Raw genomic sequence first — 72,089 nt, 5'->3', positions numbered from 1 at the left:
GACGCACGTGCATACGCACGTGTAGTTTGTTCACGTTGATTTAGCATTCGTTCATAAATGTAGTGGTATTTTATTATATTTTTGGTAGGTCGGTATTGTTCATTTGTTTGCTAATGAATTTATGTATTTGAAGAATAATTTAATAAGGTATTTTTTTTAAAGTAATACTCCTGATTTTGTTTGTTTGAACTTGGATTTATGCTGAGAATAAATGATTTGTAGTTAATTTGTTTAAATTTGAAAAACAGGGACAATGATGAAATGTTGTTTGAAATAATGTAGTTTTTATATAAAATATTAAAAACTAACTCACGATCCATGAATTTCTCTCTATATTCTCTCTCATATTTTCATTCCAATTTACTCTCTCATTAATCGCCTATTTTATTCCTATTTTTTTTCTCACACGTATCACAAAATATTGGAGTACTTAGCAAACATTGGAATTTTCTAAAATCTTCTCCACACTTATCAGTATTCACTCTTTTTCTCAAATTATTCCTCTCTCTCTCTCACTCACGATTTTTCTATTATTATTTTCATAAAGCATAATTTTATTTTATTTTTATTTTGTTGTTCTTTCTTTCTCCTAAAATTTGACTCTACTAATAGCAATTTAAATCTCGTTAGAATTTAGCTATTGATTTTATCAAATCTAATCATAGTCATCGATTTTTTTTTAGTCCTTCAACTTTTTTCCTACAATTTCATTCCTATTAATGGAAATTTAAATCTCTTTTAGAATTTCAACTATCAATTTTATTATATCTAATCATAATCATTTTATTTTATTTTTGAATCCCTACATTTTCTCATAAAGTTTACATTCCTATTAATAGCAATTTTAATTTTAAGTTTTATTAGTTAGATGTTTAAATTTCTGCCATTAATATTATTATTTATAATCATAATCATTGACTTTTTTTTTATTTAATTAATTTATGATAAATTGAGTGTTTATCCCCTGGATTTTTGAAATTAATCGTTATATATCACTATTTGGTGAAATACCTGCAGCGTTGATGGAGCAAAAATGGCAAAGGAGAAATCCTTAAGAGGATCAAGCATATTTCCTCGTGTGTTCGTTCAAAGTTAGATTTTGATTTTGGTTCTTGAAGGAACTTTTGCATTTCGTGGTTCTACTTTGTCTTTCTGACTGCGTATTGGCACTGGTCCGAATCTCAAATATTATGCTGGCGATGGTGATGTCCATGTTTATGGTGTAGATCCAAACAAAAAGATGGAAAAATATGCCAAAGAAGTAGCAATGATGTAACATTTATTTGAGCCAGATGAACAAAATACAAAGGCGTCCTCTGTGTAAAACTTGGAATTCACCAGGACACTGTTAAATTTTCCTCAGTGAAAGGTGAAGTTTCAAATATTGAAATTAGAAACAGGAAGGAAAGCCCAGCTGGAGGCTGCTAGGTAAAGAGAAAGAAGTGTGCAATGAAGAAAATATAGAAGAATAATAGCTGAAGGGAGTTGGTTTGTAGTATTATAAAATCTGAACTTAACCAAATATTGAGTTTTCAGATAGCATTAATAAATACAAATGAGAAGTAATTAAACTTGACAATGTTCATAACAGTTTTAAGAGTTCTAGAAAAATGGAAGGTTCAATATCTATCTACAAACATAAGTTTTAGAAAATGTGCAAATTTAAATTTTAACCACATACCTTTGAAGATAATGGGGTAAACAAGCTTGCCAAACAAGTTTTCCAGACTCAGTTCGCTGGTAATCTCTTGAAGGTGTTTTGCAATATCCTCCAAGAGCTGCAACTATATTTTCTCATTATCCTTGTGCTCCACAGAAAAACTCAGGAGGAAGAATTTGAGCGGGGAAGAAGAGGAAAATTGTTGGATGCCTAATTTATGATAAATCACGATTTGGGGTTTTGTCAACACACGATTTAGTTAACTGTTTGAAAATTTAAATATAAGTTTAATTATTTGGCACATTACATTTTTGGATATTCTTTTTTGATGACTTAAAGGTTTAGTAGTTTTAGAAGGTATGGGTGTTTAAGGAAGTGAAATGTATACTGCTTTTAGTGGAGTATTTTAACTACTTTAGTGGAGTAGTGTAATCGTATATATATGTTAATTTACGATTATAGAATTTCAACTATCAATAAAAATTTAAATCTTGTTTAGAATTTCAACTATCAATTTTATTATATCTAATCATAATCATTTTATTTTATTTTTGAATCCCTAAACTTTCACATAAAGTTTTCATTCCTATTAATAACAATTTTAATTTTAAGCTTTATTAGTTGAATGTTTAAATTATTTCTAATCATGATCATTGATTTTTTTTAAAAATTAATTTATGATAAATCACGATTTAGGGTTTTATCAGCACACTATTTAGTTAACTGTTTGGAAATTTAAATCTCGTTTAGTTATTTGGAAAATTACATTTTTGGATATTCTTTTTTGATGATTTAAAGGTTTAGTAGTTTTAGAAGGTAGGGGTGTTTTGGGAAGTGAAATGTATACTGCTTTTAGTGGAGTGTTTTAACTACTTTAGTGGAGTAGTGTAACCGTAGATATATGTTAATTTACGATTATAGAATTTCAACTATCAATGGAAATTTAAATCTCGTTTAGAATTTCAACTATCAATTTTATTATATCTAATCATAATCATTTTATTTTATTTTTAAATCCCTAAACTTTCACATAAAGTTTGCATTCCTATTAATAGCAATTTTAATTTTAAGTTTTATTAGTTGGATGTTTAAATATGTTTAAAATTTCTGTCATTAATATTATTATTTCTAATCATGATCATTGATTTTTTTAAAATTAATTTATGATAAATCACGATTTGGGGTTTTGTCAACACTGATTTAGTTAACTGTTTGGAAATTTAAATCTCGTTTAGTTATTTGGCAAATTACATTTTTGGATATTCTTTTTTGATGACTTAAAGATTTAGTAGTCTTAGAAGGTATGGGTGTTTTGGGAAGTGAAATGTATACTGCTTTTAATGGAGTGTTTTAACTACTTTAGTAGAGTAGTGTAACCGTAGATATATGTTAATTTACGATTATAGAATTTCAACTATCAATGGAAATTTAAATCTCGTTTAGAATTTCAACTATCAATTTTATTATATCTAATCATAATCATTTTATTTTATTTTTGAATCCCTAAACTTTCTCATAAAGTTTCCATTCTTATTAATAGCAATTTTAATTTTAAGTTTTATTAGTTGGATGTTTAGATATGTTTATAATTCTTGCCATTAATATTATTATTTCTAATCATGATTTGGGGTTTTGTCAACACACGATTTAGTTAACTGTTTGGAAATTTAAATCTCGTTTAGTTACTTGACAAATTACATTTTTGGATATATATATATATATAAGTACCTTTTTTCTTGGCAAATCTTTTCTTGGACTATTATATCCTTTGTTTTTATTCAAATGTCAACATTCTATGTATTAATTTTCACGTCATTTCTTTCTTTTTTTTCTCTTGCAAATTATTGATACCCTTTATTTTTTTATTTTTTTAACTTATAAAATTAAATTAGGAAACACAATTTTTTTCCCAAAAGAGTTCACACAATTTATAAAATCAGGAAGCATAATAAATCAAAATAAAAATTTGTTTCCTTATTTCCAAACTCTTTCAAACCATATTGCTCTCTATAACAAAAAAAAAAAAAATTTATTTTTTTCTATCCTCCTCCCCTTAATTAGGGTTTTTCTTCTTTTTTTTGGTGGTAAATAGACTCTAAAGTCGCAATAAAACTTTGTTTCCTCGGCAGAAAATGAACTCAGGTGGGCTTCGCGCGGTTCGCGTTTTCTTGTGTTGAGAGCTTCTCATTCTCTTATTGTGAAATCCAGCCCAAACCTAACCTAGACACCCTATCTGTTTTGGGTGAACAAGGGCTTGTTTAATGTTTGACCTTGAAGTTGGACCTTAAGTACCATGTTGTTATCCTTGGAAGGTCCTAGGAAGTCAAGCTAGACCTCTCCCTTAGTGTAGATCCAAAGACCCAAAATGAAGGAAGAAGTCTTTGTGGGTCATCTTAGTAGAAGACATGGTGTTTGACCAAAAACCCATGGATATTGATGATGGTGTTCCCTTATGGAAACCTTACTTGATTTGGACTTGAAATGCTCTTTGATTAAGAAGAACTTGGTTGATGGGCCTAAAGCCTAGTTGAACCTGGTTTGAAGACATCCCTCGATGCTAGGTAAGTTGTTTGAGGTGTGGTATGAAACTCATCCAAAGATATTGAAGTTAAGCCCATTAAATCCCTGTTTTGGGCTTACTGACATGGTTGGTCGACCAACAGGGTTATAATGGTCAGTTTTGGAAATCCTGGTAATTTTTGGACTCTTTATGCTATTTAAAGGGGGGGGGAACTCTGTGTTTTTCACTCATAATCAGTTCTAATCCTCTGGAGAATGTGGGAAGAACCCTAGAACCTCTCCTCCAAAGCCAAGGAAGATCCTCAAGCATCCGTTCGAGTTTCTTCATCGGTTCTTCTTCTAAAAGGTTAGTAATCGATTCGTTTCTTCTTTGTTTTATTATTTCTTCAATACTTCTGATCTTCTTATTATGAGAAAGGTATTACACTATTGTAAAGGCCTCTTCTTTGATTCTCTTAGCCATAGAATGAATCCCCTATTCACTCTATATTTCTTGAAACCATATGGTGATGTTTTATGTCTATGATCTTACGTGAGATCTTGATGACTCTTTCCATGATTTTCCTACCTATCTTTATGATTGTGGGGAAGGTGCCATACCATTACCATGACCTTCCCTTGTGTCCTCATGATTGAGGGGTTGATTCCTAATTTTCCTCGGACTGTGGAAACCAAAAAGAGGGTGATTTTGTGAGAGTCGATTTTGGGTAACCCTCTTGAGAGGTATCCAAATTGGGGAATCCAAATCCACTTTTAATTCATTGGTTCCTCCCCAAAACCTTTATTGATTATGTATTTATACTCTTGTTTTCCCTAGAGTGAATCCCCCAATTCACTCTATGATCTTGAAGCCATATGGCGATGATTCTTGAATTTAACTTTACCTAAGATCTTGATCACTCCCTCATTATTTTTCTAATGATCTTGGTGATTATGGGAAAGGTCTCACACAAGTTTTACAACCTTTCCTTGTATCCTCATAATTGTTGGGAGGCTCTTGTTTCCCCTTTTTACCTTGAGAATCTGCTATTGGTTGATTTTGGGAGGAAACCCTTGGGTAACCCTCATGAGTGAATATCCAAATGGGGTAACTCTCATGAGAGAGTATCCAAATTGTGAACCCTAGTTTTATTTAATTCGTTGGATCCTCCCCAACACCTTTCTTGATTGTAAATTCTTTGCCCTAGGGTGAATCTTTATTCTCCCTAGCCTTCCCGTGGGATACACATATTCTAGTTAGTAAAACCCTAATTGTATGATTAGAATTTGTTTCCTTTGACTTTATTTGAGAACCTTGTTTTCTCTCATTGTTAGACCATTCCAATACCTTTCTTGATTTTAAAATACTATTCTTTCTTTCTTATAGTGAATTCCCCAATTCACTCTATGTTCTTGAAGTTCTTGAAACCATATGGTGATATTCTTGTTTCTTGATGTTCTTGTTTCTTGATTTTACCTGAATTCTTGACTATTCTTTCTTTCTTAGAGTGAATTCCCCAATTCACTCTATGTTCTTGAAGTTCTTGAAACAATATGGTGATGTTCTTGTTTCTTGATTTTACTAGAGTTCTTGATCACTCCCTTGTTATTGTTTTTCCTATCAAAGTTGGTGATTGTGGGAAAGGTCTCACATCAGTGCAATAACCTTTCCTTGGATCCCCATGATTGCTTGGGTGAATTCCTTTCCTTTCCTACCTAGGGAATCTGTTAAGGGGTTGACTATGGGAGGAAGCCCTTGGGTAACCCCCATGAGAGAATAACCAAATTGGTAATGTTTCTGATAATTTGTAGACCCTTCCAAATGCCATTATTGATTTTGAAATACTAATTCTATGTTTCCCTTATCCTCTGTGAACCTACCTTGGGTTATTTTGTTAAACCAATCTAAGGGAACCTTCAAGAGATGATATTCAATTGGAAACCCTAATCCTTTATTAATTGTTGGATCCTTCCTAAAGCTTTTTTTGATTGTGATTCCTTATTCTTTATTTCCCTAGGGTGAATTTTTATTCTTCCTGGCCTTTCCATGAGAGCCATGGTTAAGTATGTTAAGACCCTAATCCTATGACTCAATCAAGATCCTATATTTTGACCATGACTTGATGCTTTGACCTTCTTAGATAGTCTTATTATGTTCTAGGAAGCTCCCTTTCGAATTTCGGATCAATCGGACTTCAAACGAAGAAGTTATGACCAAATTAGGGTTTGCAACCCCGTACTGTCCCATTGGTCGACTGGTTGGTCGACTGGGCCAGTAGACCAACCAATCGACCAACACAGACTATAGCCTCAAAACTGCTATGTTTGCTTCCGTTTGACTTCTAATCTTCTAGGTCTTATTCCTAATCATTATATGTTTGTTTAGGTTTTAATTGCTAGTCTTGGACCTCTTCCTCATTATTCTACAGAATCCTTTAAAGATTACTTAAGGTAAGGATGGTTGATCCCTAATAACCTGATATGCATGTCTACTTGTATTTGTTTATAATTACATAATTATACTACTATTGTACTTGGTTTCTTATAATTATATGGCTGTTGTAGTTCTTCAACTACAGTAGTACCTGTTCTTATAATGCAATTGTCATTTAAATTATGAATGATAACTTACTTGTGTTTTATATTAACAGTTGTGCTTGTGAATGACTGATTTGTCCTTTCTGTCTTTGGACACCAGTGGAAGTGGTATGGGACATTTTCCTATGGTGCCCCTTGATGCTTTCCCTCATTACTAGTTGACATACCTAGGGCATGTCTAGAAGTGTTTGGCTAGGATGTCCCTGTTATATCAGACCCAATCGGAAGGGAATTGAGACCGAGCAACCCGTGGTAGCAATGGGGATTTGTGGGCACTTCAGATACCGGGTTACATCTGTATAGGACATGAATCACATTGCGGATACTCGTAAGAGGCCATTCATTGGTACAGTTGTAGAAGTGGAACATGGGCCCCTGAAATCAAGACCGATAACCAACCCGTGAGAGGAAACGGGAACTACTTGTTAGCTTGATGTAACTAACCAATAAGGTTGATGAGTCCGTAGTCCGAGTTGGTTGTAGACATAGGATATGCTGACTCTAGAGTGAATGATATCAAAAAAATAGTCCGGGGCAAGGAATGGAAGTATCTGGAACTAAGTTGATATAACTAAGTAGAAAACTTGCATTTGGCTAGGCTTAACCTTGACATGCGCCAATACTTAGACCAATGGTGATGTGAGAGAGCGGTGACCTAAACCTCAGCCATGGAATGTCCGAGAGGGATGCCTTGACCCAACTACCCCAGCAGACCCAAGATACCATGATGGTTGAGGGGGAGTGATGAGACGACCTAAAGAAGTATGATGCTATGACTTAAAGCATGTCTGCCAATAGAGACCAGCATACATAGAGTTAGAAGCATATCTGCATTGTCTGTTTCATATCATTCTACATTCTGTATGATTTGCTCTCATGTGGTATTATGTTATTATGGATTGAACTGTCTTGCTGAGTTCTTTTGAACTCACTCCTTTTTGCAGTATCTTCTGTTAGACTTTTCTACGAGTAATACTACTACTGTTGACTATGATGGTCAGTACTATGAAGACCAGATTGATGACTCATACTATACTGACAATGGTGACTACGTTGGTGAAGACTATCAGTATGAGACTGGTACTTATCAAGAGTAGTTCGACTCTTTCACCTGTGTGCCAGTTATGGGACATTATCTCATTCTCTTTTTGATCTTTTATAGATTCGTTGAGACCTTAGTTGTTTATTCCCCTTTCATGTTGGGAACCGGTTGTAACTTTCCTTTTGATCTACTTTCCGTTGCAGTTGTGGAGTGAGTTTCCGCCTCATTCTACATTTTGATTTATTCTATTGATATCTTTTTCCGCACTCTAATGTTTTTTTGTGATCCTTCTAAGATCCTTCTTGACTTTTGTTATTAAAATACTTGAATACAATGATTTGTTCCTGCTTTTGATTATATTACTATGCTAAGTGGATATGATCGTTCCTAAACTTGATCTTCGGGGCTGTGGATCACTCCTCCAAGTATTCCAGATGGGGTACCGGCTGGCTGGATGTGACACTTATAGAAGCCCGTGTCCACGCCATATTTTTTCCAAACTTTGTTTCATTACTTTTCAAATGATATTTCTCTCTAAAATAAAAGCTTTCTAAATTCTTTCTTTCATATCCTCAGCTTAATTAGGTTTATTTTTTTCAATAGACCCTTAATTAGGTTTGCTAGATCTTTTAAAAATCTTTTCCTATATTTATATTTATCACTCCATCAATCCTGATTTCCTGACTAATAACTGATCATTATATGGTGATTTCGGCTGACTTCGTGAAAATGTCATTTCTTGACCACTTATGATGCACTACATGCAATCAGATATGGTAAATCTTTTGGATAAGACTGTTCTTACTTCTTAAAGTAATCATCTTGATTCAACGTAAGGTTTTCCATCTTCTAATTCACACTTTGTTTCTTCTGTTGCCGGTGGAATAGCTTGAATGCTACAAAAAGATTTACAAATTGAGTTTTAAAGCCAGTCCATGTTTTGTTGCTTATGTGTTGTGATTGACTAATTCTTTTGATCCCAACAACCTACAACACCAGAGAATCAAGGTGACATATTGAAAGATACATAGTTAATTGCATTTGATGTTTAATATATCAATTAATGATTTCATATTCATAAAATAAAATGATGTTTTATATGATTTTTTTTTTTTCAAATTAAATTTACACTTGCTTCAATATTTTTTCCTTTTTTTTTCCTATCAATTCTTATGTGCATATATATATATATATAAAGATAATGATGGTAACATACTAAAAAAAACAAATAAATCATGAAATAAAATATAATAAACAAAGAAAATGAATATATATATATAAACTCTAGTCCTTATAACATAGAATATCAAGTAGACCAAAATACTAAGGAAATACAGTATTTAAACGAAGTATTAAATAATATAGATGAATATGAAACAGAATTCATGAATGGATCAAGAGTAGATAGTAATCAACATACTGCAACCTCATCACATACTACACCAATGCAAACAACAAGTTCTTCTACTCCATATACTACAGAATAAGGTACCTCTATAAATTTATCTAGACGAAGAACCACACTAGAAAAGGTATACCCAAACCAAGCCTATGAAAGTGAATCAAGCTATAGATACCAATCTAGAGGAATGAGATACCCCATTGATGCACCAATACAATTCCAGGAAACATTATCAGGAAAAATATTAAACCTAACATATCATGACCCTCAAATGTGGAACTCAGTAATATCTGTATGGAAAAACATAGTAGTCAAAGATGTTTATGAAAATCATAGACTAGATGAACTCACTGCTAAAGAACTATTTGCTAGATTAGAAACATACTTAGGAGATTCAACCAAAGTAGTATGGAAAAGATTTAAGGAAGAATTTTCCAATGCATACCAATACATATTAACTCAGGGAAATAATCTATATAATTTTCTAAATATTATAGGACAGTTACTTACAGGACAAGATCCTAATTTTGGAAAAAAAGGATGAACAAAGAGAAGCATTAAAAGCTTTAGAACAAATGAACCTATCAGATTACAGATATATTAAACAATTTTGTAAAGATTACATGTATTATGCCTTGAAATCAACTCAATATTTTGATTTTGGCATATATCAAAATTTGTTTCTTAAACTCCCTGGAGTCTTAAGACAACAAATACTAACTCAATGGGAAGATGAATATGCTAGTTATCTTGAAGAAAAGAAAAATAGACCAGATGTTAGAGGAGTAGGACATAAAATTCGTTTCATAATGCATGAACTAAAATCAAAATGTGCTGACCAACTAGCACATAAACAACTCAAAGGAGAAAATAGTTATTGTGATACAATGTATATACCAGCAATACAATAACAATATACCTTTTTATAGGACACAAAGAACTAAGACCTATAATAGACCTCAAAGACGATATAGCCAACCACCTAGAAGAAAGAACTATACATTAAGAAAATCAGAAGCTAAGAAACCATTCTTAGACAAAAATAAACACGTTCGAAAGTTTAATTCAAGAAAAACTTATAAAACACAATTAAAATGTTATACATGTGGAGACTTAGGACATTTTAGCAATAATTGTCCTAAACTACAAAATACATATACTATAAACTCATACCTAGTACAAACTACAAATCAAGCACTAATAGAAATAGACCAAGATGTCTTAGATACTGAAAGTATTTATAGTATAATAGAATTAGAAAATAATATATAAAATATTGAAGAAACTCTAGAAACTCAAACACCATTACCTATACACCAATTTCATAACACTGAGCTCAACTCTTTTATCTACTAATGGAAAAGTGTCAAAATAATTGGATAAATAGGAAATGTAATCTCAATAGACCTTGTGTCTATTGTTTTTACTATCCTTCTCTAGACTTACGATATCAATGTTCACAATGCTATAAAGAAGCCTGTAAACATTGCCTACAAAAGCATAATACACTCCCTACACCAATCATAACTCCATCAACTGCCCCATCAGATCTTAGATTTACTACTCTAGAATCTAAGTTCTTCAAAACCAAAATAATATTACAAACCTAAGACAACACTTAGATATAAAAAATACACAAGATAACCAACGAAGTGAAAACTTAGAAAATAGAGTAAAGAATACAGAAGATATTTTCCAACAACTCTTAATTAAACAAGATCAAATTCATGATCTACTCCATAGACTCCTAGAAAAACAAGAACATACACCATCTACTTCTTATTCACCTACAATACAAAATCAAACATTACCCGAAACAGAATATAAGACTCAAACTCAAGAAGACTTTCAATGTTCTTCTAAACATACAACACGAAATCTCTTAGTTAAAATACAAATAACCCTATCACATTCTAATAAACAAATTTTCCTTACAACCCATGTAGACACAGGATGTACCAAAAACTTACTATCCCCACAATTCATTTCTGATGATGCTCAAGAACCTATACAAAACCCTGAAACTACACTTAGTTATGGGATTGACCAAATTCCTCATTATTATACTCATAAATTAAAACCCGCTACTTTAGCCTTCCGCAACCATTGTAAACAATATAATCCTTAATTTCCCCTCGACACTGTTTATATTAAACATGATTTACTGCCTACTGTTTATATGTTATTAGGCCTTAATTTCCTTTTATACCATACTTCAGGACTTCTTCTCACCAAAGAATCCCTCATTTTCTTTTAACACTATACAATGACCCCCACAATTTCTGACTCCTCATACCTCTCAGAGATCACCACAGCTTAACGTGGTGGAGGTATAGTAAAAATAAATCCAACGAAAAATACAACAAATCCAAACATCAGCTTCAACAACAAATTTGCTCCTGTACAAGGAATCAGTGTGGGTTACCACCTTCATAACTCTTAGAAACTTCCCCAGAAACCTCTTTAGATTACCAATTAGAAACATAAGATTTTTGTCAAATAAATCCACAAGATTTCAATGACATCATAACAGGAGAAACTTTATATTTTAGCATAGAAAATAATAAAGACATTCAACAAGTCATGAGAAATTTAGAGAAAATAGATATAATAAGTAATGAAAATCCTTTAAAACATTGGGAAATAGATAAACCTTTATGTAAATTAGACATAATAAACCCTGAACATATAATTGACACAGAACAAGCTAAATACACTGCTAAAGATAGTGATGAATTTAAAATGCATATGGCTGAACTTATAAAATACAAATTAATAAGAAAATCAAATTCTAGACATTCTAGTGCCGCATTCATAGTTAACAAGCATTCAGAACAAAATAGTTCTTGTACAGCTTTAGGGAAATAGTTCTTACAAAATGCTTCCTTGAAAATTTCCCAAGTCAGTCCACCAGTATGCAAAGCTTCCAAGATAGGACGAGTAGAATTCCACCAAGTGTCAGCTTCTTGGACACAAAGCATCCTTGGACACTCCGGTGAAGATAGGCACTTGCAGCTTCAAGAAACTCTTCATCAGACAAGTATGAGGAGTTCCAGCCAACCTTTCCGCATTCAGGACTGCAGCATGAGGATTCTCATTAACACCAGCACGAGTCTCATTATGAAGAGTCATGAAACTCATCAACATCTGATTGAACTAGTTTGCTTGTTGTTGAATCATATTGCCCATGATGTTGGCAATATCACCGAAACTTCCGATGTTCGAGGCACCGGGCACGTCATGAGTACTTTGATCACCAGTGTGGGTCTGCTAATCGAAACCATCAAGGGGTATCTCAAAATCGAAAGGTGTCTCACCACTTATGTGGCTACTGGATCCACCATGACCACTTCTTAACAGAACCATGCTGCAAAAATCGAAACGTCAAAAACACCGAAAATCGAAGATTCGACAAAATCTACAAGTCCAAATAAGTGAAATTCTTAAATCATACTCATATACTTCCATTTAGTCATCAAATATGCAATCATTGGACAAAAATCACATTTTTTCCAAATTTCATCAGAAATTGGAGCTACTGGGTCCTTTGGTCGATTGGCCCAGTCGACCAAGGCTCACAGCACACGAAAATCAGGTTTTAAGTCACAAATCCTCATTCAAAACTCATTTCAAACCTTGCAAACTTGAGAGGGAGCTCTTGGGAAAAGGTTCTAGAGTATTTCTAAGTGTTTTAAGAGTGGATTGATTCTTCAACAACAACTCTACAACACTCATACATCATCCAACAAGGTAAACCATTCTTTTTCTCTCTCAAATGCATCTTCTCATTCTAGCATTTCATCAAAAACCATATGTTGCTTATGTTTATTGCTAGAAATCATGTTTTTAGGAACACTTAGAAACATGTTCCATGAGTTTTTAACACAATGCCATGCTTAGACAACAAGTTCTACACGATCTTGCACTTTCACATCACTTTCGCAACCGAAATTGTCAAACTTTAGAAAAATTTTGATTTCTCACAAACCGCTTGGAGTTTTGGCACAAAATCAATTTCTACATGCTTGAAATGATGTTGTGGATGTATACATGTAGTTTGATTCCACCAACTTCAGAATTTTCAAAAATCCAATGTTGACCTAAATCTCAAAATCCCCAATTTCCTTCTTGCTGAATTTTTAACTTTAAACCAAGATTTCGATCGGTTTTCTTCAAATAAACTTAATAATCATGCAATTCCAAGTATTATGCACATCCTAGTATGTTCAATTTTCATTTTCCGAAAATTTCAAATTTGGGGAAAAATTACGAAAATGCCCTTCTAGCTGAATTTTCGAAACAACTCTAACAAACAATGTCTTTTGTCTTTTCCACAGACATGCACACCATGCAGAGAGGAGGACGAGGTCACTTAGTCGGAGCTCGAAGAGGTAGAGGTCGAGTTCTTGCTTAGCCGAGAGCGGAGGTTCTACGACTTGACCGATTCAATACACCGCAAGCAGAGTTCTTGTACGAGGCGTACTTCGAGTACTGTCGTATCGAGTGTGAAACCTGGCCCTAACCTCAACCCGGATACTCTTTTGTCTGTAGGTGCGAAGACCCGAAGTAGAAGTGAAAGTCAACTATGGGCCATATCAGTAGAAGATATAGTGTTCAACTCCGAACCTGTGGAGATTGAAGATGATGCCCCATATTTGAAGACAGTGTTGGATATAGAAAAGAGACTATGCCTTGATGAAGAGAAGATTGGTTGATGACCATAGAGCTTGGTGGGATATGATTTAAAGCTATTTTTCCATTCTAGGTAAGTTATAGAATATGTGTTTAAAGTTTCGTTTGATTCCGAGTAGTGGAAGGCCCTCAAATCCCTGATCTTGTCTTTGCTGTCTGCCTGGGTCGACTGCTTGGGTCGACTAGGCCAGGCTACCCAGCCAATCGACCCAGAGATGCCGCATTCATAATTAACAAGCATTCAGAACAAATTAGAAGAAAAACTAGAATAGTCATAAATTACAAGAAATTAAATGACAATACGTATGAAGATACTTATAAAATTCCTGATAGAGATTATTTACTTAGATACATACAAGATTGTAAAATATTTAGTAAATTTGATTGTAAATTTGATAAGAGATTTATTTTTACTTTACCTCCACGTGTATATATATTAGTGCAAATTGCACTCGCACCCCCAAAATGGAGGCTTTAAAGCATTGATACCCCACTTTATGTTTGAAAAACACATAAGTCTTATTCTATTAGAATGATTAGTTATATTATTGCAAAGACTATTATACCCTTCCAAGAAATCTTATTCTCATTTACCACAAAAAAAAAAAGACATTCTTCCGCCTACGAAGCTTATTTAATGAAGACATTGTTTTTGGTTTTTTTCCCTCTTCAGATTTTGGTAAGGGCATTTTTTAAATTAAAAAAAAAATAAACAATGGGTTAACTGTATCACTAACAGAATTGACTAATGTGTTTAATGAATTGGGGTGTTCTTGTTTTTTAAACATAAAGTGAGGTGTCAGTACTTTAAAGCGTACTAATGCAATTTGTTCTATATATTATGATGGACCCGAATTGGTAACAATCTAGTTCACTCAGATACATGGAGAGAGGATCTCTATTGGATATGGATCGGTTTCATGTAATGAAAGCCAGATACTTTCTTACTACCGATTTTCGCCATGTTTCTCTGCGACAATTTGATTGCGCTGGAAATCCATCATGTCTATGAAAGATCTTCTTAAGCGTGGTTCTTCCACCAAATGGGTGACGGAAGCAGTATTAGTGACTATTGTGGATGCCTAAGCTAATCATCCACCTTTACATGCCCCCTTTACCACTAATGGAATCAGCCCCTTCATTTATGGTGACTTGATTTGATTCTCATTTGCATACACGGCGTCACTCTGTGTTAGTCGTAACAAAGCTCTTCTCATCCTTTCCATCCCTTAATTTTTCTCATCAATCAGATCAATGAACCTGGTTTCCCACTTTTTCAGGAAAATTTACAGTGGCACTAGCGTATCGTTTGGCAATCAATGCTCATTGTGCTTCTTCCTACGACGACAAACGATCATCTTTCTTATGGAAGGTACTGCATTGAATGCTTCCATTCCCGTCTTTTTTGAATTCTAAGGGATTGACTGCTCTTTACATCGCCTTTTCTCTGGCTTCTCCATTGATCTCTCACACTATCTTTTCGTTGATTGAGCCTGCTAGTCTCACCAGGATCTTCTCAACGTATATTTAGGGGCTTCTAGGACACCTATTGTCAATATTTCTAGAGCAAATTGCAGACACCCTCAAAATGGAGGTCTTAAAGCATAACACCCCACTTTACATTTGAAAAACACATCCCAAAATTAGATTTTCATTGGATACATTAGTCCAATTTGTCGTTGAAAACCGTTAAATCACTTTTTATTTTCTTCAATTCAAAAAATATCCCTATGAAAACATGAAAGAAAAAAAAATAGTGATTTAATAGTTTTCAGCAACAAATTAGACTAATGCATCTAATGAAAATCCATTTTTTGGGTGTCCATGTTTTTCAAACATAAAGTGGAGTATCAATGCTTTAAGGTCTTTATATGGACTTGTTGAGTTCTTGTTCATCAATCCAATGTCTCACAATACTTCAGCACATTCTTCATATCCCCGGTCTACTAATTTACAGATATCAAATCAATTGATACCACCTTGTTCTTCACTAAGATAATCTATTCTGTATATTACATACAAGGAGAAACAATTCCAAAATCTTCTGCATGGGCTAATACAAGTTCAAAAAAGTGATCTTAATTTAAACATCCAGCAGTAGACTGCAACTCAAGCTCTCCCATATCCAACGGTGGGTTCAATTGAGGAAAGAAGTTAAACCATATATCTAATAATCACATGACATCGGACTATCATCATCAGAGGAACTCGATTGTTGATAAGCATTAAATCTAGGAAAAACTTTCTGCATCATTGGATTTACTGGTACAGGATATTGTCGGGCTGAACTCACTATTGTTCGGTCATTTATCTTCCTGACTTCCTTGCAGACCTGATCAAGAATGGCCAGGAAGTCCCTCACCACCGTGAATATCCTGAAACGGTGGGCTTCTTCCTTTGCTGAATTTCCATGGAAGTACTCGGTTATCTCTTTTACTAAAGAGAGAGCAACATTCTCCCTGGTTTGTACCTGTATGATATCCTCCTCGGCCCTTTTCAAGAATGAATTCATTGATTCAGAGAATTTGCAATTTGTATTCCTCACTCCCATGGCTTCATTCAATTTGATAACCTCACTGATATTCCCAATTCCCCCAGCAAGCTTTGAGACATCACTGCTAAGCACATCAGAATCCATTGCAGCAGCCTTCTTCACATTTGTTAATTCCCCACTGAGGCCCTCAACAACCTGCAGGCCAAGCTTCCTTAATTCAACATCCTCCTGGAATGTAGGCTGCTGGGGGTTTCCTGGTGTCTGACTCTGATTTGCAGCCGAAAGACAAGAACCTTCAGCTCTAATGATTTCTTGTACTACAAAATGCAATAATGTTGTCTTCCCATCAGTGCCCTTTACATCAACAAGCTTAAGGAGAGTGTCCAGTTTGAAGGCATGGGCATCACCACGGTTTGTCCCAACATTCATGCGGTTTCCTGTCTTAAGAACAGCTTCTAGAAGCTTTAAAAACATCCTGCTGTTCCTCAATTCTTCACATGCTGCCTGCATCACTTCAACCGTGAGAACAGTTGAACTAAAAAAATGACTTGCTTTCAGCAACAATGCAATATTACTCAGGACCGGGGGGGGCGGAAAGGAGGAATAACCAATTACATTGACCATGCTGGGAGAACCCATTGCAAATGGCATCAGCATAGCGAGGGAGGCACCAAATTTTGGCAATTCATATATTATCTAACTCTGAAAATGTCAGCACCTCTCAAAACAAAACAAAACAAAACGAAAAAAGAGGAAATAAAATCTAACCCGCATGGAGAAGAGATAGGGTGGTTAAATTAATATACCAGATGAGTGCATCCATTTAAACTCAAATCTTCCAAATAAGAATCTCACCACATCTGTTCTCTACCAGCACAGATGCAAGGGGGAATTCCTGTAGTCTGGTCCTGGGAATACTGGCATACCCTCCCACTTATTTGATTGATGACATTTGATTTCTGAAGCAACATATTTTGTCACCAGGGTAAGGCTGCATAGTTTTTTCCTACCAGACCCCACAGCAGTGGGAGCCCCATACACTGGGACACTCTTTTAAGAATGTATTTTGTTCGTCATGCAGTAACTCGGTGTTAAATTAATAGGATGACAGAGAAGATGAATCACTTGCACACAAAATTCTTTCCTTGGATGGGAAATGGTCATACATGAACAAGCTGGCTAACAAATAAGCACACAAGATAATCACAACAAAGCATTAGTGTATTTCACCACATAGCACAAGACTTCACCAAATAGAAATGAAGGATTGAACAATTGTTAGAAGCCTTTCAAAATGCCCTTTGACTTACTCTCAACCTCTTCTTTTCTTCATTTCTCAACCCTTGATTTCAGAATAAAGCTTGAAGAATCCATCTCAAAAATGAATGGCTTCAAAGATCTTTCTTGGAGCCCCCCCCCCCCCCTTCTGTCTTCTTGAAGAACCTCTCTCTCTCTCTCTCTCTCTCTCCCTCCCTCCTCTTGTTGTAGGGTATTCGCACAATAGCATTGTACCCAAAGTCCTCCTTCCTTATGTGACACATACCATTTTAGGGCCCAAACAGAAAGGGCATCCATCGCTGTTCTGTATCTGTATTATTAATAGTAATCGACCATTATCTCCTGAAATTAGACATACTTCTATTCTAGAAACAAAATAAAGTTTAGTTAAAGAGCTTTCAAACTTCAAAGTCTGGCTTTCAGCTCAGCATAAGTGCACAAGGCCCAAACTAGGCTGGAAAATTCTGGATATACAAGGCTGCTGATGTACTTCCTTGGCGTCTGATAGGTGACCTCATCATGGTCCACCTTTTATCCTAAACAGACAATATTCCTAGTTGCTGGTTTGCCTGAGGTCTCTTATCTTCTTTCTCTGGGGTTTCAGCTTTGCCCTTGGCCTTCTTTAAGGATTCACCTTCCACAAAGCCTAACTCAGACTTGATGAGGGCTCTTTAGCGGCTGAGAAACCTATTTAGTTTGCTATTTCCTTTTCAAGTTTATGGTTGGTAACCTCTTTGGCTCTACTAACTATGCTCTCAAGGTGGTCATCTGCTCTTCAAGATTGAAACGAAGACAACTTTAAAGAAGTCAAGCTTCAAGATCCTACAGTAATCTTCTCGATTCTTCTACCTACAAGTTCAACTCTAGCATAGCATCATTTGCTTGCTTGAGACTTTTGGTGGACTTCTTGTGCTTCTTCCTTTCGGAACTCAGCACATATACAGCTGGAACAAGTTCTGCCTCCTGGCCCAATTCAGCCTCTAACTACTCACCATCACTGTTCTGTTTCTTTTTGCCCTTCATAACACAAATCATAGGTGTGTTTCACTAATGTGACTACTTCCACAGGGCGTATAGCTTATTTGAACGTTAATCCAAATGTAACCTTAGTATCATGCACAATACAAGTTTAGTACCACCTAATACTATGCGCAGCAACCCCCAAGTTTATGTAGCACCCACTACAAGGGATCACCAACCCATCAAGCACCGCCTTGATGTTTACTAAAGACAATCAAATTGACCTACAATGATGTCCCCAAGAGGCACAACAAAGTTTTGACTGGCAATCTATCAAACATTTAGCAGTAGTCTAAACATATAAATATCCTACAGTGTTACAATAGCCATGCACATGCAAGTACATGTACAATCAGACTGTCATGGCAAAAGGGGCTGAGGACCTGGACTGCAGTGTCCGGCAAAGTGCAACTACCACTGTGTTCAACCAGTATAAAAATAGAATAGTAATAAATCAAACCCCGATCATCTGGATGAATATTATGCCCATCATGTTGTTTGTCACCCACATGCACTGACAAATTGCTCTTTACTTGGTGCAATTCACATGTGAAACCTGTTTGGGCACACCCTGGCTTTTGGGTGTTTCTTTTACATGTTTAATGAATGTGTTACCGCACAAGCCGCATGACCATATAACCATCCAAGCCAATTAACAATTAACCCTCTTTAGAGCTATTCATAACTCTTGACTCACTCCATTTGGGAAGTGTAACCGTAGTGAGTGGGACCCACTACACTTTGCACCCAAAGTGGCGGGAAAGCAGTTGGGTGTTCCTAAATAACTTCCTTCTATTTAGTTGAGTCCATGTGGGACTCCCATGTTGTTTTTCCTCACTTGGTTGAGTCTAAGTGAAACTCTAATTAAGCAAGTTGGGTGAGGGAAAGAATATTATAAGTAGAGGGAAGAAATACAAAATAGAATACTGGAAAAATTCAATTGAATCTCCTTGCTCTTTCTGTGACTTCCTCTCTAGAAAGAATTCGATCTTGAACTCCATTACTATGGTTCACCAATTTGGAACATGGAAAAGAACGTAGAGTACAGGAATATGAGAAGACAAACCAAGGGAACATGAATGCAAAGAGACACCTCCTGTGTCTAGATTCATTGCATTCAAGATCTCTGATGTATATGATCTTGAACCCATCTTTGCATAATAGTTTAACAAGAATCAATGTCAATCTCCAACCATTAGCTAAGAATTATTTCTTTTGCATTCTTAAAATCATTTGTGGTATATGAGTAAGTGGGCTTGTTTTATATGATGTGTGGGAGAGGTAGTCTTTGTATGACGTAAAAACGTCAGGCTCCCTATTAATTAGATTGATGTATAGCTTAGGCCTTGTATCTAGCATGGCCTTGAACAGAACCGATTGGAGGGCAAGAATCCCTATGAATTAAAATTTTTTTTATTAGATTGATGTAATAAGATTCTTCACAACTGCTACTTGTTTGGATCATATGCAGGGTTAAGACATCGGTCAGTACCAATATGATACAAACCAATATGTATTCGTCTCAGTCAATAATGGTACTATATAAATAGATGTTTCTTTTTCTTAAAAAGCAATATTTATATCATGCAATCAATACTTACCAATACCATCAATGTGATTGAATCATTGATAAATGGTTTTACTGGTACATTAGTATGTATACTCCAATCAGTTCAACACACCTCAATACATACTGACACCATCAATACACTCCATAAAAATTCTTATTCAATCACCGACAATACACTCTCCTGGGATTAATCTATGTTCCTGTTATTACAAGCTGGAGCTTTAATATGCACACTGCAACTTGAGGGGGAGTATTAAGATTTGTGTAATTTACCACTTCAGTGGCAACTACACTATATGGGTCCACCCTAGATTGGATTAGATCTGATTTTATTGTCCATATTTTATTTAATGGGATATTTTGAATTGGACCTCTTGAGGTTTGGCCTGAGTCAAGTTTGATCCAAAAAAGATTGCATTTTGCATTTTCCTTTTGCTCCTGATGTCCCCACCACTGCTGCTTCTGCTCCATCAACCTATCGGCATCAACAGTGGCAACATACCACCACTCCAACAAGTCTCCAGTAGGTCGCAATTGCTCTGGCGAGTCTCCGGTTGGACCACCCTACTAATCCCGCCATGACTTTGCTTCTCTGGCCACCAACTCTGCTGCATTCAGGCTGGGAATCCAACTATGAATCAGGCCTAGAATCCCACTGCCTTGCTGCCATCCCTACCCTTAAGACTTCTGACACCCCTCCCTCAATGCCTCCCTTCCCTCTGGTCACCCCCCCCCCTCCGCTCGTTCTCTGCTCTGCTTTCATTGGCTATTTGCAGTCAAATTTCATCCCTCTACTCTCTCTCTCCTCCCTCCTACCCCTTTGCCCCTTTTCCCGCCCTGTGGCCCCCATCTTGGACCCCCAACCCCTCCTCATGACCCCACTCTTTCAGCCCATTTACCCTCTTAACTTCGTTTGCTTCTCTCCACCTTTGTTTTTCCCCTTGATGGGCCATTCACCCAACCCAGGCCCTTGTCCTCCTCCCCCCAGCCCTCTGGCCCAGCCCTTTTACTAACCCAATCCCTTGGCCCCCTTGTTTACCCAACCCTCTCTCCCACCCCCACCCCCTTCTCTCTAGCTCATTTCTCTACCACCTCTCCCACTTTGTGGCCAATCTTTGGACGCCGTCCCTCACCCTTTATTGGTCCCCAATTGTAAGGGTTGTAAAAAGAGCTACCACGCATATTTAGGGCATCACCAAATCTGCAAAGACTTCATTGTTGTTTCATTGCAACAAAATATTTGTTAAAAAAATAATAATAATAAATAAATAAACATTGTTTGTATATCATGTTTCCGTTCCGTTCTGCTCTTAGTGGTTGCTAAATTTGTTACCTCTTTGGCTGCTTATTTGATTAGCCATGTGGCTCCCGTCGCTCAGGCTTTGCCCTTTGTGCTATTGTACTTTTTTCCTCTTCGCTTATGAATTTATTTATTCACCTAAAAAAAATAACCCCACTAGATTACCCATGAGGTCTTCTTCCTATTCTCCTATTATTTATCCAAAAGAAACTCTAACCAACTGCAAAAATAGCAGCAGGAGAAACAAGTCTTTTTGAAGTAGGTTTGGAAATACCAAACCAAACCAAGCATGCCTTCAACAAATATGCCAGTCCTCATGGCCACAACTGGGCCAACCAACCAAACCCCCTCTAGCTACATCTCTTCTCCCCTTCTTCCTCTCCAAAACCTCCCTCCTCACAAGATTCCACCGATGAGCCCCTTTACTGTTCTCTCTTCCTCTCTCTGCCTTCTTCCAAACCCATCTACCTATTGACCCTTTCTCAATTCTATGACACTCACTGTCATTCTCTCTCTGCCTTCTTCCAAACCCATCTACCATTGACCCTTTCTCAATTCTATGACACTCTCTCCCCACTTGGAAGACCACGGGTTACTCTACTTGGTCTGTCCATGTACACCCCCACAGTGTTCGATAGAGGAGGAGAGGTCCAGATGAACTTAGTGAGAATGAAAAATCACAAAAGGAGAAGAAAAAAATAATAAAGAACCAGTGAATTTAAGATAATATGGCAGATTAGCAAACAAGAGGGATTTTGGGAAGATAGACCACTCATTATATTATAGTATTTGACAAGAGGAATGTGATTCTTTTCTAAAAGCAATGGGCCGTTCCCCCAAGCGGAGATAAAAAAGAGTTTACAGTATTGATAGAACCAATTCTACCTTTTTTTTTCCATCTCCTCTAAGTTCAGGAATCTACCAACATCAATGATGGATTTGATGGTAAATTGTGAATTAGTTCAATAACATGAGAAAATAGATCTGAAAAAAAAGGATATGAAAACATAGTTACTGATCTTGCTCAGAGTGATTACTGAAAAAGTATATTAATTTTAATTATCTGGGAGAAATAAAAAAGATAGAGAAGGTTGCTTTCTGGAAGTTAGGAACAGTTTGACCAAATGATGGAGAACAGTTACTGCATGATCCAATGCTAGCAGTTGTGCCTGCGAGGGAAAAAAAGGGATGGTTGCATAGAGGAAGCAAAGTGTGTCTTGAAGAGAGAGAAAGGGCATTTTGGTCATAAAAATGTATAAACCAACAGAAGTCATTTGGTCAATTAATGTTGTGTCCTTCATTGGTTTTCTCTTTCTTTCTCTTTTTTCTTTTTTTTTTCTTTTTTTAAATACCATAGGGGATGCAAATGGAAAATGTTATTTTCTTTTTTTGATTGAAAATGACTTGGATTAAACCTTTAGGGGTCCAAATGAAACCCTTATTTTATTTCCTTAACTCCTATTTATGACTAGGATATTACTTTCTATTTTTATGTAGCTTAACTAGCAAGCAATACTTGGGGAGATTTGTTTCCTTTTCTTAAGCGAGTTTATTTTAGATAGTAATATTTAAAGATATTTGAAGATCTTATAACCAAATTTGAGGATATTTGATGCTCTCTCTAATCTGGAAACTTTTTGAGCACATCTATTTTCTCTATGTAACATTTATTTCCTTTTTTATGTAAATCATTTTAGTAAAGTATTCAAAACTGAGATTAAATCTTTGATTATTAATAAAGCATGTATAGGGAGGAGAAATGCATGTGAACTCTCTCCCCTTCTTGTTTTCTTCTTCTTCACCATTCTCTCCATTGCCCCTACTGCTCTTGACTTTATAAACTGCAGGTTCTATTACATGCCCAAGGACCCCAAATATCAGAATGAACCAAACCAAAAGGGTAGGAAGATCGTCTAATAACCCGACATGGATAGCTCACACAGTGAAGCTTCTCAAATTGACATGACTCACAAGGTGACTCAGAGATAATGTTGAAAATCTAATAATTCCAAACTCTACAAAAAAAGATGTCTGAATCTAGTGCAGTAGAGAGTTGAAAAGAAAGAGAAGAACAAAGAAGGTTGGATGCAACTAAAAAGTAAAAGGGATAAAATAGTAATAAAATCAAAGAGACAACGAATATCCCTATAGTATTGACAAGAGGAAGTGATTCAAAGCAATCGTCAAGGGAACGACAGGAAAGAGAGTACGCTCTACTCCCCTCCCCTGGCACCCCAAAACCGGAATCTACCAACATCAATGATGGAGAAATATTTGATGGATAAATTGTGAATTAGTTCAATAACATGAAGAGAAAATAGATCGAAACAGAAAAAAGAAAAGGGGCCGCCCCCCCCGCCCCGCCCCCCCCCCCGCGCCCCCCCCCACCCCCCCCCCCCCCCGAAGGCCCCGGCCCCGAGGGGAAAGAGGACCCAAAAAAGAGGTAGAAAAAAGAAAAAAATAAAAAAAAAAGGACATGTTCCGGAGGGGAGACCCGGGAGATAGCCAGGGGAGGGCGGAGACGAGAATTTATTTATCACCAAAAAAATAACCCCACAGATTACCAGAGGTCCTCCATTCTCCTATTATTTATCCAAAGAAAAACAACGCAAAAAACAGCAGGAGAAACAAGGAAGTAGGTGGAAATACAAACCAAACCAAGCAGCTTCAAAAATAGAGCCCAGGCCACAACGGGAACAAAAACCAGCACCCCCTCTCCAAAACCCCCCCTCACAAGATCCACCGAGAGCCACGCGCCCCAAACCACTACCAGACCCACAGACACAGATCCGTCCCAAAACTACCAGAAAAGAACCACGGAAGACCAGGGACACGGCGCCAGACACCCACAGGGAGAGGAGGAGAGGCAGATGAAAGGAGAATGAAAAAAAAAGGAGAAAAAAAAAAAAGAAAGGAATTAAGATAATAGGAGAAGCAAACAAGAGGGAGGGAAGAAGAAAAAAAGAGGGAAAAAGGAGAAAACCCTCTTAGAACCAAAGGGGGGGAAAAGGAAGAAAAAAAGAAAAAGAAAAAGAAGAAAACAAAAGGGGAGGGTAGAGGGAAACTTAACAGATAAGTTTCTATTTTAAGTTTTAAAAGAAGGACGTGGGAGAAGAAGTAACGCAAGGAAGAAAACAAAAAGAAGGAAGCAAAAAAAAAAAAAAAAAAACAAACAGAGGAGAAAAAGAAAAGAATAGTTCAATAACATAAGAGAAAAAAAAACAGACAGAAAAAGAAACTGAAAATCCAAAGTGTGTTTAGATCCCCATACATCAAGCAATTCCTATCTTTCCGTGTCTGAATACTCAGAGTGATTACTGAAAAAGTATTATTAAGGTTTTTAATTTTCAATTTACTAGAGATCCTGAAGACGAATTCAATTGTAATTTGGATCAAAGTGAGGAAAAAAGGAGATAGAGAGAAGGCCCTTGGCTTTGCTGGAAGTTAGGAACAGTTTGACCAAATGATGGAGAACAGTTGCTGCATGATCCAATGCTAGCAGTTGTGCCTGCAAGGGAAAAAAAAGGGATGGTTGCATAGAGGAAGCAAAGTGTGTCTTGAAGAGAGAGAAAGGGCATTTTGGTCATAAAAATGTTTAAACCAACAGAAGTCATTTGGTCAATTAATGTTGTGTCCTTCATTGGTTTTCTCTTTCTTTCTCTTTTTTCTTTTTTTTTTTTTTTTTTTAAATACCATAGGGGATGCAAATGGAAAATGTTATTTTCTTTTTTTGATTGAAAATGACTTGGATTAAACCTTTAGGGGTCCAAATGAAACCCTTATTTTATTTCCTTAACTCCTATTTATGACTAGGATATTACTTTCTATATTCTGCACTTTCTATTTTTATGTAGCTTAACTAGCAAGCAATACTTGGGGAGATTTGTTTCCTTTTCTTCTTGTTGCTGGAGTGTCAAGCGAGTTTATTTTAGATAGTAATATTTAAAGATATTTGAAGATCTTATAACAAATTTGAGGATATTTGATGCTCTCTCTAATCTGGAAACTTTTTGAGCACATCTATTTTCTCTATGTAACATTTATTTCCTTTTTTATGTAAATCATTTTAGTAAAGTATTCAAAACTGAGATTAAATCTTTGATTATTAATAAAGCATGTATAGGGAGGAGAAATGCATGTGAACTCTCTCTCCCCTTCTTGTTTTCTTCTTCTTCACCATTCTCTCCATTGCCCCTACTGCTCTTGACTTTATAAACTGCAGGTTCTATTACATGCCCAAGGACCCCAAATATCAGAATGAACCAAACCAAAAGGGTAGGAAGATCGTCTAATAACCCGACATGGATAGCTCACACAGTGAAGCTTCTCAAATTGACACGACTCACAAGGTGACTCAGAGATAATTTGAAAATCTAATAATTCCAAACTCTACAAAAAAAGATGTCTGAATCTAGTGCAGTAGAGATGTTTGAAAAGATCATAGAAGCGGAATTGTTAAACAAATACATTACCCCAGACTCACGACCTTTACAAAGCGCCTTCTTAGTCGTAAGATCCTCAAAAGGCCAAAATCTAGGAAAAAAAGATGACAGAACAATTATATTCAATGGTAAGTTCATGAACATACAATAAATTAAATGGGAAGTCTGTTGGTAAACAAAGAACTAAAGATAAGGTCACAGATTGGGTAAGAGGAACAACTCCAATGTCTTTAATTGTGATGTGGTAACCATTAGCAATGATAACCATGGTAATAGATGAAAAGAAAGAGGAAAGGATTCTTAGAGTGCCAGTCATGTGATCAGAGGCGCCTAAATCAATGACCCAAGGCCGAGAGGTGAATGAGAGGTAGATTGTTGCATTACTAGTTTATATAAATGTGCCAGTAGATGATTGGGACTGGACTTGCTTGAAAGTAGGTGAAGCAAATGTAATCCTCTGAAAACATCTTCACAATTTCATCTTCAGGCTTAGGAGGTGTAGAAGTGAACTCTGTAGCAGTAGCAATATTAGCAACCTCAGGAGGTTTGCCTATAACTTCCAACAAAATCTCTGAACGTGCCCTCACTGACCACAGGGATGACGAGCCATATCTGGTCCATATGTATCTGTAGACTTCCGAGAGGTGGTACCGGGTTTTCTTTTGGTAGCAACCCTAGGATCACGAGTACTTGTAGACATGGTTCAAGATCTCGCTCTCAACACCCATCTTGCCCCCTCAAAAAAGAGAGATCTCGCTTGAGAGACGTATTATTTTTCCTGGTCAACTTAAGTGAACTCGAGGGCCCATCTTGGGGGGTTTTACGGGTCAAGTTGGGCTCAAAATCAGTATTTAGCCTATTTTAGACCTTCTAAACAGACTGGTGGCCTTGGATTTGTGAGAAGACAACCCAACGTATGATTTCTAACTCGACCTTAAGTTTGAAACCGAAATGCTATATAAACAAAGTGATTTCTAATGAAGACAAGTACTAGCATAGTTTCTCATAAAGAGTAGTTTTCATAGTTTGGTGGAAGTGAAGGCTGGAGGCTATTCAGGTTCAGCATAATTAGCTTCATAATTTGTGATCCATGAATCAGGAAGAAGTTGTAGAAGCTCTCTTCACGAGGTATCTGCCGAGGCACTTGAGTGGCAATTACTAACTGATTAGCATCGACCTTGATGAATAGAGCATCTTTGGTATGTCCAGTATCCAGATCAAAAGAGTGATTCTAGAGCCGGTAACACATTTGATAGTGAAGAGTTGCTGCAATAGAGCCCATTGCCTGAGGAGCACCAGTGATATGGACTAGGAACTTCAAAGCCTAAGGAAGTAATGGATCCGCTAATGGAATGTTGTAATTAGGGAAGATGGTGAAAAAGATCGTGCCAGCATTCGAGTAGTCTTGAAGATGACTAATAATGGCATGCGAGTACTTAAGAAATCTTGAATCCAGAACATCCACTCGGGAAACAGCTGGAATACCTTTTCTGTCATGGAAAGTGATAGAGAGTCTGAGAGCACCAAGATGCAGATGCGTACAGCCTTGGATAAGCCACTGTTTGATGAGTTCTAGAGATATATCAATAACAAAATATTGTTCCTTGCCAATGGAGTCCACATGAAATTGTGAAAAACTACTAGCTTGGACTACCTCCTTGATGGCAGGGGTTTTTCGTGGCTTCAACAAAGTCTTAAAAGTACTAGATCCAAGAGTCTTGGGGAAAAATAGAATAGGGATTTAGCAAAGGAAAGTTTGTAGGATGGATTTGGTTTGCGGACAGCGCCTTCTCTTGATCAGGGACATAATTGATTTCATAAAGGAGATCGACCTTAGGATTAGAAGAAGGAGGAACAGGGGTTAGGTTGGAGGAGGAAGAAGAGGAAGTAGAAGTTCGAGGAGGTTGAAGAAGACTCATGATAAAAGAGACAGCCTTAAGATAAGAGATGCAAGGAGGAGATCATAAGCATAAAGATCTAAACCAGCTAAATGAGTAAACTTATGTGCCACTTTTCTGAAATCAAAGATGTAAGTGATCCATTAACGAAAGTTCTAACTCATTCCGAGCTACAGGGCCGAAACCACCATCATCAAAGGGAAAGCCTTTCCATGCTCAAGGATCTTTTGTTTAAGAACATCAATTAACGAGATCCAACATCAAGAGATCGTAAAGGAACCCTTAGGAGAACTCAAGAAGCTACTTTAGATCTAAAAATGTTGTAGATCTAAACCTTGCATCTGCTATCTTAAGAACTGCAAGGAAGATTAGTACATAATGAAGAAGAAAAACTACATGCGATGCACACCACCCGTCACCAAGTCAGGCGGCAGAGCCAGCTGTGTCTAATTATGTGGTCCAAATATAATGCAATGCAAACGAGAAGCTAAGGCTTCAGATCCTTCTAAGCCTAGATCCAAGAAGGATAGATCTTCCCTCCAGAAAAAATCCCACAGACATTGGAAGTTTCTCAGAAGAAAGAAGTCTCGTGGAAAAACTTCAGAAAAATGCTATGTTTGTGGTCAGAAAGGTCATTTTGCAAAAAATTGCCCCAGAAAAGACCTCAAGAAAAAGAAAGAAAAACTCATTCGGATGGCTCATCAGTTTCTTCTCAATTCTGCATCTCTAGACGATATTGATGCTAATGTTGAATCTCTTCACAGTCTTTGTGATGATGAAGACGATGCTACACTCTTTAAGATGGATCTACTAGCAGATCTCTCAGAATCAGAATCCATTACCTCTGATGAAGATGAAGGTCTTATGTATCAGGTAACTGCTCCAACAGATTTACCCTCCCTTCCTTCTCAACCCAGAGCAACCTGTAAATCTCCCTCTATCATGCTTCCATTAGCCCCAGTAACTATCCAAGAAACAACATGGACCAAACCAATCAAGGTCATTGCATATTTTGACACTGGTGCTTCTTTCACCATGCTTTCTCCTGATATCCTCCCTCCTGATTCATGGAAGTCTTGCCATCAACCTCTCTTAGCGGCAAATAGAGAATCTTTTCCGTAAATCTCATATCCAATAATCCCATCAAGATAAAGCTCTTTCCAACCCTTGTCCTTCATCACACTGTATTGGGTTCCCACCATCCAGGCAAAGATCTGCTCATTGGATATCCTTAGCAAACTATCCTCCCTTCGATGGGGCCAATCTGGTCTTACCTACAAAAAAAGGTTCTTACCCTGGACCACAATACCCAGGCTTTTCCTCACACTTCCTTTGGATGACATGCGTCAACAATTCTTAAGAAATTGTTGTGCTTCCAATCACACAAAATTTCAGCAAAAATGTGACCATCCTCTCTGGCATAATTATGCATTCTTCATCCGCCTCCCTTTCAAAAGGAATGAAGATGTCAATCCAACGAAAGCTAGTCATTCTGGGATGAATCCTACACATTATTATGGCACGGCAGGAAATTCAGCAGTTAGTAGCCCAACAATTGGCTGAACCAACTATGTCTCATGGGCTTGTGAAGCATTTTATGTGAACAAGAGAGAAGAACAAATTTGTGGAAAACTTCGTCTTGTGATCAATTATCAGCCTCTTAATGCTTTCCTTGCAGATGATAAGTTTCCCCTGCCTCACAGACCAACACTCTTGGCACAGTTATCTTCTGCTCGAGTTTTCAGCAAGTTTGATTTAAAAGCAGGTTTTTCGCAACTTGGTATCCATCCTGATGGCACAAGACAGCGTTTGGCATTCTTGGTCACCATCTTCAATGGACAGTCATACCCTTTGGCCTAAAGACAGCTCCTTCTCTCTTCCAAAAGGCCATGCTACGACTGTATGCATCTCTTGAAAGTCAAGCTCTCATTTACATTGATGACATCTTACTGTTCTCAGACACCCTTGAAGAACATAAGCAGTTGTTAGAAAAACTTTACAAGACTACCAAAGAAGCAGGAGTCATGTTATCCCCCAGAAAGTTCACTTTGGCTACTTCCTCCATTGATTTCCTTGGAGTCACCATCAGCAATGGCTCTTATGCCCTCCAACCTCACATTGGCAAGTCCCTTTTGGATTTCCCGGATACTCTCACCATTTACCAGCTCCACAAGTTTCTTGGCATTGTCAACTACATGACAAAATTCATCCCCCGCAAGGCAGAATATACCTAGCTGTTGTATGGACAATTCAAGAAAAATGCCCCTCCATGGACTGATCAACACACTGCAGCAGTTAAGAAAATCAAGCAAATAGCTCAAAATCTCCCTCCATTAGCAATTCCTTCCAAAGGTACCCGTATTCTCCAGATAGATGTCAGTTACAAGTTATGGGCAGCAGTTCTGTTGGAAGAACTTCAAGGCAAAAGACAGGTTTGTGGATATAAAAGTGGACTCTTCACCCACAACAGAATAGTCATACCACAGCACTTTCAAAGAAATCCTTACAGTTAAACGTGGTATTGAGAAATTCCAATTCCATCTTATTGGCCATACATTTCAAATCGAAATGGACATGACAACATTCCCTCGCATGCTCCAGTTCAAGCCAAAAATGTTGCCGGATTCCCAACTCCTTAGATGGGCACAATGGTTCAATAAATGGTTATTCACAATTAAACATGTCAAAGGTAAACAGAATGTACTAGCAAACTTTCTATCCAGACCTTTGAAGCTACCTCCAGGTATCCAATCTGTCCTCCCTCTTTGTTTCCCATTTACCCCTGGTGCTTCCTCTTCTCGTCCACCAACATCCTCAGATGATGAATCTCCTGATGATGACATTGGTCCAGCTCAACTTTCTAATCTTCCTCCTCCCATATACAATGATATCTCTCGTCGCACTGTTATCAGTCAATGCCGATCTACTTATGAAGATACTCTTGCAGTTCTTGTCTCTCGGTTCGGTTTATTAGAAGACTGGTTCAAGTGCCATCCAGCTTACCCCTATCTCACTCTTTTAATATCTACCATACTTATACCTTCCAAAAAGAGTGCTATGTGTTTTTCTACAATCTCTTTGCAATACACAAGATAGCTCTTTGCTTTCCTTGTTATGCCCTTGCACAATATCTTCGAGAATGTGTTTGATACAGTTACCCTCCACATTATTGGTACCAACCCTCTTATTCGTCTTATAGAAACAAAAGAGGGGATATTCAAAGACAAGAAGCTTATCTTGCCAAACTTCTCGCAGAATTCCAGTCTCTAGAAGATTGGCTCATCTTCTTTGAAATCACACCATGAACAAAAGGCAATCATTCTCTTCCGCCTGGACCCAGATCACATTCATCCAGCCTTTCAGGAACCAACCATCCGATGCCAAAACCATTACTTTGCCGATAATGCTAGTCATTCTATTTACGCTGTTATAGACCATGACTTGTATGCACTCCACGGAGACAGGAATCATTGTGAAGAATGCCGTCACTTTCAAATTGATATGGCTGAATTTAATGGCATCAATCTCAATAGTATCCCAGCACAGTTAATTGGCCCTGATGATGCGTGGGAACTGAATCATGTGCTTAATGATCCCGATGTTTCGTATATACTCTCCGTCTGGCATGATTATCGAGTTGATCACTATGAAGATTTCCTGGACAGCCAGTCTAATAATGAACAGGATGAGTGGGATTTAGATTCAAATTAAGTTTGTCGTGTGCATGTATGGGTATTGTATAGGTATTGTATAAAGTAATGTAATCATGACATATACTCGTTGATGCAAGCAATGATGTCATAATTAAAATATCTAGTTGCATTTCATTTGCGTGTAAGTTGAATTTGGATTTCATTTCAGCCTTCTTGCTCTATAAAAGAGGCTCAGTTGTATGTAAATTCAGAGGTTGGAATTTCTAATGAAGTAAGCTATGAAGTTTGGTGTGCTATCTTCTCTTCAGTTCTCCTTTATGATCCTGTTTATTATTTCTTGAATGTTTTCGAGTAGATTTTATTCATACTTTGGTATCAGAGCCATAGTTTCTCGTTTGCATTGCATTATATTCAGACCACATAACCAGACACGGCTGGCTCTGCCGCCTGACTTGGTGACAGGTGGTGTGCATCGCATATAGTTTTTCTTCTTCATTATGTTCTAATCTTCCTTGCAGCTCTTAAGATAGCAGGTGCAGGGTTTAGATCTGCAGCATTTTTAGATCTACAGTAGCTTCTTGAGTTCTCTTATGGGTTCCTTTACGATCTCTTGATGTTGGATCTTGTTAACTGATGTTCTTAAACAAAAAATCCTTGAGCATGGAAGGGCTTTCCCTATGATGACGGTGGTTTCGGCCCTATAGCTCAGAATGAGTTAGAACTTTCATTAATGGATCACTTACATCTTTGACTTCAAAAAAGTGGCACATAAGTTTACTCATTTAGATCTTTATGCTTATGATCTCCTCCTTGCATCTCTTATCTTAAGGCTGTCTCTTTTATCATGAGTCTTCTTCAACCTCTTCGAACTTCTACTTCCTCTTCTTCCTCCTCCAACCTAACCCTTGTTCCTCTTTCTTCTAATCCTAAGGTCGATCTCCTTTATGAAATCAATTATGTCCCTGATCAAGAGAAGGTGTTGTCCGCAAACCAAATCCATCCTACAAACTTTCCTTTGCTAAATCCCTATTCTGTTTTCCCCAAGACTCCTGGATCTAGTACTTTTAAGACTTTGTTGAAGCCACGAAAAACATGCAAGGTTATATAAAACATAAAAAATATAACACCATTAGGACATACAAATGAAAAGCAATTGATAAGATATACCAAATAACTTAAATAACAATAGAATTCCATGCACATGAATACGATACAACACCACATTCTCGACTCTCGAGAGGACAATAATACAACCATCAGAATTCATCCAAAAAAAAAAAATACAACCATCAGAAGTTCAATATAAATGATAAGTTCATAATAGAAGTGTTGGGTATAGTTTATGCTTCACATTCTGTTGCCAACGACTTTCCCCCAATGTGCACAAGGGTCCCTAGTTGGGCTTTTTTTTTTTTTTTTTTTTGGGAGGCGGGGGGAGGGGGGTACTGCGCCCCTAGGCATCTATAGGAGCCTTTATATGATTTTGGGCCTTGGGATTTCCTTGCCAGTTTGGGCTTGGGCCCATGAATAGCTATTGTGGCCTTGGTTGAAGAGCTTCAAATGGCCTTTTTTGGTCTTCCTTTCTTGATGTAGATGTGTTAAATTGCAGGTCAAGACTTTGTGTCAATCCAACAAAAAAAAAAGGGAAAAAATGGAGGTTTGGAAGGTCTCGGCAAATTGAGAGGCAAGAGAGAACGACACAAGTTGAGATCTCGACTTGTCTCACTCCAGAGATGGCATTTAGAGTGGCCAACCGGGCTGAGATCTTGGTCCAAACCGAGATCTCGAACTGAGATCTTGACTCAACCGAGATCTTGGTCAAGATTTACTAAACAGGAGAGATTTCGCATGAGATCTCGACTCGCTATCTCAAATAAGTAGATCCCGAGCGAGATCTGGCAAGATCTCAAACCATGCTTGCAGAATTGGATCCACAATTATTAGTGAAAGAGGCAAGAGCAAACATGTGACTAGATATAGTATCATCAGAGTGCTCCCTAGAAACCTGAAGAACCCATGAAAAGTGTTAGAAAATGTGGGTGACCCTCCAATGAGGATTTAAGATCTTACGAATTCAAACTAGTTCCCAAATTCTCTCAAAAAACTCATAACAAGTTGCTCACGCTGATTCTTTGTTTCAGTAACATTTGAAGTGATGGGAATAAGAAATTAAGCACTTCAATCTTCATACATCCTTTTGAAGTCCGCAAATCATTGGATCAAAGGACGGCCCTTCTAAACGACTCCCTAAAACTCCTGGGACAGCTCATAGATGCGGAAAACGTTGTTTTCACCAGAATATAGTACATTCAAATACTAGAATTGTTACTTAATAGTATCAATATTGGTAACGAGGCCTACAATATGTTTTTCCATAGGATTCAGCATTTGTCCTAACATACAGGCATCCACTGTCTCCCAGTTAGGGTCTGTGGCATCAGGCTAAAGTCTTGTTGCCCCCTTCCAATACCCTTACAATTTTCCTCCACTGATGGAAGTCAGTCCCCTTCAAGTTTATGTTAAGTAAGACGTGAGAGGAAAGGATAAAACCTCAGTCATGGTATTTTAAGTATTGGTCTTCGGCTTCAGTCATTCAATAATTATAAACTTCTGTCCACAGATTTGCAGCCAGAAAAACAATCCAAACACCAATCCCCAAAAAATAAATAAATGAATAAAGCTAGTCAAATTTTGTCTGTCCTTTCAACTCTAACATAGACAATCACCAAGCTTAAAAAATTCGGACTTTTTACATCTTCATCAGAGTAAACTTCAAACTAATAACTCACTCAAAACAATGATGCAGAATCAGAAATAGTATCAGAATCAAGAGACAGATGTCACACCCAAAACCCACTCAGAGCATGATCGAACCAGGAGTCAATTCAGAGTCAATAGACCATTCAAAACCAGAATAAGTTTCAGAAACAAGAGGCAGTTTCAAACCAGTCAATCTACAGAATAATCAGCACATCTTGTTGGTCAAAAATTGCTTCGAATAGCAAGGGAAAAATCTGAGTTAAATTATCAAGCAATTTTCCCACTAAAGAAATAATTCCGTAACAAGGGATAACAGGGTACTAACCACTAAAAAATTAAGACCACAAGTTGCGCAAAAATCCGTTCAAAAAGTAGAAGTTTAAGAACTTATTGCATTAAATCTTCAACCAACAAAGACAAAGCAGAAGGTGCTGTCCCCTCCCCACCCCCTTAATTGAAACCAAAAAACCCTTCAACCAGCTTGAATAGCTCTCTAAGGGTCACAAGTGTTCTCAGAACCAATAAAACTTTGAATCGAAAGACATTAGAGAACCTACACCTCTGATACGATGTAAATCAGAGAATAGGCAGAGAAGAGAAGCGGAGAGAGAGGAAGAAGAAGATTAGAGCCTTGGAGGCATGTGAATTGTGTAAGCCTCCACGAGCTAAAATCTTTTATTTATGGAGCAAGATATGCTTATAGTTCAACATAGGAAACTTAAAAAAGGATTAGAATTTGACTCTACTAAGGAAATTTCTATTTCGACTTAGACCTATCGCTAACTCAAGATCCTCTCTTTTCTCTAATTCTTTTCTAATTTTTCCCTCCAACTATTTTGCCTACAGTAAACCTCTTTAGAATAATTGGGGTAAACAGGAACTATCAGCTTCTCTATTCTCCTATTGATGTAAATTTCTTTCATTAACATTTATGAACATGGTTCATTTGCAACTATTCAATCTACCGTGCAGATCCAGTAACAGATAGCAGAAATGGACCATGGGCAGTTACACTACTCATTTCACAAATTAATAAATTATTATAAGACGAAGAAAAAACAGTTATACACATTAAGCTTCAAGGTGTATCAGATAGAGTGCTCATTAAATACTTGCAAGCAATCAGGACTGAATTATATTTGTGACGTATCACAAATAAATCAACATTCATTTCATAGGTAAAGTCTCTATAGCCAGTCACAGTTCAAACCCCAAGAACAAACTCATAGGAGAAAGAAAAAAAAACCAAGAAAATGGCTGGTACTGGTAGTCATTACACAATAACATCAATGCAGAGTACTCATGTCACCATCGGACATTAGCTAGGAAATCACTTGCAACTCGTATGACTCAAACAAGCTGACAGGGGTAGAAAGGAAAGACATGCCTTGCAGTGAATTCACATCGAATCCAGGCACAGCAGACTTGGTGATTTAATCCCCAATAAATTTTCTTTTTAGGATTTCTTTTGTTCATTTCTTTTTCTCTCTCTCTCTCTCTCTCTCTCTCTCTCTCTTTTTTTTTTTTTTTTTTTTTTTTTTTTTTGGGGGGGGGGGGGGGGGGGGTGTGTGGGGTTGTGTGTGGGAGGGGAGGATGTTGAAATATAAATTAAAGGCATTCTGAATACATCTTTTCAGAAGCACAATTGAAAGCAGGAACAAAATAACCAATTGCAAAATGAAGCAAGGATTTGTTTTACCTTCAGAATGTCAAATGACTTCTTTAAGTGCTCAACTTCAGAGTCAAAATTGGCTATATAAAGTATGGCATCAACTCTCTTGAATGCAAAAGGAATATCAAGCACTGACTTGAGAAATTTTTCAGCAGGACCAAGCTTGTATGGTGAATCATCTTTGTATTCTTTCAGTCTATGTTCTTCCTCTTTAGTTGGAGCCATCCTCAATAGGCTTTCAAGAAGTTCTGTCCCCAGGGTATCTGCATTACCTGTGGGAGGAAAAAAAAATGAAATCCAGTGTTAAAATCATGCCAAATTTCTAGGATATGTAATAAAGGTGATTTTGGATTTATTTGGCAGAAGACCCCATCAAAGCATGGTGTAGCAAATTAAGATCGATTGACCAACCAAAGGAAACGAGAGAGTAAGTGAGGAGAAAGATGCTGCAAGTTCTTGATAGAGCAACCTCTGATAGACTTGATGAGTCCTATCCCAGACAGCTTCCTTTTTTATTAGTTCCCTTAATTAGAAAATCTACTGACAAAAGTTCTACATGGTTTGAGATCTTGGATCCTCAAATAACCAACCGAGATCTAGTAACAATCCCAAGTCAACTTGTCCCAACTCAAGGGCCCATCCCAATGGGTATTAGGGCTTAGTTTGGGAACAAATTTGGTATTTAGCCTATTTTAGGCCTTCTAGACACAATGTTGGCCTTGGATTTGAAAAACAAGTGAATATACGAGTTCTCACCTCGACCCTTACTTTGAAACCAATACATTGAGGAGATAATATACAGACTTACGAAACATGTCTACGCAACAATTACTTGATATAATGAAAACATAAATGTTTAGTGTCAATAATGCATCAAACTTGTCCAATTGTCCACTATTTCACAATACAACACAAGTGTACTTATAAGTTACATTGCGAGAGTACAAAAGTAAAAACCAATCTCTTAGCAACTCCTCCAACTTCTACTCAACTAGCACCAGCACCACCTTCACCAGTATAGAACATAGTTTTTGAAAAATGGAGTTTAGGAAGAATTGTGAAATCCAGCCCAAACCCTAACCTAGACACCCTATTTGTTTAGGGATGGAGAAGAGCTGATTGATGTTTGACCTTGAAGTTGGACCTTAAGTACAGTGTTGTTATCTTTGGAAGGTCCTAGGAAGTCAAGTCAAGTCAGACCTCACCCTTAGTGTAGATCCGAAGACCCGAAGTGAAGGAATAAGACTTTGTGGGCCATCTCAGTAGAAGACATGGTGTTTGACCCGAAACCCATGGATATTGATGATGGTGTTCCCTTTTGGAAACCTTATCTGTTTTGGAGTTGAACTGCATCTTGATGTTGAAGAGCTTGGTTGATGGACTTGAGGCCTAGTTGGACATGTTTTGGAAGGTCCCTCTATGCTAGGTAAGTTGCTTGTTGAGTTGGGAGAAGCCCCATCAAAAATCTTGAGGTTTGGAGCTACAAATCCCTATTTTTGGGCAAGCTGCCCAGCCAGGGGCAGTTTGGTAAAACTTTTTGGGGTTTTGAAGCTCTATTTATTGGAATTCCGTGGTGATCAGCCACATTATGTTCCTAAGCCTCTGGAGAACGTGAGAAGGGCCTTAGAACCTCCTCTTCGAAGCCAAGGAAGATCCCCAAGCATCCGTTAGAGTTTCTCCGTCGAATCTTCTTCTACAAAGGTTAATAATCAAATTGTTTCTTCTTTGATTTATTCTCTCTTCTATTCTTTTGATTACTTGATTATGAGGAAGGTATTATACTACTGTAATGGCCTCTCCTCTGGATTCTCTTAGCCTTAGAGTGAATCCCCCAATTCACTCTATGTTCTTGAAGTTCTTGAAGCCATATGGCAATGTTTCTTGAAATTGATTTTACCTGAGATCTTGATCACTCCCTCATTATTTTTTTACCTATCTTGGTGATTGTGGGAAAGGTCTCACATCAGTGTTACAATCTTTCCTTCTATCCCCATGATTGTTGGGTTGATCCCTATTTTTCTTTCTACCTTAGGATCGGCTGGTGGTTGATTTTGGGAGGAAACCCTTGGGTAACCCTCAGAAGAGAATATCCAAATTGGGTAACCCTCATGAGAGAGTATCCAAATTGTGAACCCTAGTTTCATTTAATTCGTTGGATCCTCCCCAACACCTTTCTTGGTTATAAATTTCTACTTCTCATGACCTAGGGAGAATCTTAATTCTCCTTAATCTTTATTGGTTGATTTTGGGAGGAAACCCTTGGGTAACCCTCATAAGAGAATATCCAAATTGGGTAACCCTCATGAGAGAGTATCCAAATTGTGAACCCTAGTTTTATTTAATTCATTGGATCCTCCCCAACACTTTTCTTGATTATAAATTTCTATTTTTCTTGACCTAGGGTGAATCTTTATTCTCCCTAATCTTTATTGGTTGATTTTGGGAGGAAACTCTTGGGTAACCCTCATGAGAGAGTATCCAAATTGGGAACCCTAATTCTCTTTTAATTCATTGGATCCTCCCCAACACTTTTCTTGATTATAAATTTCTACTTCTCTTTACCTAAGGTGAATCTTTCCTCTCTCTAGTCTTTTCGTGGGATACACAGATTCTAGTTGGTAAAACCCCAATTGTTATGATTAGAATTTGTTTCCTTTGATTTTATTTGAAACCTTGTTTTCTCTCATTGCTATACCCTTCCCAACACCTTTCTTGATTATAAACTTCTATTTCCTGGACCTAGGGTGAATCTTTATTCTCCCTAATCTTTCCATGAGAGCCATGGATTATATGCAATGAAACCTTAATCCTATGGTTCAATTAGGATTCTACTTTTGACCATGTTTTGATGCTTAGACCTTCATAAATAATCTTAGTATGCTGTTGGGAAACTCCCCTTCGAATTTCGGAGCAATCGGACTTCAAACGAAGAAGTTATGACCAAATTAGGGTTTTCTACCCCCATTGGTCTACTAGTTGGACTACTGACCCAATCGACCAACCAAGCTGCCAACAGTGACAGCAGCTTGTTTCTTCGTCCGATTTGATCCGTTTGACTTCTAATCTTTTAGGGCTTATTCCTAATGATTGTTATATGCTTGTTTAGGGTTTATTTGCTAGTCTTGGACCTCTCCTCATTATTCTCCGGAGTTCTTCGAAGTTTATTTTAAGGTAAAGACAGTTGATCCCTAATAACTTAACATACATGTTTACTTATAATTAATTAGATTACTTGATCATCCTATTATTTTAGTAGCTTTATTATAATTGTATTGCTGCTGTAGTTTCTCAACTACAGTAGTACTTGTTTATATGATTCAATTATTATTTCAGTCTTGTATGAATGATTACTCGCTTATGTTTTGTTTTATCAGTTGTAATTGTGAATGACTAATTTAGGAATGCGATTGCCTAGGTTGTGATTGGGGATTGGGGAATGCCCTTTTGGCGTTTCTGCCTTTGGACACCAGTGGAGGTGGTATGGGACATTTTCCTATGGTGCCCCTTGGCACTTTCCCTGATTACTGGTTGACATACCTAGGGCATGTCTAAAAGAGTTTGACTAGGATGTCCCTATTATATCAGACCTGATCAGAAGGGAATTGAGACCGAGCACCCGTGGTAGCAATGGGGATTTGTGGGCACTCAAGACCGGTGAGTTATATCCGTGAGAGGACATAGATCACATTGTGGGGGTCATTCATTGGTACAGTTGCAGAAGTGGAACATGGGCTCTTGGACATCAAGACCAGTGAAATGATCCGTGAAAAGATATGGGAACTTCCTGTTAACTTGATGTAGCTGACCAATAGGGTTGATGAGTCTGTAGTCCGAGTTGGTTGTAGCCATAGGATACGCTAACTCTAGGGAGAAAGATACCGGAAAGGATCCTAAGAGGGGAGGAATGGAAGTATCTAGCTCTAAGTTGATATAACTAAGTTAAAGACTTGCATTTGGCTAGGCTTAACCCTGACATGCGCCAGTACTCAGACCAAACAAAGGCGTGAGAGAGTGTTGACCTAAACCCCAGTCAAGGTTGTCCGAGAAGGTTTCAGGACCCATTGCCAACCGGAGAACCCAAGATACCGAGATGGTTGAAGGAGAGTGATTTTGGACCTACCCAGAGGAGTATGGTGCTATGACTTAAAACATGTCTGCCAATAGAGACCAGCATACATAGAGTTAGAAGCATATCTGCATTATTTGTTTCATATCATATTGCCTTTTGTATGAATTGTTATCATGTGTTATTATGTTATTATGGAATGATCTGCCTTGCTAAGTTTTTTTGAACTCAATCTTTTTTTTGCAACATCTTTTGTTAGACTTATCTGCAAAAACTGATGATTATGATGGTCAATACTATGAAGACCAAGTTGATGACTCATATGGTACTCAAGGTACTAGCTACGGTGACTACGTCGGTGAAGATTACCAGTATGAGACTGATGCTTATCAGGATTAGTTCGACTCGTGCACTTGAATGCCAGCAATGGGACATCGTCTCATTCTCTTTTTGATCTTTATAGATTTGATGAGACCTTAGTATAGTTTTGTTTCCCTTTCATTTTGGGAACCGGTTGTAATCTTTCTTTTTGATCTACTTTTCCACTGCTACTGTAGAGTAAATTTCCGCTACACTCTACATTTTGATTTATTCTATTGGTATCATTTTTCGCACTCTAATTGTATTCTTGAACCTTATCTTGATCTTTTGATTAATATAGTTAACTTTGATTTAATATTGTTCTCGATTATATTATTGTAAATGTGGGAGGATGATTTCCTCGAATACTGGATCTTCGGGGTTGTGGATAGGGTACCGGCTGGGTGGATGTGACAAAAATACTCACATTGTTTCAAGATTGGCATCAACATCACTAGATCTTTGTTGTAGATGAGCTACACAGCTTGTTGATGCAACCTTGTTAGAGATCCAACCAACTTTCCAACAAAAAATTTGGTCAAAACACCAAAACCAGTCAAGTGCGAAGGAGCATTAACACAGGTCGAGATCAAGACATCTCAATTCGTCTTGATGGAGATAGGGTATTTATAAAGACTGGGTTGAACCGAGATCTTGTACAAGTGTTGTATTTTTCTGGTCTCGCATGATACCTCATCTCAAGATCATGGCCGAGATCTCACAATGAGTTAGAATATTACTCCTAACTACCAAACTTACCACAAATTACAGTTAGAGACATAAAAGATAAAACAATTACAGGAAGAAAAAAACCAGATATCTACTTAAAAGAAAAAAATACCCCTGGTTCGCAACACATATGAACACCTCGATAGCATGTATACAGAATTGTTTCAATGGATCAGCAGGAATGCATGCTAAGGCATATTCAAGAAGAGCTTAGAGTACTCAGCACCATTTAATGGAAGCATGCCAAGTGTCAAACTTTGAGCCTACCTTTGCCAATACTAAAAAAACAAACTGTGTTTTGTATTTGTCAATGTGTCAGTGTATGTTTGTGTAGATCCGCGTGTGCGCACGCATGTGCACACGTAAGGGGGTTGGGGAGAGTGCAAATGCTTCTGTATCATTCTCAAATAACTCTAACTTGTTTTGAGCTATAAAACTCCACCCAAATACTCAACTTGATGTTCCCAGATGGACGCTAAGGGGGTTGGGATGTGAAGCAGTGTTGTATAAAAAGTTTCTTCACATTGGTTGCGAACTCAACCCCACTCTGAACTGTCACCAACTGTTGCTTACCAATTCTGTACTTGTATTCAATGCATTATACCAACTGTAATGCAATCACATGTTAGTACCTCTGCTGGCTCTGCTGGAGCCATTCCAAATTTGCTGGCTACAGATTGTATGCACCCCAGCCTTCATGAAGAAAGGTTCTGCCTTCCAAGGGATGCATACTGTCCCTGAAGTCAGGGTATACTCCTCTGCACAACGACAGAATAAAAACCTCAATTTACAGGATTCAGTAATGTGCCTACACTCACAGGGTAGATTCTGTATTTTGCCCAAAACACTCCAATTCAATACAGCTTGGTTGCTCCAACAGTTCAACCACACCTGTTCCATCTTTTGACAGTGACCCAACATTGTGTAAGTGTAAAGCAACAATGCCCCTTACACTAGCACCAGAATATTAGTAAACAATTTGGCACACACCTGGAGCACCCAACCAACAACCCATACAAATGTTTAAATCCAATGCGAAAATCAAAGACCACCAAAATTCATAGTTTCCCTCACAAAGCTCCCACACTTAACTCCCAATGAATTCCTCTTTTCTTTTTCTTTTTTTTTTTTTTTTTTTTTCAAGAATCTACAACTTGAATAGGCAAAAATGGAATATGTTAAACTAAAGTTATTTCCAAACAAAGTTTCAGGGGCATTTTAGGTATTATGCTAAAAATCATGACATAGAATTAGCATAGGCACTACATTAATAACTTTACTCACTACTGCAATCAGCTTTGATGTGAGTCAGTCAGTATTTGTTAGATTCTGCTGCTTGGAAAAAGGGCTGTATAATCTTGACTAATTCCGTCAGCATGAATGACGGCTGCAAAACAAGGGGGGGTATCTAAGATAGCATGCACCATACACCATCATACTTAAATATTGTGAGATGGAGACTCAATTATTAATATAATGTTGCACAGCACATTAATGAGATCTTGCACAACCAACCATGCTCCAACAAAATTTTCCGGCAATGCTAGTCTGCACTTTGTCTGATGAGAGCACAGCCTCTTCAGGCATAACATATGAAACCAAACAGGGAATGTGATGAGCACATTTATGAGTGAAATCATAGGACATAAAACATGCATTTTACACACTCAAAGTGGAGCTACCTTGGGTTTTATGTTGTTTTTGCAGATTTTAGGACTTTTCAATATTTAAGCAAATATTTGGAGTATTGGGTATGAATTATGCTCAAATGCGAAAATGGGCCTGATCTGGAGCATGATGGGCTAGAGATGTGATTATGGGCCAACTCCGAAAGATTTAAGAGATAAAGAAGGCAAATTTGATCTACGACAGAGATTATAAATTATTAATCAAATCTTCAGAGATATTATTGAGAGAGTCCAAATGGAGAAAAGAGTCCTTGTGATTTGATTAAAGAAAGAAAAAGAGGAAAAAGAATTATATTCAGATACGGAAGAAGGAAAAATCCCGTTTTTGAATGTTTCTGTTCAATTTCGATCAAGCCCTTCATCGAACAGTCATCCGGTGTTCGATCAAGCTGATTTTTGGAGGAGAGCTTCACGACTTCTTGATCCTCAAATCCAACAGTGGAATTGTGCATTTGATCTCTCTAAGTCAGTCCAATTAGTACGTCAAAACCCTAATTGGTTGAGTCAGATAGGAACCCTGAGTTTGATAGGTTCGATTCAAATTCTGTCAAGATTTATATCCCATGTAAACTTTATAAAATGAGAGCATACTCCATCAAGGGAGAACGTTTTTTAGAGCTTAGTAGCAGCACTCTTTCTTCTCTCTTCAGTTTATTTAGGCTTTCTCTAGTTTTCTTTGCTTGCGTTTGTGAGATTTAAATTTCTAGATTGAATGTTTAGGTTTAATTTTTCTATGTAATGCAATTCAAGTTCAAGTTTTAAGTTTCAAGATTCGTTTTTCTCTAGGTCTAGCAATTGCAGATCTAGATCATTCTAGATCTAGATCTGGTTGTTAGGGTTGGATGAGATTCGAATCGTTTGTTTAATTCACAAGTAAGTAACATTCTTCAATAATCTTCTCTCCCCCCTCCATTCCCGCTTCTATCTATCCCTCAATATTCTTAATTTAGGATTTACTTTCAGCATTTATTTATTGTTCTCCCTTCCCCTAAGTCCTTGATCAGAGATGCCTACAGTCGTGCCTCTCTTTGGTTAAGGTTTCCCTTTCCTTTTATTACTCTGTTATTTACTTTCTGCAATTTACTTTTAGCATTTATTTATTGTTCTCCCTTCCCCTAGGTCCTTGATCAAGATGCCTACAGTCATGCCTCTCTTTGGTTAAGGTTTCCCTTTCCTTTTATTACTCTGTTATTTACTTTCTGCAATTTACTTTCAGCATTTATTTATTGTTCTCCCTTCCCCTGGGTCCTTGATCAGAGATACCTACAGTCGTGCCTCTCTTTGGTTAAGGTTTCCCTTTCCTTTTATTACTCTGTTATTTATTTTCTGCAATTTACTTTCAGCATTTATTTATTCCTTTTCTGCAATTTCTTTTTCTCTAATATCTGTTCCCCTGATCGGTGGACTGTAAGCTACGACATAGGGTCCACGGTCAAAGTCATTATAATTATACTCCCCTTCCCTAGATCCAGAGCTGACACTCGGATCACTTCCCTTTTATTTTTATTTATTTATTATCGCATTTTTTTCTGCCTTTATTAATTATGCGTTGGTTATGTTTGCTTTATTTTTCATCTCAATTCGGTCGCATTAGATGTATGGATTAAGACCGTTTGTTCAGTTTAATTAAGTAATTAACAAATTTGAATCATTAAGAAGTTAATTCTAAAGTGGCATATCTCCTTGAAATCGACCCATTAGCTACACGGTAGAGTGCTTGCGGTTACTTTTAATTTCACAAACAGAATGCACATGAGCATCTTGGCCACCTGGCCATGCATGTGTCACTAGATTAGCATATGACAAAATCCAACAGTTTGAAAAACCGTGGAACCAATTATTTTGAATCTTCAGTGGGAGTCAACTTAGACGTTCCTGAAAGCTTGTTAAGTTTGACTTCAGTAAAATTTTTACATGTGGATCACTCCTAAAGTCAAAAGCCTCATTCAACCAACATGCTTGGCTGGGCCAGCGCATAGAGGCAACTACCCACATCCTACCTAGCACAAACGACCTAGTCCATTCACCTGCCCTTTCGCACACCCAGAAATGCAGATTGATCTGTCATGGCCCCAGTTAGAACTACTAATGCAGCCTCACTGGGATGAGAGCCAATAAACCCAGATCCTTAATGAATAGCAGGCAAATTAGGGTATAGAAACTTGCTGCTAGGGGATTGTGAACTGTTTAAGGGTTTTAGGGTTTGTAGGGGGTTTGTAACAGGTTTGGTTAGGGTTTATGGGCTTAGGGTTGTTGAAACACAAATCTGAACCTTGCTGATCTTGGTTTCATATTCAAGTTTCAGAGGTGCTAGGTTTTGGAAATTTACAGTTTCATGGTGGTGGTTAGGGCTGCAACTTGGAGTCAAGTGCTAGGGGGATGAGGGGCTGGTGACACTAAAAGGGAAGGGAATTCTGTGGTGGGGATTGGAAGTTATGGAATTTACGATTTTGAGGAATAGAAGGGAAATGGTTGGGAGGGGATTTTGACTAGCTGAGATGGAGGGAAGAGAAGAGAGAAGCCTAGGGGATGATGGCTTACCAATTTAAGGGGCTTGTGGATGCTGATTGACTGAAAAGAATGCAAATAAACAATCTGCCACAGGAATTCCCTGCACTTGAAAACCCTAATACCCTACTCAATCCCTGATCTCTTGCTTTAATAACTCTCTCTTCAACAATTGTATTCATTAAAAACTGTCTTTTTACAAGCACGGAGTCTATTTATAGCCTTTAGTACTGACTCCTACTAGGACTTGACCTTAAAAACAGAACTTAACTAGGACTTAAGTTGAACTTCTATTTATCCCATCCCATGCTGAACCAAATAACCAAGTAAAAACAGAATTAAACTTCAAACAACCTCCTGAATATAACTAAACCTCCGTTGGCCTCGAGGACTGGCCAAAATTACCAAAATACCCCTGCTGTAGAATCTTGCTCCTATGCTGTTGGGCAGCAATCCTACACCGTCTTTCGGGCCTTGTGGACCTTCCTGGGTGGGTGTGGGACCTACATCAAGTACACTCACAAATTGGACCAAATGCCATGTGTTGTCCATAGTTGTCAACGCATCACCAAGGTACTGCTTAGGTGTCCAGGCCGATTTATAGGAGCCCAGGCAGCTATTGCCTTATCATAGGGTTGCACTAGTTTATTTGGTATTGGACCAGGTTGTGGCACTTACTTATGCCAAATATTATTTAAACTATGCTTTTACTTAAGATATTATTCATAGATAAGAAAATATCCTCTATTTGAAGGCAATAAAATCAGTTAAAAAGGACCCCAAAAGGGATAAAAAGCCAATCCCCCAATTCTGATGTATTTATGTTAGAAAAGATGGAGGACGGGGGATGTACGCTTTGTCATAACTGCCTTAAAACTGCCATGGCGGGCACCTTACCGCCCAAGTGCTTCAACTGCCCAAAAATGCCTTGGATCTCTTTAGCACCATGACTACTATGGTTGCTACAATCATGTGTGCAACTTAAACACCTGCTGCCTTGTCAATTCAAGTGGTAGCATGTCAACACACATACATCATCATCTCAGTATATGGCCCCACAAAATTGCTACCTTTCATGCATCTTATGAACCATCATCCATATGCTATAATATTTTAACCATAATCCATAAACTATCATGCCACCATGCATTAATCTCAAGTCACATAATGTATATGCCCATCAACAAGCCATCATTCACAAACATACACACCAAGACCACACCAATATATCAAGCATCATTCATCATGCACCCAATTACCCATATAGCATCACCTATACATTCCCCCACATGCATGTACACATCCACTATGTCATGCAACATACCAAACCAAAGCATGCTAAAACATGTCAAAACATATCCAAGCATATAAGGTTCCATTTATATACATCACCCATCATACCTTTGCAAAATTACTGAAATGCCCTTGAGCAATAAAACACTGACAAATAAGCCTGTATGATTAATGATTTCTTCCACACATCAAATACATAATGTAACCCATGTATGCATCAGATACATTCTTCTCTGTAAGTTTACACAATAGAGACAAACTGTACCATTCCCAAACACGGTCATAATTACCAGGAAGAGACACTAGGCATGAAAGATACAGTTAAATGGGGCCATACACTCTTTAATATCCCCCCCCACCAGTTCACTGGAGTTTTCTTTGTTTAATGAAGCTTGTTTACTTACCCCCCCCCCCCCCCGCCCCCAAAAAAAAAAACATTCTACCCAGTTTAGAGCCACATTTTCAACCTATAAAGGGCCAAAAAATGCTTAAACCCTACAGACGAAATAGCTAATAAAAATTTGGAAGAACATAGCTTTAAATCAAGAACATTTGATTTCAAATCCGAAACATTCAAAAATACCGGATGAATTTGCAACCCAATACCATGTGACAGAAACATCATGAAACCCCCTTGGGGTGTTCCTTACTGAAAAACTATTACCTTCCCAAAGGGCTTCACATACTTCTTCTATAGTCACATTGAGTGCCCTCAGCAAGATTGCAATATTCTGAGACTTCTTTGGATCAAGCACCCTGTTCTCTTGGTTCAGTGAGGGAGAAATCGTTTGCCTAGTAAAATCCTTTGGAGTCAAGTTCGAGGCATTCACAACAAATAGTGTCTCAATCATCTCCTCATTCAATCTGCAACCAAATCCAAAGGCTACAAACTTATACCCAAAAGAAGGGAGGGAAAAAGAACCAGGAACAAGACGAAAAATATTATAATCTATCCCAATTATCTATGAACAAAATTGATGAACATATAGGAAGTGTTCAAGATCTTACTGAAAGGAGCTTGATTTCATCTGATCCCACACCATGGCACGATCAGAACTTGCTCGGACCTTGTCCCAATGCAAAGGCTTCAACTTTGGTTTCGGAGTTTCCTCATTTCTTTCCACAGAATCTGAATTCTGTTTCAATTCTGCTGGAGGAAGTGCCGTAGGCATCTGGAACCCTACAACTTTGGAAGGAACCATAAACTCTGGAGGCAAACTAACGGGTTCCCGGAATGGCTGAGGACGAATAAGGGCTTCGCAGAATCCATGTGGAGGCAGGGGAGGTGGCAGTGGCACAGACATGGGCTGCCCAGAAATATTGCCTATTTTTGTTGAAGATTGCGGATTTTGCTGATCAGTATCGAAGTTCCGCTCTGGAGATTGTGGGTTTTGCTGAGAAAAGTCAGAAAACCTGGCCGGCGACAGTGCATTCATGTCCATTGTGCTTTTTGCCGGAGAATGTGGGTTCACCTCGAACGAACTTCTTTCAGGAGACTCCGTGTTCTTCTGCAGAGAATTTCTTCCAGGTGAACTCCTGTCCTCAGAAGCTTTCCGTGGTGGCAGTGGAGGAGGACGTAACTTGGTCACAAATTCTGGCGACTTCGACTTTGAACTTCTGGAGCTGGCGATACTAACTGGCGGAGAAGAAGAAGGACTCCGAGATGCCACATTCGAAGAAGGGTAAGAGGGAGTTCTCGAGTTTGAGCTCCTGCTTTCGAAATTCTCTGCAACCACAGCTTCAAATCTTCTTCTTGAGCTCGATTCTGTAACAGCTGGGCTCTCTTTACTACGAAGAGAGCCTCTCGGCGAGTAGAATTCCTCCTCTTCTTCACTTTCCGACGAACCCTCTCTAGCGTTCCCGAAACTGTGACTGAAATTTTGCCTTGACAGTGGCGGTAGCGGGTGGAGCTCAGGGGAGCCTAGCTTCGGCTCTAGAGGGGCTGCCGCTCCACCACCAGGACTGGTGCCATCATCATCACCATCACCATCGATACCACGAGAGTTTACAAGAGTACCCAGATAAAGAAACTCAGAGCTGGTTGAAGAGATGCCACGAGCCCCGCGATGATTGGCGTCTGAAGGGGCTGTATTCGCCGGAAACAAGCGGATGCTGTCGGATCTGGATGTCTTGCCATGGGAATAACTGCTGCCACTACTACTGCTGTAGTGTTTTCTGCGGTAGACGAGAATGGCGAAAGCGACGATGGAGGAGACACTGAGGAGAGAGAGGATTAGAGTGAGTATTAAAAGTCTTTGAGAGACGGGTTTGGGGTGAGGGGACTGGGGTAAGATGAGAGACGAGATGTTAGCAGGGAATGTAGGGAAGGAGGAGCGAACGGGAGGGGGAGGTGGAGGTGGAGAAGCATAAATCGGGAAGAATGGTTGGTTGTTGGAACCAGAAGAAGAGAAGGGAAATTTGGGTTGGCCCGGAGGAGGAGAGGGAGACGAAGATGGAGGTTCGGTTGGAGGAAAGGTGTCAAGAGGGGTGAAGGGTTGGTGGAGAACCCGACGGTGGTGCTGATGCCGATGGTGGAGAGGATTAATGGGTTTGGAGGTCAAGAAGGGAAAGTTGCAAAGGAGGAAGATGAGAGGAATGAACGAGAAAGCCATTGTGGGTTCAAAATTAATGGAGTGTGAACAAATGCAGTAATGGTGGAGATGAGTGAGGATGAAGACTATATCCACTGTAAGTCCAAGAAAGGAAGAAAGCTTCAGTTCCCATTTCCACAGTCCCACAGAGAAAATGTGTCAAAGAAGTCCACACAGTATGTTCAAATTCGGATCCAATCAATCATCTCAATTATTAGAAAGAAAAAGCAAAATCTATGAGTGAAATAGTGAACAAGTTTGTGTGAAAAAGGTTCTGGGTGGTTCTCATCTGAAGAAGAAACCTTGAAAAAATAAGAGAAATACACAGGAAGAGAGAGACGCGAGGAGAGGAGAGAGATTGGGGAAGATGACTAGAATGTTAGATAGATAGATGAATGGGCGATTGGACAAAAACCAAACCTTGGAATAAGAGAAATGCTGTAGGCCCTTCAACGTCCGGTGTGAGAAGGAGATGATTTCCTTCTTCTCAGATTTCATTGTTAATTTCACTAAAGGTATAGAAAAATCATTGTTAATTTGCAGTGTTATAAGGAAGTAGGGCCTGCTGCAATACTATATTGGACTGTTTAGAACGTGAGTAGTGTAACTGTGTAAGAGAGAAGGATTGCATGACGTCACTTTTTGTCCTTTGCCTGTCGGCCTTGGTAGTGCATGTATGCTGGAAAAAAGCAGCATTCTGCGTCTTTTTTTACGCCTTTTGTGCACATAGTTCGATAGGTTTGAAAATGGGGTAAAAGAAAATCTTTTGTTTTTTCTTTTTTCCTTCCAAAAGATTACCTTTATAGTATTGTTTCAAAGCTATATAGGTTCCATTGAAGTTTTTCCTTTCTTTATTTTTTTCCTTGGTCTTACCCAAAAAAAAATTTTCTTTTAATTACCCATTAGATTTAACCTATCATGCGACACTTGCAATGGTAATAAATGTGGGTCCAATTTATCTTTCGATCCAGTTGGAGTTTAAATTTAGTTTAAGTTTGGTTAAGGATTCGTTTGGTTATTTTGAATTCAAATAAGCAACGGATTAGGATTAAATTTTTGAGCTCAAAGTCAAGGTCAAGTCAAAGTGGATGAGGCCTTTAAATGAAAAAATATAAGCCTTTCAAAACAAAGTTCAAAAACATAATTTAATTTCTCTGTTTCATGTTTCAAATTCCCATTACCAATATCCTTCTCTTCCTTTTTTTTTTTTTTTTTTTTTTTTTTGGGGGGGGGGAAATAGTAGTTTATATTGATAAAATAATCATTATAATCTATATTATTTCGTCTTAGTAGCATCGTTCTAACTTAAGTTAAGAAAGGGTAGTCGGGAGGGCATTAATAGACAGAGATCTCTTGTGTGGATAAGCAAAAACTAGCCAATAAATCTACATATGTATTGAATTGACACACCTCACCCAACGGTGTTGAACTAACCTGACCAACTATGGATATAATCCATAGCCACAAGATCATCCATCATGAATATCACAATCAATATAATGTATTAATAAATGATGTATTTAATAAATAAGGAATATTAACTGCCACTTGAAAACAAGGGAAATGTACATCAATAGTTATTACTTGCTTTAAATAAAACTAAGTAGCTAACTTCATCCCTAAATGGTATCTCAAAACCCCAAAAATGAATGGAATCCTAAGGCAATTACGATCTCCATATTAGCACTCCATGCAATCACACAAGTTGTTATGCGATTTGTAGACCTCCACAGCCGATATGTCATGTCTCCACAAGAGTAGGGATCTCCTACTCAGGGGATCCGTCATAATCTGCACAGATATCTAAAAAAATTGGGAAAATTACATGATTAGCCACTTTTAGGTTTTCTTTTACAAAAATAACCACTCAATGTTTCACTTAACAAAATTGGCTAAAACTAAGTTTGGGTTTACAAAACTAGCCAAAATAGTAATTTTTCATTCCTTTCAAATTTTTAACCCCTAAAATTAACCACATTAAAAAGGGAAAATCACTATTTTGTTCGAAAGGAAAAAATCACTAATTTTTCATTCCCTTTGGACATTTTTACCCCTATATTGGTATGATTAATTTTAGGGGTAATAATGTCCAAATGGATGAAAAATCACTAGTTTGGCTATTTTTGTAAATTCAAACTCAGTTTTAGCTAGTTTTGTTAAGTGAAACTTTGAGTGATTACTTTTGTAAATGAAAACTTAAAACTATCTAATCAAGTAATTTTCCCAAAAATATTCCTCAAAAGGGTGAGTTCCAAGAAACTCGTGAGATAAAATCCACACATGAATGGTATATTTCAAGGTGCAGGATGTAATGATGCACTAGGAACCAGTGGTGAACATTGACTCCTAACTAACAACATCCACTAAGCCAACAATACAACTAGAAAAGATTATGTTAGACTTATTCTTGTTAATAGCCTACTAAATTGTGCGGAGAAATCTTCAGAAAGTCAATAGGGTTGTTTACATTCTTGCTAGAAGCTTTTCTTGAAACAAATATGTTAGTTGCAAAGCAAATAAATATTATTTCAAGCATTGAACAACGTGTATGGCATGCAAATAAGCCATTTCTAGCTAACATGATAAGTGAGTTTGTGACTAGTTGAAGGACCATATTAAATAGGACATAGGACATAGGACTTTGGGCAACCATGAGACAAACCTCAATTGATGGAAAAACAAGAGGATTGGATCATGTTGGTGTGAAAAATGTATTCTTAGCTCGTTCGGCTTGCTTTTGATTCAACTCGTTCCTGATCAAGTCCAGACTCCTGAGACAAAGTCAAAAATGAGAATGGGCCGCCTCTGAGGACGGGAAGCCACCTCCGAAGATTAAGTCAGCCCAGATAATGGAAGCAGAGGTCTCTCCAAGGAACGGATCCTTCTGGAGAATGAAGAGAAGGAATTCATTCAATACTATAAAGGGATCATAAATCTCTTACTTGTTCATGCTCTCTCTTGGAATATATAGTTGATTTGTACCTATTGCGATGGAGGACATGTTACAGCCCTTAGATGCGTATATTGTCCAATGGAACGTGGAGATGACTTCGTAAAAGGGGCTTGAGAGGCAAGCTTGATGACCAGGCAACCTTGCCGTCGTGAAGTCTTGTCAATGACTTAGCGGTCAATGTCATTTTGATGATGACGTGATAGTGGCCCATTGTGACACCCAGCCCAAATCTAGCCCGAAGACCCGATCTGTTTTGGGTGAGGGTGGGTTTTTTTTTTTTTTTTTTTTTTTTTTTTGTTTTTTTTTTTTTTTTTATTTTCTTTGAAAATCTTAGGAAGATGTCTTTGTGGGCCATCTCAGTAGAAGATATGGTGTTTGACCCAAAACCCATGGATATTGATGATGGTGTTTCCTTATGGAAACCTTACTTGATTTGGTGTTGAACTATTTATTTGTGAAGAAGAACTTGGTTGATGGACCTAAAGCTTAGTTGGACCTGGTTTGAAGACTTCCCTCCATACTAGGTAATTAGTACGATGTATTGAAAGAAGCCCATCCAAAAATATTGAAGTTTGGCCTATTAAATCCCTATTTTTGAATAAGCTGTCCAGGCAGTGGCATTTTGGTAAATATCTGTTTTGAAGGTTTTCAAAAGCTTTATTTCTTTTAATTTCGTGGTAAACTATTCCCACCATGTTTCTAAACCTCTAGATAGTGTGGGTCGACCTTTGAACTTCCTCTTTGGCAACCAATCAACCAACAGGGTCAGTTTGGTCAGTTTGGTGAAACCCTAGTAACTCTTGAACTCTTTGTGCTATTTAAAAGGGGGAACTCCATGTGTTTCACTCTCAATCTGTTTCTAAGTCTTTGGAGAACGTGGGAAGATTCCTATAACCTCTCCTTCGAAGCCAAGAAAGATCCTCAAGCATCTCTTCAGATTTCTTCATCGGTTTCTCTTCTAAAATGTTGGTATTCAATTCGCTTCTTCTTTAATTCATTCTTTCTTCTCTACTTCTGATTTTCTGATCATGAGAAGGGTGTTACACTACTGTAATGACCTCTTCTTTAATTCTTTTAACCCTAGAGTGAATCCCCCAATTCACTCTATGATCTTGAAGCCATATGGCGATGATCCTTGATTTTGATTCCACCAAAGCTCTTAATGATACTTTCCCTAATTTCCTACCTATCTTTATTATTGTGGGGAAGGTCTCATATTATTACCATGACCTTCCCTTGTGTCCTCATGATTGAGGAGTTGATCCTTGTTTTTCTTTGGAACAATTGGCAACCCTTTTATTTTCTATTAATTCATTGGACCCTCCCCAAAACCTTTCTTGATTGTAAATTCCTTACCCTAAGGGTGAATCTTTATTCTCCCTAGTCTTTTCGTGGGATACACGGATTCTTGTTAGTAAATCCCTAATTGTATGATTTGAATTTGTTTCCCTTCACTTTAATTGAGAACCTTATTTTCTCTCATTAGTAGACCCTTTCTAATTCCATTCTTTATTTTGAAATACTAATGAGATTTTCCTTTATCTATCTTGGGTTGTTTTTGTGAGAATTAATTATGGGTAACTCTCATGGGAGGTAACCAACTCTCATGAGAGGTAACCATATATGAAACCCTATTGTTCTTTTATTTGTTGGAAACTTCCCAACACTTTTTCAGATTGTGCATTCTTTGTTTCTCTTTCCCTTGGGTGATATTTGTGTTAACCTAAACTTGATCACTATATTTTCTTCATGATCCATGTTTAACCTAATTAGGATTTCTAATTATTCTTTCTTCGTTCTTGTTCTTTTTGAGATCAGGAAGAAGATGATGCATTCTTGCAACCATCTATTCCATGATCTCATTCTATTCTTTGAGATCTATGATCATCATCATGATCTTAACCCTAGCTAATAGATTCTTGAAACCTTAACCCTAACCCTTGAATGATCTTTTTGGAAACCTCTTGTAACCTTCCATGTGCGGGAAACCTCATGGGTAATGTTTCTGTTAACATAAACTAGATTTCCTATGATTTCTTGTTATTTTCTTGATAACAATCATTCCCTCTCTTTCCGTGATCATAACCTTTTCATGAGCCATATGTTATGATGAAACCCTAACCCCTTTATTACAAACCTATTATGATTGATTTTTCGGACTATGATCTCCCCCATGTCTTCATTTGGGTTTGGTTGTACTTGGTCTTCAACCCCATGAGCAAAGCACCCTTGTATAGCAATATACTTGGGGGCGGTTACTAGTGGCGGTTGATTAAACCAAGCGACCGCCTTAAGCGCCGACCCCGGGTTACGCTTGTGGGAAAATGCCCTATTTTGCCCCCTGTTCGTTATAAATAGCATCCCTCGCCCTATTAACGCATTATTATGTTCGGGATTGCTATTTTGGGCGATTAGGCGGCTGTGGAAACGTACGGGATTCAAGTCAGAAGTCTTGTTAATGATATGAAACCTTTTCTCTTCTATTCTTGGTGATTCTTATTAAGGTAATGAATCTCCATCTTCTATTCTCTTCTTTTTAACCTCGATTGATATGAACCCATCCCCATTTTGTTAGTGGTTACCCAATTGATTTGTTGTATCTCCCTTTTCAATGTTCTTGATGAGATCCTGTCCAGAAACGAATCCCCGCATTTGTTTAATGGATGGATCCCATCAAGGGGAATGATTTGGGTAATAAATCTTTGTTAATTCTAGGGTTTCTTGTTACCCCCTTGTTCTAGACTTATTAAGCTTGAAATTCGGACTAAGATCATCCCAAAACGGATTGAAATCGGATGATAAAAAGTCTGATTTTCGGAGTTGGAAGCTATGCGAAGCAGGGGCGGTCGCTTGTGGAGGTCGCTTAACTTAAGCAACCGCCACAAGCAACCGGCTGGTTTCCGAAGAATCGTGTAGGTTTGATTTTTGAATTGTTTTGACTCTTGACTCTTATACATTCTTGTAACCCTATGCCTAGGTGTTCTCTGTTTCAAATAAAAGTCTTATAATAGTTTTTGGATTGCAAGTTAGAGGACTTCTACTAAATTACAGGTAAGGACATGCATTCTTATTTATATGCAATTACATATACATGATGATTCAATTGTTCTATTTACTATTCTTTGATCATGTAACTTGCTGTAATTGTATAAAGCATGTGAATCTTATTGTATACTTGCTGTTAGTGGTGTTCTTTGATGTACTTCATCTTTTATGATATTGCACAACTGTTCATGGTATGATAAAGAGTGATTGTAGTGTAGTTGTGATGGAAGGGGTATTCCTTTGGGATATCTTGGCTTGGGATATCGAAAGGTGTGGAATGGGACACATGCCTGCTGATGTCTCAAGCACTATCATGATTACTTGATGACATACTTAGGGAGTCTAGAATTGCATGGCTAGGTACCCCACATGCTATTACCCTTTCGGCGGGGGAATTGAAGCCGGGTGACCCGTGACAATGGTGACGTGACTATGTTTCATCCAACAGCGGTAACCAGTCCGTGCGGAGACTCAGTGGTCCACCGTTGGTCATGTAATGGTAGGGTTGCATATGTTAGGGTTGGGCTCATGGACGTCCAAGGAGCGGACCGGGTGTCGCGAGGAGTCATGAGAGCATCCGCCCCAATAATATGTGGATGACCATAGGGTTAAGGAGTGGAGTCCAACGAGAGGTATCCAGTCCGTGAGGATTCTTACTCCTAGGTTGCGAAGGATCTTGAACCGAGTTGGTTGGTGCCATAGGGGAAGTATCTGGACTTCATATAGTATGTTACCATTATGACCTTGCATTGGATTAGAAACCCCGACATGCGCCAGTACTCATTGCCAATGGTCGTGGTGAGAGAGTGTTGACTTAACCCCTGACCACGGTTTTGAGAGCCGGTGTGGACTTACCCCTTTGCCCAGGATCCCTACGGAGGTAACCAGTCCTTGCCGGATCGGAGTGATGAGACTTACCCAAAGGAGGGCTGGTGTATATCTTAAAGCATGTCAGCCATTAGAGACTTGCATAGTTAGATCTTAGTAGCATTCATATTTCTGCATACCATCCATATCATTTCATCTGTGCATTCGTGGATTGTATTGACATATATATGAGAATTGCTTATTCCTTACTGAGTTCGTTGGAACTCATTCCTTTCATTGTATGTATTATATAAACTGTACAGATGGTTGCACAACATCGGAAGTTGGAGATGATTCGTATGAAAGAGCCTTCTCGTTTGAAGCTGATGTGGCACAGACAGTGATACACGGACTTGCAGAGCATGAAGCCTCCTGAAGATGAAGATTATCTAGTTAATTATTTTGCTTCCGCTGAACTCGATATTACAATTGATTCTTGATTCTTTCCTTTGATTATTTCTTGGATATTTATCGGAGTATTTGGACTCCTGTAACCTGTTTATTAATTATTGCGCTATTCTTGCTCTTGATTACAGGTATTTGTATTTATTATTATTGATAGACTAAAACCATAGATCCTGTGACGGTTCGCACCCACGGGTCGTCAGGCGGGTAACCGGGCCTGGCGGGCGGGGTGTGACACCCACGGCTAAAGGGACAAATGAGTTGTTAGCCCTGGGCTCGAGGGAGGCTTTGAGCTGATCAGAAGCTTCCATATCCACAGTGGGATATCGAGATCTTCCGTGCGCGTTTAATGCTGGAATGGATATTAAGGGACCTCTTACTTTTATTCTTCCGCCGAGAAGTCCTATGGGGGTAGAAGTACCTTATTACCATGCTACTCTTCATTAAGCTTTTCTATGGATAAATTTCCCGGAAAGTGCCCTTTCCGAAAAGCATTCACTGACCCTTCCAGGTTTGATTGCTGACCTCAGGTTCTGGTTTAAGTGACGATATTCTGGTTCAAAGCTTTCGGTCGAAGACATCGATAACAGATCCCATTGAAGAAGATGACAAAACTCAAGTCTACAATAAATTGACCGCCCAAGCTATGAAAGGCGTTGGAACTTTAGTCTATATAATAAGGTGAAGAGAAAAATCCATTGCACATAATCGTATGTCCTTCCCAAGTCTATCTTTATTGCTAAGTAGGGCATACCTTGGTTGCCATGGTACTTGTATGCAAAATAAAAATAATCGCAAGTGCACAGTATCGTGTAGCTAACGAGTCGATCTCAAGGAGATATGTCACTTTAGAATTTAACCCCTTAATGATAATGCGAGAGTGCAATGATTCAAATTTGTTGATTAATTAATTAAACTAAATGGGCGATCATAATCCATACATCTAATGCAATCGAATTGAGACGAAAAATAAAGCAAACAAAACTAACCATTCATCATCTAATATATAAAAAATGTAGGAAAAAAAATGCATAAAGTAAATAACAAAGCAATAAAAAGAAAAGGGAAACCTTAACCAAAGAGAGGCAAGACAGTGAAATCCAGCCCTATCCTAACCCTGACCTTGATCCGGAAACCCGGTTGTTTGTAGGTTTGAAGACCTGGAGTAAAGGAAGAAGCCAACTATGGGTCATCTCAGTGGAAGACATGGTGTTTGACCTAGAACCCATGGAAATTGATGATGGAGTTCCATACTTGGAAGTCTGTACTAATCTAGAAAGGAAGCTGCAGCTTGTTGAAGATGAGTCAAGTTGATGGACTTGAAGTATAGTTGGACATGATTCGAAGGCATTTTTCTATATTAGGTAAGTCATATGTTGTGTTGGGAGAAGTCCATGAGGTTTGGACTTGAGTTGGGCCTCCAATTCCCTGTCTGGGCCTTGCTGACCAGCTTGGTCGACTGGTTGGTCGATGGGCCAATTGACCAAGCAATAGACCAACAGGTCCAATAATCCGAGAAAATCCTCTGTTTAGGGTTTTTCACTTTCTATTTAAGTAAACTTCGTGTTTCTTAGTATCCTCTGCCTCCAAAACTCTCAGAGAACATGGGAAGACTCTTTCAAAGCTCTCTTTGGTGATTTCGAAGGATCTTTGCGAGATCTGAAGCTTCTCATCTCCGATCTGTCAATCCAAGGTTAGTGATCTCTTCTTTGTTGTGATTTATCCTTCCATGACCTTATTCTTGATTGAGACTATGAAGAAGATGTTGCATCCTGGCAACCATCTCTTCCATAATCTCCTTCCATTGTTTATGATCATCATAGTGACCTTAACCCTAACCCTGGTAAATTCTTCTTGAAACCCTAATTCTTCTTTTGGATCTAATTTCTTAGCCTGATTTGATCTATTTTTCATGATGGAATTGTGAATGACTTCTGATTATTTCCTACTAGGATGAGATCTGATCATCTCTAGTCTTTCCCATGGATTCATAGTATATTTTTCATCAAAAATAGGGTTTTCACCAAATTGGGGAATCATGATTTCGAATTGGAAGGTAGTGTTTTTAATCATTGTTAATGCCTAATCTATACTCCTTTAGTGTTAAAATACTATTCTAAAGGTTTCCTCCAAGTTTCGTGGAGTTTCGAATCTTGTAGATTGAGTTTCAGATCAAAATCCATGTTTTTGCTTAGATCGTACTGACTCAGTTGGTCGACTGAGTCAGTAGACCAACCAATCGACCAAGCAAGTCAGTAGCTCAATTTTTTGCTCAGTTTGATTCGTTTGATCTCCAATATTTTAGGCCTCTTTCCTAATGTTGTATCTATGATTGTTAGGGGTTTATTTGCTAGGTTTGGTGTCACGCCCTCCCAGCCGGTACCCTATCTGGCATACCCGAGAGTGTGATCCACAGCCCGAAGATCAGGTATCGAGTGATCAACCTCCCACATAAACAATAACATAATCATGAACAATCATAATAAAAGTGCGGAAGATAAACCATAGATCCAATAAAGAAAGAATGAATCATAAATGAATCAGAATAATAGATATAATCAGAGTATCAAACAGATAAGTAAAGTGAGGCAAAAATCCCACTTTACAACCAGCGGAAAAGTAGCTCTAAAAGAATAAACTAGACAAAATCTAATCCCAGTAGCAAGTACATTGGGTAACTAAATTGTTCTCCACTTTATAGACAACATCCTTATAAGTGTAAATCTCATAAATGGCACAAGGACGCTTCCACTCAATGGTCGGACTAAGCATTGTACGGAGCATAACCACTCGCGGGATCTTCAGTGTAATTGTGGTAACAGCAATCACCTTCCTGGAGATATGCCTCTTCGACTTGCGCTTCTTCATAGGGACCGTCATAGTACTCGGTGCACTGTAGGATAGTCTAACAAACATTGTACAATAAAGGAATGAGTTTCAAAGAAACTCGGTAAGGCGATTAAAATCCATAATAACATAAATGGCGAGGATTCCGAGAACAATCATAAATGCAATATGACATGAGACAAGCAATGAATGAATGAATCTAACTCTATGTATGCTTTGGTCTCTATTGGCGGACATGCTTTAAGTCATAGCACCGTACTTCTTTAGGAAAGTCCACTCACATCCTCAACCATTTAAGATATCTTGGATTCTCTCACGGATCATTTCACCGGTCTTGAGCAGCCGATTGGTAATGGGTCCTTCATCCCTCGGGACAAACCATGGCAGGGGGTTAAGTCAACACACTCTCTCACAACCATTTGGTATAAGTACTTGGCGCATGTCGGGGGTAAAACCTAGCCAAATGCAAGTCTTCTACTTAGTTACATCAAGTCGGATCCGGATACTTCCATTCCTCGTCCCGACGATCCTTTCCGGTATCCTTCACACTAGAGTCCTCATAGTCCACGACTACGGACTCATCAACCCTATTGGTTATCCACATATGGTAAACGGGAAGCTCTCACGTCCTCTCACGGGTTGGTTACCGGTCTTAAGCGCCCGTGAGCCCAAGTCTAACCATATGCAACCCTACCAATAAATGGCCCCCACAATGTGATTCCTGTCCTCTCACGGGCTGGTTACCGGTCTTGAGCACCCATGAATCCCCATTGCTACCACGGGTCGTTCGGTCTCAATACCCCTCCGATTAGGGTCTGACATAACAGGACATCCTAGCCAAACACTACTAGACAATCCTAGATATGTCATCCAACAGTTTAGGAAGGTGTCCAGAGGGCATCTCCGGAAACATCCCATAATATTCCCGTAGTAGTCCAAGGACAGAAGTGTCAAAAGGACACCTCTCCTTTCCAAACCATACTTAAGCATACACATGCATCAATTCATATCATCACATATATGGTAACTTCATATATGGAAAGAAATCAATAATTACAATCACTTGTATAACATTGGTAAGTAAATCATACATGAATCAATTCAATATGAATAAGTAATGCTACTGTAATCAAAGTTATGCAACAGTAGTATATCATTGTAAGAATCTAATTTAGGAATCATATCAATGATATTCAAATATAGAAACTAGATTCATGCTATCTATGTAATTAAGGAAATAACCATCCTTACCTTTTATAACTCGCAAAGGAATCCTAAGAAATCAAGTAAGATCTTGGCAAACTTGAGAAGAATGTCCTAAACAAGTATATACAACATATTAGGAAAGATCCCTAATGAAAAGATACCAAAACATCCAACAAAGACCAATTCGGAGTTGCTTGTACTCATTGGTCGAGTGGATTGGTCGATCGCCTGATCGACCAATCGATCGACCAATGCGACGATAGCCTAAAAAAACAGAGTTTTAAGATATGAAATCCGAATTTGGTGGTTCAAAAGGGTACTAATCAAGGGGTAAACTACATCAGCAGTATTCCAACATATAGGGTACCTCAAAACACCAATCAAATCAAGATATCAAGATCCAAATTAGGAAACAAAAAGTTACCATAATTAGATCAACCATGGATCTTGATGAATTGAAATAGAAATCAAAGACAAGAACAATAGGAGGATGGATCATTGCTTCAGGTAATGGTATCATGAAAACATACTTAGATCTTCAAGGAACAAGGCTTAGAAGCATAAATCTAAATTAGGAAATAAAACCTACCATATATGTAACTACCATGCTTCATGAAGAACACATAGTATGGTAGAAGAGAACAACTAGAGATTGATAGATCATGGATCATGGAAAGAAAACACAAGTAACTAACTACTAACATGATCAACATAGAAGATCCAAAGAGATCAGAATTCAAATCAGATGTTTAACAAGATTAGATCATGGTTTGATCATGATTCCTTCAAAAGCTTGCAATGATCATGGTTAAGATCATTGTTCTAGCCTCAAATCCTTAGGATGATCATGAGAACATGTTGAGAGATGTTTGCAACAGAGAATGCAGCATCTCTTCTACTGTCTCAACTCAAAAAGGAAAGAAAAACAAAGATGGAGGAGAAGAAGAGAGAGTAGACATACCTTTTGATGCAAAAAGAAGAGTTTCGACGAAGATCCGTCAAGAAAACACCAAGGATGCAAAGGAGATGACTTGCAGAGGTCTTTGGTTCGTTCCAGAGAGTTTGGAGGCAGCAAATACGAAGTGGACTCAAGATTGGACTTAAATAGAGCAAGAACAACCTAATTGCCAAAGACAGCACTCATTGGTCGAGTGGATTGGTCGATCGGCCCGATCGACCAATCAGTCGACCAATGCTGGCAGCAAGTCCAAAACAGGGAATTGAAGGCCCAGATCAAATCCAATCCTAAAGGGGTTTTGCACACAAGTCAAGTGACTTACCTAATAGGTAGAAATGCCTTCAAACCAAGATAGAGAGCACTCCAAGTCCATCAACTAATCAGATCTTCATCAGGATTCAGTTTCCATAAATAGAACTTCATCATCAACTTTCATGGATTCAAAGCCAGACACCAAGTCCTCCACTGGGATGGCCCAAAGCTGACTTCTTACTTTACTTCGGGTCATCGGACCTACAAATAACAAGGTTTCCGGGTCAAGGTTAGGGCTGGGTTTTACATTTGGAACCTCTCTCTTTGATCTTTGGATAATCATCAACGCTATTTAAGGTAAGGACAGTTATCTCCACAGTGACATAGATTGCGTGTATGTTAGTTTCTAATTTCGGAAACTCTTAGATTCGCTACTGATATTGTACTTTCTATTTATGATGTACTGCTGTAAGTACAGTATCACCTTACTTATGTTTTATTTTTCATTATTCAAGTATAAAATGCTCACTCATTTATGTTGTTTAATGAATGGATCATGCTTTTACATATTCTTTTATATGACGATATGTCGGTTATGTATGATGTGACTGATCTGAGAATGTGTTTGAATAGGTACGATTTGGGATTGGGAAGTGGCCTTAACATTTTTGTCCTTGGACATCAGTGGGAATAGTATGGGATATTTCCAATGGTGCCCCTTAACGCTTTCCCGGATTATTGGTCGTCATACCTAGGGCTGTCTAGCAGTGTTTGGCTAGGATGTCCCCGTTATATCAGACCCAATTTTGAAGGGTATTGAGACCGAACGACCCGTTGTAGCAATGGGGATTCATGGGCGCTCAAGACTGGTAACCAATCTGTGAGGGGACATGAATCACATTGTGGATACTCGTGAGAGGCCATTTATTGGTAGGGTTGCAAATAGTAGACTTGGGCTCATGGGCACTTCAGACCGGTAACCAACCCGTGAGGGGACATGAGAGTTCCCGTCTATTATTTGTGGATGACCAATAGGGTTGATGAGTCTATAGTCAGGGACTATGCTGACTCTAGTGTGAAGGATACCAGAAAGGATAGTCAGGGGCAAGGAATGGACGTATCTGAAACTGAGTTGATATGACTAAGTAGATGACATGCATTGGGCTAGGCTTAACCTTGACATGTGCCAGTACTTAGACCAATGGTGATTTGAGAGAGCGGTGACCTATACCCCCAGCCATGGATTGTCCTGAGGGATGAAGGACCCACTACCAAACGGCATTGTGTGATGAGACCCTCTTAAAGAAGTACGGTGCTATGACTTAAAGCATGTGTGCCTATAGAGACCAGCATACATAGAGTTAGATCCATACATTCATTGTCCGTTTCATATCGCATTGCATCATGTTATGTTCTGAAATCATGTTATTTATGTTGTTATGATTTAACTTGCCTTACTGAGTTCATTCGAACTCACTCCTTTTTGTGCAATCTCTTTTGTTAGATTACTCTATAGGTACTGATTACTATGAAGGGCAATATGAAGAAGCACTAGTTAAAGAAGCGTACTACACGCAAGGTGTTGGCAACAATGAAGATCACATTGATGATCCCACGTTTGGTCACGTTGCATACTATGATTATACCTAATGTGGAGTGGGAACGTTTAAGTTGGATTGATGAAGTCCATTATTATGAAGACGTTATCTATAAACTAGAAGACTCTTAGTCTAGTTGATTTCCATTCCTTTACTTTCTTTTGAGAACAATTGTATTTCTTTTTAGACTTACGTGCTACATTCCGCTATAACTGTGGAGTGAGATTCCGCCTCACTCTACTCCGCCTCCGCTATTACATTTGGTATCATTTTTTCCGCACTCTGATTATACTGTCATTATTTTCCTTATTTGGATCTCTTATTTATAATATCATACTTTGATTATATCCGTTCATGATTATGTTATTGCTTATGTGGGAGGATGATTTCCTCGATACTTGATCTTCGGGGCTGTGGATCACACACTCGGGTATGCCAGTAGGGTACTGGCTGGGTGGATGTGACAACGACTGTAGGCATCTTTGATCAAGGATTCAGGGGGTAAGGAAAACAATAAATAAATGCTGAAAATAAATCCTAAGTTAGGAATATGGAGGGGTAGACAAAAGCGGGAATGGATGGGGGAGAGAAGATTATTGGCGAAAGTTACTTACTTGCATCTTTTTTTTTTTTGGTTTGCCAACCCCGGTTTATAAACAGGTGGTTCGACTCGCGTCGCACACCTAGCTGTGGTGGGTGAGTCTCCCAGTGGGGATTTTTTGCATCCACAAGGATTCGATACCGGAACCTTGCTTAAGCGAACCAAGCTGCTTACCACTTGGACCAACCCCCGTTGGTTCTTACTTGCATCTTTGAGTCTCCAAAAACTTGAATGAACGATTTGAATCTCAACCAGATCGAGAATAATCTAGATTTGCAATTGCTAGACCCAGAGAGAAAACGAATCCTCAAACTTGAAACTTGAACTTGAAGGTGAAATTGAAGTTGCATTGATAAAAAGAAAGGAAATACACTTACATAGAATAAATTACACATTTTCAATATTCCTTGCATTACATAGAAAAATTAAAACATAAACATTCAATCTAGAAACTAGAACCCACAAAATAATCAAATAACTAGAGAAAACCTAGAACAAGCTAAAGAGAATAGAAGGTGCAAGACTTAAATAAACTAAAAAGAAAATAAAGTGTCCTAGATTTAAGAGGAGAGGTAATATTTATAGGAGATGGAGAATGATTTACAAATAAGGAAATAAATAAAATAATAATAATAATAATAAGGAATAAAGAAGAGAGAGAGAGAGAAAAAAAAAGGACCTAAATTCGTTAGAAAGTTTAAGGAATAAAGAGAGAGAGAGAGTGTGTGAAATCCAGCCCTAACCTTGAACCGGAAACCCTATTCTTTGTAGGTCCAAAGACCCGAAAGTGAAGGAAGAAGACAAAGATGGGCCATCTCAGTGGAAGACATGGTGTTTGACCCCGAACCCATGAAGATTGATGATGGTGCTCCATACTTGGAAGCTTTGGCAGTGTTTGATAAGAAACTGCACCTTGATGAAGGAGATATTAGTTGATGAACCTAAGGCCTACTTGGACATGATTTGAAGGTATTTCTCTGACATAGATAAGTCAATTGTTGAGTAGGAAGAAGCCCACTTGAATTTGAGTTGATTTAGGCCTCCATTTCCTGTCCAGGCTTGCTGTCCTAGCCTGGTCGACTGGCCAGGTTGCAGGCTGAATATAGAATCCGAGAATATCTTGTTTTTAGGTCTTTTGATGCTCTATATAAGGAGACTTTGTGTTTCTTATCCTCCTTTGTTGCTATAACCCTTTGTGACCGTGGGAAGCCTCTCTCAAAGCCTCTCCTTGGTGTTTGTGAAGAACTCTTGCAAGATCTCAAGTTTTCATCTCTTGTTCATCTTCAAGGTTAGTAATCTATGTTTCTCTTTGATTTACTCTTGTTTGATCTCGTTCTTACTACTGTGATTATGAAGAAGGTATTGCAACCTTGCAAACACCTCTTCTACAATCTCCTTTGTTTTAGAATGAATCTCCATTCATTCTATTGATACTATGATATTCAATACTTGATTCTTAGCCATGATTATATGATTTCTTCATGAAGACATGATCATTCTTCTAATCTGATTTCTCTAGCGTATTAGATCTGAGTTTATGATAGTGTTCGTCTCTAATTCATCGCTAATGATCCTCTTGATATGATCCTTCATTCTCCTTTGCATCCATGGTTGTTTTCATTGAAAACCATGCTTTTGATCAAAATTAGAAAGTCATGTTTTCAAAATAGAAAGTGTCACACCCCACCTGCCGGTCTCGGTTACCCGCCCGACAACCCTTGGGAGCGATCCGTCACAGGATCCACGGTTCTAGTCTATCAATATTAATAAATGCAAGTAAAGACAATCATGAGCAAGAAAAAGTTCAATAATTAAATGAAAGAATTACAGGAGTCATAATACCCCAATAAAATGATCAAGGAAAGAATAAATAATCAAAATGTAAATGAGTTCAGCGGAAGCAATTTAAAAGGTATAAATAAGTTTTTTTCCGGTTTCCTTTTCTAAAGCAAAAAACTTAGACTCAAGTTTATCAAGATGAGGGGTTCTCCAATTCTCCTCCATACGGTGATCAAACTGTCTGGCAACTTGTCTCCTCCACCCATCAATGGGTGCTATAAGCGCATTCATGCACTCGCAGGAGCTCCCCAACAGGCTATCTCCATTTCTCATTGTCGGTGCCACATCTTCTTCATACGGGAAGGTTCCTTCATAGAAAACCAATCCATCTTCTTGCGTATTTCCTCCATCTGTACAAGCTAATAAAACATAGACAAATAATGGAATGAGTTTTGGAGAACTCAGTAAGAACAAACAATGATTCCCATCCATATGTCAAACCAATCAGAAATGCATAAATGATATGTATGAATGCAAGATATGAATACCGCTAAGATCTAACCATGCAAGTCTCTATCAGTTGACATGCTTTAAGATATACACCAACCCTCCTCTGGGTAGGTCTAGTCACTCTGATCCGGCAAGGACTGGTTACCTCTGTAGGGATCTTGGGTAAAATGGAAAGTCCACACCTGGCTCTCAAACCATGGCTGGGGTTAAGTCAACACTCTCTCACCACGACCATTGGCATGAGTACTGGCGCATGTCGAGGTTTCTAATCCAATGCAGGTCATAATGGTAACATACTACATGAAGTCCAGATACATCCCCTATGGCACCAACCAACTCGGTTCAGTATCCTTCGCAACCTAGGAATGAGAACCCTCACGGACTGGCTACCGCTATTGGACTCCATTCCATAACCCTATGGTCATCCACATATTGTTGGGGCGGAATGCTCTCATGACTCCTCGCGACACCCGGTCCATTCTTGGACGTCCATGAGCCCAACCCTAACATATGCAACCCTATCATTTATATGACCAACAGTGGACCAACGTCACATCACTGTCATCACGGGTCATCCGGCTTCAATTCCCCTATTGAAAGGGTAGTAGCATGTGGGGTACCTAGCCATGCAACTCTAGACTCTACCTAGTTATGTCATCCAGTAGTTATGATAGTGCTAGAGACATCAGCGAGCAAGTGTCCCCTTCCACAGCCCTCTGATATCCCAACCTAGGATATCCCAATGGAATACCCCTTCCATCAGAACCACAAACCAATCAACAGCAACATATCACATTCATGATCAACAAAGTATAAGTAAAAACAGTACAAACAACAACCATATCACAAGATTAGCATGCTAAACAGGGTTACAACAGTCTATGAAAAGAAAGAACAATAATAATAGACACTGGACTAGCATGTTCAAGTCATTACATAAGAATAGGATTGTATGTCCTTACCTGTAATTATGCAGAATTCCTTCTAACTTGCAATCCAGAAACTATTATAAGACTTTTATTTGAAACAGAGAACACCTATATACAGGGTTACAACAAGGTATAAGTCGAATGAATCAAATCAGATCAAAACCCAAAGTCATTTGGTCACTGGAAACCAACCGGTCGCTCGGGCCGGTCGCTTAAGTTGAGTGACCACCACTAGTGACCGCCCCAAAAATAGAGAGTTTCAATCCGAAACTCAGGCTTCTGATCATCCGTTTTCAATCCGAATTTTGAATGATCATAGTCCGAATCTCAAATCTATTACTCCCATAACCACAGGTGATACTAAACCTAAACAATGACATCAAATTGGTTATCCAAAATCCTTCCTCTTGATTAGATCAGCCCTTTTCACGAAAGCAGGGTTTCGTTTTCGGATCTGATCTCACCAAGATCAACAAAAAGGTAGGCAGTGCAATAGAAGGATCAAGAACAACCAAAGGGAAACACTAATCTACTTTTATCATAGCAAGTGGTGAAGCATGAGTGAACAGGGAATCACTTACCTCAACCAGATTAATTATGAAAGTGATACGGAGAGATTATGATCAGACTGGGTTCATACCTGGTCCGACCCTCGACCCCGGTCGAGACGGAGAGAACCGACTCGCTCCCGAGCGAACCGGATCTAGAAGATGGCTTGCTGAAGAAGAAAGCTTATTCGGCTGCAAGCGTGCCCTAATCCTACTTATGGATTAGGGTAATTACCCTAATGATGGCAGACTCGAATTGACGGCTGTGGATAATCATTACCGAACGGATAACCATCACATAACCTAAAGGTTATCTCAGGAGTCCTCTACTAGTCCAAACTAGTAGAAGTCTATTGCTCAACGGATCTAACAGTTAAGATCCAACGACTACCCGAAGAAGGCTCAAGTGCATCCAACGAAGGAGATTCGAAGGTACACTCTATATAAACCTCACTACCATACAAGGTGAGGGGATCGAAAAGGATAGAAAAGAATACTATCTGAGACTCAGGTTCAGATACATACTGATAGACCAAAACTATCAGCGATCTGCTATCTAGATCACCTTTCCCAGTTCTTCATTCCTTAGCTCTGTGCTTCTAGCAGAGCCGTTTGTGATTAAGTTCATCAATTGACTTAGCCTTCGGAGGTGGACTCCCGACCCCCGCGGTCGGGCCACATCTGACGCTTTCGTTTTGCAGGTCATCACGAGGAGATTTAAGGGCTGAGCAGATTTTGGACGCATCAATTGGCGCCGTCTGTAGGAAACAACTTGAAAAGCCATGGTGACTAGATCAGCAGCCGCAGCAGCCGCTGCACAACGCAATTCCGTTGTTCAGATCCCTGGAGTGAATAATCCAGATATTCCCCAGGAAAGCCAAAATCCTATCGAGGTAGATGGTGGCCAGGGAGGACGTAATCCTCCTCCTGATACACTCCAAGATCAATTGGATCAGGTAAAGATTCAACTCTTGGAGGTGAGCCAAGCACTCCGCATGCTCACCAGACGAGTGGTTTTACCACAAGAACTTGATTAGCGCGATTCAGGGAGACGTGCATTGCCACATGACCAGAGATTGGCTGAAGACCGGAATATCGATCAGAATTTTCGTGAAGGAGACCGAGGACTTAGGAGGATTGATGATCAACCGAGGCGAGACGATCGGTTCGACAGACCGCAAGAGAGTACAACTGATTCAAATACAAGGTTGGATACAGGGGTAAGAACTCACTCACCCACTGTCAGAAGAACCGTTCGTGATGATCGAGCAGTTCGCGATGAGCGGAATGCTCGGGAAGGACGGGCTATTCGTGATGATCGAGTAGCACGGGATGATCGTGTTAGTCGAGGTCGTGATCATATTGCTGAAGATCACCCGACCCAGATTGGTCAGGAATTAGCCAACATCAATGAGAAATTAGGGCAGTTGGCTAAGGGAAGAATAACTGAGGATATTTACTCAATCATTTGGAAGACTCCCTTTGCCGAGCCAATTCGGGATATCAGTTTCCCCGTAACTTCCGTTTGCCTACCTTTTCAACATTCGATGGCTTCGGAGATCCAACAGCTCACATTGGATATTACCAACAGACCATGGCAGTTTCAGGTAATTCTGATGAAATTTTATGCAGGGTTTTTGGTTCAGCTCTCACTGGAGCAGCACAAAAGTGGTTTTTGAACCTCCCCTCTGGAAGGATCGTAAACTTTGACGAATTGGCGCGCCAATTCATAGGGCGATTCCAGAGTGGAATACAGGTCAAGAAAACGGAAGAAACCTTGTTTACTGTCAAACAAGGAAAGAACGAATCAATTAGAGAGTTTCTGAAAAGATTCAACAAAGTGACGATGGAGATAGAAAATTTGGATGAACAAGTAGCCAAAACTGCTCTATTCACGGGACTCACTAATCGGAAACTCCTGGAGTTATTACTACGGGATATGCCCGCGACTTATGCTCGAGTTGGTACGAGAGATGCCGAAGCGGCTGAAGTCATGGAGATTCTAGATGCGCGCCAAGGAAATAATAAAGTCTTCAATAAGGAAATGAAGGCTCCCCGAGCGAAGCGAAGCCAAAGAAAAATGTCCGTGATCGGGTTGGAAAATCTCAGGCTTGGCGCCAAAGGTCCCCCGGTAAAAGTGAGTACACTCCATTGAATGCTCCTCGGGCTGATATTTAAATATCCTCAAAATAAAAAATATTTTAAAGTGGCCGCCTAAAATTCCTTTGAAACCCGGAGAGCAGCAGGATCGAGAAAAGTATTGCCGATTCCACAAGGACTATGGTCATTATACTAATGACTGTCGTCATACGAAGGCAGATATTGAGAGATTAATATCTCAGGGACATCTGTCCAGTTTCGTTAGTAGAAGAAGGGAGGAGCCACGTGAGGCACTTGCGGCTGCTCCTAAAAGGGATCGTTCGGTTAGTTCGGAACGATCAAGGGAGGCCCCGAATTCTAAGAAGGGCAAGGAGGTGATTGAAGCTACTCGGTCGCCAATCCTTACCATCTTCGGGGGACCAGAGCCCGAATCACTTCGGAGTCTGAAAACAAAATCCAAATTTGTTGGAACTGGAGAGACGCAGAAGCGGAAGAAGCTGAATGGTGAAGATTCTATCACCTTTAGCGAGGAGGACGAAAGAGATGTTTGTTTACCTCATGATGATGCTATAGTCATCAAGGTAGAGATTGCACGACGGGAAGTGCATAGAGTTTTGATTGATACAGGGTCTGCAGCTGACCTAATTCCTTACGAAGTGTATCAAAAATTGAAGGTGGATCAGGACTTGATGAAACCTTCATCCATACATCTATATGGTTTTGCAGGGTCGTCTGCAGTGGCGGAAGGATCGGTCTAGTTGGATTTATCCATTGGAAGTTTTCCTAAGGAAACAACCGTCCGAATCAATTTTTTGGTGGTTCGGGAACTGCCAGCTTATAATATGATCCTCGGGCGACCATCTTTATCCAAGATAGGTGCTATTGTTTCGATAAAGCACCTGAAGATAAAAGTCCCGACTGATATGAGAATTGGTCAAGTCTCCTCTGACCAGAAGATCTCTCGGCAGTGCTACGTTGCCCATTTAAAAGACAAGGAGGGCTCGAGGAAAGTAACTGCCCTGCCTATAGAAGTTCGAGATGATCGAGAAGAGACAGAGATGCAAAGACCCGAACCAGTGGAGAAGCTGGAACAAATCTAGCTGTGTACCGAGGATGAGAAAAAGATTACTTATATCGGGTCTGAACAGCTGGAAGAATTTAAAGATGAGTTGAAGTTATTTCTTCAACAGAATAAAGATGTATTTGCATGGTCTGCTGAGGACATGCCCAGAATCGATCGGGCCATTGAAGAGCACAAACTCTGGATAGATCCTAAGGCGAAACCAGTGATACAGAAAAGAAGAAATCTCTCCATTGAAAAATATGAAGCCGTTCGAAGCGAAGTTGAAAAACTTAAGAATTCTGGTTTCATAGAACCAATTGAGTGCCCAACTTGGTTAACCAACGTGGTAATGGTAAAAAAGGCGAATGGGAAGTGGAGGATGTGTACAGACTACACAGATCTTAACAAAGCTTGCCCAAAAGATTGCTACCCGTTGCCTCGGATTGACCTCTTGATAGATGCGATCGCAGGATATGAAACTTTAAGTTTCATGGATGCCTACTCGTGGTATAATCAGATCCTTATGAATAAGGAGGATGAGAAGTATACGGCTTTCATGACTGATCGTGAAAGCTATTATTACAAGGTTATGCCTTTTGGCCTCGAAGAATGCGGGGAGCAACATATCGAGGGCCGTCAACAAGATTTTCAAAGATCCGATAGGAAAGAATGTTGAAGCTTATGTTGACGACATGCTAGTGAAAAGCTTTACAAAAGCAAATCATATTACAGATTTGACCGAGGTATTCTCGATGATCGGAAATATCAAATGAAGCTAAATCCGAGAAAAGTGTGCCTTTGGAGTCTCCTCGGGCAAATTTTTGGGCTTCATGGTATCACGAGGGGAATTGACCTAATCCCGCCAAAATACAAGCTCGATTGATATGGAGGCTCCCAAAACTGTTCGGGATGTGCAGTGTTTAACAGGGAGAGTTCTTGCTTTAAATCGATTCATCTCCAAGTCCGGAGAAAATGTTTGCCTTTCTTCAAGGCACTTAAAGACCTGAAGGGCAAGTAGGAAGCGAAATGGACTGAAGAGTGCCGGAAAAGCTTTCGAGGAATTAAAAGAAGCACTTGGACAACCACCGATCCCGTCCTGGACGGGAGAAGGGGGAAATATTACAGCTATATCTAGCGACGTCCCTTTCAAGGTCGGTGCAAGTACTTGTTCGTGAAAAAGATAAAAAACGGTGGCCGATTTACTATGTAAGCC

At 38.6% G+C, this 72,089-nt stretch overlaps 1 protein-coding gene across 1 annotated transcript; it reads right to left on the bottom strand.

Moving 5' to 3' along the window:
- Positions 1-15,611: 15,611 nt before the first annotated feature.
- Positions 15,612-49,644, bottom strand: LOC149022189 (formin-like protein 1). Its single transcript, XM_089150360.1, has 4 exons — positions 47,633-49,644; positions 47,289-47,488; positions 36,008-36,252; positions 15,612-16,891 (listed from the first exon to the last, which is right to left on the bottom strand). The coding sequence occupies exons 1-4, from the start codon at positions 49,234-49,236 to the stop codon at positions 16,061-16,063; spliced, it is 2,880 nt and encodes a 959-aa protein (XP_089006486.1). The 5' UTR covers positions 49,237-49,644; the 3' UTR covers positions 15,612-16,060.
- Positions 49,645-72,089: the final 22,445 nt, after the last annotated feature.

Source organism: Hakea prostrata, chromosome 3, assembly GCF_041222555.1.
Source record: "Hakea prostrata isolate BN-2017 chromosome 3, UWA_Hpros_2, whole genome shotgun sequence".
NCBI lineage: Eukaryota > Viridiplantae > Streptophyta > Magnoliopsida > Proteales > Proteaceae > Hakea > Hakea prostrata.
The sequence above is the reverse complement of the archived record's forward strand: the minus strand, read 5'-3'. Positions and strand labels throughout refer to the sequence as shown.

Bases quoted from the DNA above. Each gene is read 5' to 3' on its own strand.
- LOC149022189 (XM_089150360.1), bottom strand. From the start codon at position 49,236: ATGGCTTTCTCGTTCATTCCTCTCATCTTCCTCCTTTGCAACTTTCCC. The intron at 47,489-47,632 runs GTAAGATCTTGA...ATTTGGTTGCAG, and splicing joins ATGAAATCAAGCTCCTTTCA to ATTGAATGAGGAGATGATTG. The intron at 16,892-36,007 runs GTAAAACAAATC...GAAGTGATGCAG, and splicing joins AGTCATTTGACATTCTGAAG to GCAGCATGTGAAGAATTGAG.